Here is a 58,211-nt window from a genome sequence, read left to right on the forward strand (position 1 = left end):
GGAGACTGGTTAGTTTTTGTAGAGATCTTGGCATGAGAATTAGACAAACCTTGTAAAACTCAACCCGAGTCTGTAATTCATTTATTTTTGGAGGAATTTAGAAAGATTAAAAAAAGACACCCACGTGGTTGCACTGGCTGGTTTTCTTTTCCCTCTGTTTGTCCACACTCTTTGGTAAAAAAACAGAGTGTTGTAGGAAGGCTTTTCCAACTGCAGGTGGCACCAGCATCTAAAGTTATTCTTTCTTGTGGAAAGTTAAAAATCGTGATGGGTGTGATCGATTGGAGCACTCCCAGGCAGGCTCCTTGTTGTAATACTAGGCACTTGTTGCTTTTCCACTTGTAGTCATGTGTGAAACTGCTACGGTCATTCCACACCACAATAGATGCAGCATGTTTGAAGGACACAGTAGGTTGATGTGTACTCATGTGCCCCTCATTCCCTTGTACCCCCTCCTGTTTCTGTTGTATCTGGGCATGTGCTAGAGAGGTAGCACTAACGATTCTCAACCCTTATGATCACTTCGTTGCTATACTGCTCTTCTCCAAAAAGCCAGAATTTTTTCCCCATCAGCAACGGTGACTTTTGAAGCACAGCATCAATGGATGGATGACATTGTGTGATTTCTCACCTTCCTTTGCAAGAGTCAATGAATGACATGTGGCAATCTCAGCACCTCCTCTACATGTGCCCTCTGTCTTGAATGAGGAAATGGAGCCTGCCTCCTTTCCCACACACCCAGAGAAGATCCTTTGGGATTTTCATTGGCATCAGAAATAGTCCCAGCTGGGTATGGATTAGTGTGTGTGTGGGGGGGGGGGATCTGTCCAATTCCTACACATGTTCCACGACTGAGCTCTGGCACTGGAAATAGTGGTCTGTGGCTAAGCTCTTGTTCACGCTGAGCCTTCTTTGGGACCCTGCTGGAAACTCTTTTCTTTGGGTCACAAACAAATATTACCTTGTAAAACACATTTACAACACCAAAAGTTTGCTATGCCAGAAAACATGTTTATTAAGATGAAAGCATCTTTCTTGTCGCCCAGATAGCACAAAAGCAGCAGGGAGGGCAGAACCCACAGAGAATCCCAGAACCCCCTTGCAGGCAGGGTATGCTTATCTTTCTCATGGCTTTCTCATTATTCATATTTTTGAACATATGTACTGCTTATTGATGACAACTGTGCATGGACATAGTTTTGGACATCTAGAAACCTATTTTAGACATTTATGTATTATGCTTGCTTATTAATATTCTTTGTGTTTATCTTTATGCATTTCATTTGTTACACATTTTTCCTTTTTTTTCTATTCTCTTGTTTTAAAATTCACTCATAAATCTTTTCTCATTGCTCCTCAAGGAGTTTCTTAAGCACAGGGTAGGAGCACAGGGTAACTTTTTCTTCCCTGAGGTTCAGGTCCTGGCCTGTTTTGATTTTACACATTTGGGCATGTAAGTTTTTACATGCGACAGATCTTAGTGCTGATCCTTGGCCCAGGTGGGCATGGACCACAGGGTGGTGGTTGGCATATGGGTCCACATGGGCCGCAGGGAGGGGGTCCACAGGGCGGAGGACCACATGGGACACAGACCGGTCCACAAGGATTGACACAAGGTGGAGCTAGTTTTGGTTCGGCCACTGGCACAGACGGCTTGCAGGTCGGCGGGCAAACAGGTGCACAGACCGGCTCTGGGACACAGACTGGCCGGCAGACCGAGGAACGGATGGCGGTTGGGCACTCAGGATCACAGGGACGATTGGGGAGTCTGGAACAAAGAAACATCAGTTTAGAGGAGCTGGACGAGCCCTTGATTGTCAATTTGGAAAGAAAGATTAGTCAATGAAATCAGTGGAAGTGATTATCAGTCCATACAAAACAAAGGGTTTTGTGCTTTTTCATGCATTTGCTCTCACAAAACTGGTGTGAGGTAGGTTGGTGATATCCCCTGGAGGAGGAAAGGAGGTGGACTGTCACTGCCACACGAACCTGTTTGCCTACAAGTAAGACTTTACAACCTAATCCTATCAGTGCTTCATTTGTATTCATAAGGAATTTATTAAAGAAATGCCCGATCTTGTCTGATCTCGGAAGCTAAGCAAGGTCAGGCCTGGTTAGTACTTGGATGGGAGACCGCCTGGGAATACCGGGTGCTGTAGGCTTACACCATAGTCTTTCGAGACTGAAGGTTGCCAACGAATTTTATTTGAAAAATTTCCCATGCCAAAGCAAATACCCCAGGTGACTTAAAAACTCCATAATAAACGTAGAACGTATCACAAGCTTTCCTTTGATTGAACAGGTGCTCCGTCAGTGGAAGGCCCACTCCACTGGTGCTGCAGTGACAACATGCACAGTGGGGTTGCCAGCAGAAAAGGCTGGTGACCTTGGCGAATGCCCAAGCACTGAAAGAGGAGGTGAGTTGGTGTGGGGGTGGGCTGTGGATGAAGAGGCGGAAGATCAGGGCTGGGATTGGGAGATCCAATTAGGGAGGGAAAGGGGCTGTTTATGCCCCCTTGGGTCTGCTCAGATTTGTGCCCATCAAGATTTGAGTAGACCCATTGGGGACCATGGTGCAATGGAGTAGGTAAGTAAGAATTTCATTTACATTGTTGTCTCCTGTCACGTTTGTAAACAAACAATTATAATAATAAAGTTTTTCACTGGGTTAGTGCATTTTTTTTCTGTAAAATGACTGCAATTTGCAAATTATGAGTCAACAAAATACTCCAGTTGAGACCTCTGGCTACAGTGCCCTTGGCATTAACCTGTGATGTCCGTGTCCGTCTGAAACATGGAAATGGACACCAATTGCCAGTGTGCTGCTTTCCTCTTGCACATACACACACCCACACATCATAACTGCCTATCAAGATAGGAAAATATTTTCTAAATGTTTCTTGGTTGCAATTGTTCTATTAAACACAACCAGAGCCATTGCAAGATTAAACATTGCATTTTAAAAACAAACCATTTACTGACACACCCTGTTTCAGAAGCCCAGACAGAAGAGTCTATTATAGGGTAATCAGGTAACAGCAAGCAGAGATGATGGGCTTTCAGCAGTGGACCATGAGGAAAGGACTCAGGTGGTGATCCAAGTACACAAGGGTTCCCCTATATACCTTTTTAAATCTCTGAAATGTTGGTGAATATGGGAAGTAAGTTTTCTAGGTTTCAATCGAGCATCCTTCCTAGGAGCAAAATGAATGCCATGCCAGCAGCAATTAGTTCCCCTACTTACTTGCAGTCTTCTCCTTCAAGCATGTTGCGGTACGTGGCAATCTCACAATCCAGGCGGGCCTTTTCATCAAGGAGGGTCTTGTACTCGCAGTTTTGACGCTCAATGTCGCAGCGGATTTCGGCAAGCTGGGCCTCCACGTTGCTGATCAGGCACTGGAGCTGTGAGAGCTGTGTGCAGTAGCGCGATTCTGTTTCTTGCAAAGTACCTTCCAGAGCACTTTTCTGAAAGTGGGAGGAAGCAAACTATTATGTCAGGGCAGGTTCTAGTTGCACACAGAACATAGTCAATATAAGGGGCTATGATAGTGCTGGTAACCTTAAAGTTAATAGTAGTGGTCATCAGGTTCAGGGGTGGCCCACCAGGAAGCCATCTGAAACATTCATGTGCAGTGGCCCTCTTGGAGAGGCAGCAAACAGATGAGCCCCCCCCCAACTGTCTGTCTGTCTGTCTGTCTGTCTGTCCACTGCCCTCTCCCTCCTGCCATTCCACAGGGTGCTCTGATACTCTTCCAACTTGCGGAGGGCAAATCGGGATTGCAGTAGCACTGCCCTAAATACTTTCAGTTCTGTCTCTATAGACAGGCAGTGTAGAAATTTTGCTTTAAAACAAATGAAAGCTGAGATTTTTCCTGGGGTACTGTGTTGAATATCAAACTCCAGTTGTGCAACAGGATTGGGGCATATGCCAAGACCCATCTGGACAGCAACTGTTACCCTGCACATGCTCGATCTCGTCTGATCTCGAAAGCTAAGCAGGGTCAGGCCTGGTTAGTACTTGGATGGGAGTCCGCCTGGGAATACTGGGTGCTGTAGGCTTATACCATAGTCTTTCGAGACTGAAGGTTGCCAACCACCATCTGTCTGTCAATTTTTCATTGTTTGATATAATTATCTGTATGAGGTGGGTCCTCAGGGTTTTAAATACTTAGTGGCCTAGCATGTTGTTCATTTCCAGGATCCTTTCATCTGCCTTTCAGCCTTACAATATTAGCCAATTTTTGTGTACTTCACAAAAGATACATGAGTGATGTAACTAAGGGCCCAATTCTATCTAACTTTCCAGCTCTGATGTAGCCGTGCCAATGGGATGGGTGCTGCATCTGTGGTGGGTGGGTAGTTATGGAGGCCTCCACGAGGTAAGGGAACATTTGTTCCCTTGTCTCAGGGCTGCATTGCAGCTGCACTGGTGCTGGAAAGTTGGAAAGGATTGGGCCCTAAGGCTGCAATCCTAGCCACACTTTCCTGGCAGTAAGCCCCATTGAACAAAATAGAACTTACTTCTGAGTAGATCTGGTTAGGATTGTGCCCTTAAGAATATAACTTATGATATAACCAATGGTCTTTTAAGGATAGGATGAATTGCTGAAATAGTATCACCTGCCCTAAGCTTTTGGGATAGGTCAGCTAGGCTAATGAAGGAAACATTGTCCCTCCCGTTGTTGCAACATAGCTCTTTGCCTAATTGTATAGCCCTCAAAACTGCTTTTTATGGAGGAAAAGTGCTCCTTAATAAGAATAAATATGCAATCTGCTACAGAAATGCGACTTGAGGATTTGTCTTCCTGCCCCTCTGAAACAGTTATTGAGAAGTAAGATATGCAGAGATAGTGTGAATGCCCACTACTGATTCAGAACCAGTAATACACTGGGCACTCTGAATTTATACCTACCATACTCTGTTGAGCTTGAAGGTCAATCTCCAGAGCCTGAACACAACGCCTGGTCTCAATGATCTCTGTCTGGCAGCACTGCAGCTGCTCTCCACTTGAGATCACCTCCCTGTTGAGTTCTTCCATCTGGTGAAAGAAAAGATGTGGAACATGAAAAAGCAACAGAACCTATCAAACTCACTGGTGAACTTATTTGGCCTCCAGGGGAAAGACCTACCTGTGCACAGTACCAATCCTCCACTTCCCGCCGATTCTTTTCTAGATCGGCCTCATACTGGCACCGCATTTCATCCAGAACCTTGTTGAGATTGCAAGACGGGGCAGCATCCACTTCCACATTGATGCGATCCCCAAGCTGAGAGCGAAGGGCACAGGACTCCTAGAAATGGGAGCAAAGAGAGGTACAAAGAAAGCATACAAAAGACAATCCATCATTCTGTATATCAGGTATCAGCAGGAAATGCCAAATATGCCTTATGTTTTTGTTGGTGGTGGACAGTTGCAAACCAGTTATTTAGTTGAGTAGACCAGACAGGCATTCCCAAAGTGTGTGTCACAATACCTTAGGCATTGCGGTACACTAGCAAAGGCATCATAATGTGTTCCTGGTCATCCCGCCTACCTACTCCGCCCAGCACCACCATCTTGGATCTCACTAAATCTTGTGAGATCCAAGACGGTGGCACCCAAATCTCACGAGATTTTGTGATATCCAAGATGGCAGCATCCAAATCTCACAGTTGCAAAGAAAAAACTGCCAGGGTATCATGGCCCAGGTAAGTTTGGGAACCACTGAAGTAGACTTTTGGACCCTGATGAAACATTTATTTCCAGGGATTCAGTGTATGGGGTATCCTTTGGGTTCAGAGTCTGATGACGATGGTAATGGGGTTTGGAAAAGAATTTTCCCAAGGTAAGAGTGGTTAATCAACATTAGGGGTTTTATCTTTCGCCCCTTTGCTTGACATGGTTATATGTGTCAGCTATATATCTTGGTTCTGTAGGTATGGATTAGTTGAGTTACCCAAAGCAATTTTGCTGCGAAATATGACTTCTGCAATATGTCTCTCTCTGTCTGTGATATGGTGTAGATCAGGGGTGTCCAAACCTTTTGGCAGGAGGACCACATTATCTCCCTGACACTGTGTTGGGGGCTGGGAAAAAAGCATTAATTTAATTTCAAATTTGAATACATTTACATAAATGAATATATCAGAGATGGAACTTATATGAATGAATGAAGGTCTTGCAATAGCTCAAGGCCTGTAAAAGGCCTTGCACAAAGCAAGGCCAGATTTTCCTTTGCTGCTGCATCACAACGTGGAACAGCAAGCAGTGGAGGGAGCCCTCGTCCCACAGCTCATGCGAGAGGTCAAACAGTTGGCCATCACACTGAGAGCAGTTGCATCAGGCCAGCGTGGGCTCGAGCAAGTCTTCAGAGGGGCAGAGTCTCATTGGAGACTGGGGGCTCCCTGAGGGCTGGATTGGGAGTCCTCGAGGGCTGCAAGTGGCCCAAGGGCCAGGGTTTGGGCACCCCTGGTGTAGATCATAGGAACTGAGCTCCGGGTGAGCTGCCTTTGGACATAATTAGACTAGATGTCCTCAATGCACTTCCAGAGCCTTGATTCTTTGACCCTATGCTCATATTTTACACCCGGACTGCACCTGGCCAGTTTTACACTTGGCACTATTAATGTTTTGTCCATACCTCCTCATGGTTTTTCTTCAGGCACATCATCTCCTCTGTCAAGGACTCGAGTTGAGCTTCGAGGTCAGCCCTGCACAGGGTAAGGTCATCCAAAACTCTGCGAAGGCCATTGATGTCAGCCTCATCCCGCTGACGCAGACTCAGTTCATAGTCGTACCTTCAATGGGGTGAAAGACAGATCATTCTAGCATGGCCGAGGGGGCAGAGTACTAAGTCTGGGCCCAGGCACTGAGCAGAAATCTCCCAGATGAGGTTAGATCCAGGGGGCAATTAAAATCGCTTTTTGGGAATTAAGCCTGATCCTATTGAGCCTAATGCTTCTTCTCAGCTCAATTCCTTTGAAGAAAGTTTCAAGGGCAGCAACGGAGCTTTCTTGCCAATGATGTCACTCAGAGCTATCACTGGAGGCAGCAGCATCCCTTCAATGGCACCCCTTTCAAATGGTGCCAAGGGCATGTGCCCTACTTGCACATGCCTAGATAATAAGAACATAAGAGCAGCCCCACTGGATCAGGCCATAGGCCCATCTAGTCCAGCTTCCTGGATCTCACAGTGGCCCACCAAATGCCCCAGGGAGCACACCAGATAACAAGAGACCTTATCCTGGTGCCCTCCCTTGCATCTGGCATTCTGACATAACCCATTTCTAAAATCAGGAGGTTGCGCATACACATCATGGCTTGTACCCTGTAATGGATTTTTCCTCCAGAAACTTGCCCAATCCCCTTTTAAAGGCATCCAGGCCACAATACCTTTGACATCACCACTCCTGTTGTAGGAGAAGTGCCAGAGCTCTGCCTCCCTCAGCTTTCGTTCTACCAAACCCTTTGTTCTCATATCTTTTCTGCTCCATGCTTGTGAGTTGATTTGAAAATGGGATCACAGTTTTCATAGGGATGTGTGGAAATCCCCTGAGAAATGTCACTGGCCTTCTAGAAACCCATTTGATTGCCCTTGGAAAATCCCCCACCCCCTTACCTGTGTCATTGCTACTCTGGAGCATGTGGGAAGGATCCGGCCCTCCTGCTGGCACTTCAGCAGCACACAGTTTCACATGCTGCCTGAGCACCTTTTAGAACTGGTGCTGCTGGTGTTTTATGGCAGTCAGCATCAGCTGAAGGGAGGCACTGGCATCACCTGGCCCAGGTACGATTGGGTCATTAATAGAAAACCCTTCAATGCAGCATACTCTGGGTGCTTATGGAACAGGCACCAAAGCTTCCCAAACATAATTTGGAAGTGTTGATCTCATAACCTCTAATTTACTTCGTTGGTTGGCAACCTTCAGTCTCGAAAGACTATGGTATAAGCCTACAGCACCTGGTATTCCCAGGCGGTCTCCCATCCAAGTACTAACCAGGCCTGATCCTGCTTAGCTTCCAAGATCAGACAGTAATATGTAGCCAGATCTCATACCCACCATTTTTACCGTGGCTTTCCCACAAAACTCAGGAACTCCTATTCGCTACCTGAGGCCCATGCATCTTTGTATATACAAATATGAATTTCATTGGGGGCAAGCGAGCACAACATGCTGAACGGGAGTGGAAGGAGAGTGAGTTTACTCCATTTTCCTCATAAACAGTCTTACTTGGTGCAATAGTCATCTGAGGCCATTTTGAGATTGTCAATGTCTAGGCACAGTCTTGCATTCTCAGTCTTGGTACAGCAAATCTGAAAAATAAGAAATTAAAATGTTACTTTAAACCATCCCGATGGATGGTGAAGAAGTAAATAGAGAGGACATGTCAGCAAACATCTGAATGCAGCTTAGGCGCACGTGTCACGGACACACATGATTTGAATAGTGAAGCCACTTTGATCAGATGCACCATCTTCTATCCCAGATCAAAATCAGGGGATACTCCTGGATGGTCTGCAGAAGCCCTCCTGTGCACAGCTCCAATTGGCTAAAATTGGTGACATCACTAAAACAACTACTCCCTCTTCCTCAGAGTAGTTTTTCATCACTTCAAAAATTAATTTTGCTTGTGTGTGAATGTTTTAAAAGAGAACAAATGTACCTATAGTTATTTCCCCCCCCTTGGACTATGATAGCTGGCAGTCCACCCAAAGCATGAGCAGAAGAGCTAGCCTGGGAACTGAAACAGCATGTTCACCCTGAGGAAAGAACCTCCCACAGCCAGTCCTGTCCTTAAGAAGTATCTTTATGTACCCTTAATTAATATTTTACTCCATGGCAGCTCAAAGATGTGATGCTTCCATATTTCTTCTTCAACGTTACGTGTGTATTGAAAAAAATGAAGAGTTCATTTACACTCAATTCAAAATCTTGCACAGTCAGGGTGACCAGATACGCTGGAGGAGGCTATACCTTTAACCATTGTATAGAAGAGGGAATTTTGGCAGGTGCCACTTTTAAAGCCCTTCCTTCTTGAGCTGCGCCTGTCAAAATTCCCTCTTCTATACAACGGTTAAAGGTATAGGTGTTATGTATACAGTGTTATGCCCAGTTAATGATACAAGGACACCCAGTTAACGATATCCCTTTAAGTGCTTCATATTATGAATGCTGAAGTGGGCATTGTAAACAGAGTGTAAGTTATAATGGCATTACTAAGCACATAATGAGCTGCTAAGGTTCAAAGATGCTGGTGTTTCCATAGAACCAATTGATGATGGACCCCTCCCCCCCCCGAGTCCTTACCTGCTGCTGGAGCTCATCAATGGTGCAGTAAAACGGCTTGAAGTCAGTGCACACGTACGCATTCTCACATTCGTACCATTTGCGGATCTTGCTTTCCAAGTCGGCATTCTCATGTTCCAAGCAGCGCACTCTTTCCAGATAGTTGCCCAGGCGGCTATTCAGGAACTCCATCGTTTCCTTTTCGTTGCAGTTCAGGATCCCTTCGTCGTGGCCAGGGGGGTAGCAGTTCAGAGGGCGGGTGGGAGGTGGGATGCAGGGTGGTGGAACACATGTAACGCCCATGCTAGGTGGAGGAAGGCAGGTCGATGGCATGAAACCCCCGCTCCGGCAGCTGTTGGGGAGCGATGGAGTTGTCCTCCCTGGAGTAGGCAAGCAAACGCTAGATCGGCGAGGAAGGCAGTTTGCAGGTCGGCAGTTGACCGAGACGGCACTGTTTGGCCGGCAATTGGTTGGAACTCTGCACGGGCCCCTGAGGGACCCGCAGGTGTGAGCGGAGGTGGCAGCCATCGTGGAAAGGAGATGCTAGATTGCAGAGTGAGCCAGAAAACCCAAGCCACCAGAGTCTGAAAGAGGATGTCCTCCTTGAAGCTTTTTTATACCACAAGCATTGGGTGTTAGCTCTTTTACAAGGCTTTACCCTGGCTCATGTTTGGGATCATTTGTGTGTGTGGACTTCTCATTAGCCCTCTCTTGACTGCTTGAAGAGCATTTTTTTTTGCTTATAAAATGTTTTGCCACATACTTGCTTTGCAAAGTCAGGACTCCTCTTGAGGGCTGTCTCCGGAATGTGAAGTTTACAGGGCACCATCAAAGTAAGCTGTCATCATCAAACACCAGCTCTCAATAGCTGGGTGTAAGCACAGAGAGTGACATTATGGGCTTGGTGTTTTACAGTGGGGTTGCCCCCTCCCTTCCTCTGGCCTACTTTGACCAGCCGAAAAGGAGTGACAACTATTCCAATGCATAATGTGAGATTGTACATAGGGGAGATAAGCATTAACTAGATTCAAACTGCTTCAGTGCAGTGTCCAAGGGACCAATCCTATCCAACTTTCCAGCACTGATGCAGCTATGCTAACGGGGTGCGCACTGCATCCTGTGGTGGGGTGCCAGTCACAGAGGCCTCCTCAAGGTAAGGGACTGTTTGTTCCCTTACCTCAGAGCAGCATTGTGACTGCACTGGAAAGTTGGGTAGGATTTAGCCCCAAGTAACTGCTAGAGATAGTTCAGGATTTTACTGCTGAGACCAAGTTCTACCTCTTTGGCATCTGTTTTCTTCTTGAGTAGCATGAACAGGGAACGAGTAACCTTCACACACACACACACACACACACACACCCAATAAATTTATATCAGGGAGATTTTATGAATGGGTTTTGCTTCACACTCAGGTTTGATTGCCATATTGGAAAGAAGCTTGCCCAAGGTCAGATAGGTTAGTGGCCATGCCAAAGAAGAGATGAGCTTCCAAAGTTCATGGCTCTGTCAAATTTCTGGCCAAAAACAGCTTTTCACTGAAATCCTTTTGGCAGTTGCAGTCTGGGTACCGCCTGGATATAATCTTCAGCAACCCCTCACTTTGCTCTATCTTCATTCTATTACTGGCTCCCATTCAGCCTCTCTGAGGCTCCTGACAGGGGCAGAAACTGTGCTTCCGGTTTGCCGGAAGCACAGTTTATAGCACCGGGGAACCTCACAAAGGGTTCCCCGGCGTGGGAGGAGGTTACACAAGCCTCCGTGAGCCTCTGGGAAGTGGGGGGGGGCATTTCTGCATGGCTGGGCGGTGATAAACCACGGGGGGCGCCATCGCAGAGTTTTGCCCCAGGCGTGGGGCTGCGGAGGTCCGTGGCTGCTCCCACTCACTCTTGCCTTTCTATAGTCCTCCTTCTGTTCATGTGACTGAACAGACTCTGTCCATTGCTTCTGGAGCGTATACAGTTTGCCAACCTTAGCCTTAATTTTCTGTTCTACTTCCTGCCTCATCTTTAATCCATTTCACTTTTTTTCCTTCCATTTCACAGCTTTCCTTTGGCCAGTGAAGTTGTGGCTTCCAGACCCAGCTCGGATGGGCTTTCGTCATGCTAACACTTCACCTGAGCTGTGGCAATATTTTCTCTTAACAGAGAAAGCATTTTCGTCTTTCACTAAGCATGGTATGGATGAGCACAGCCCAGTCCTATCTCCTGCCACTCCATACCGTGCAACCATGCCAACAGAATATGGGGGGGGGGGGCAATAAGACAGCCAATGAGAGGTAAGTACAAATCTACCTCCATGGTTTGCCACAGTCTGCACACCCTTCTCCAGCACTACTTACCTAAACCACACTAAAAAGACCAGGCGAACACATGCAAGCATTTGTTTTTGCTCCAAGAGAGCAGATGTATTCTCTGGTTTTCCATTTCTTTAACCCAGTGATTTTCAGTTCTTTTCATCTCATGGCACTCTGACAAGGCACTAAAATTGTAAAGGCATACCATTGGTTTTTTGACAATTGACAAGGCACACCACACTGGCAGTGGGGAGGCTCACATCCCCCAATGGCCCTACTAATAAATAACCCTCTCCCAAATTCCCGTGGCACACCTGTAGACCATCCACAGCACACCAGTGTGCCACAGCACTAATCCCTTGTGAATTAGGACCATCTGTTCTCAAACAGAGAGTCTAGCAATGCCACTGGCATCTCTTGTAGAGAATCACTACAGTACGGTATACTGAAGCCCTCGTGAATAGGGTGTCTTAGTCATGAGCTGTGCTGACCTCCAAATCAGCCTTGCTTTCAGATGAAAATTTATAGGCCCCCCCCCCCAAAAAAAAAGGTTGGATAGCATTTTGCATGTACTAGCATGAGATTGAGTCATTGCTCAGAGTCTCATAGATTCCATTGTCAGTAGCCCCAGCTCCTAGTTCTGGAGCCTTTGCTTGATTAACCTGATTGCCCTTGGCTAATGCAGTTATCACCAGGACTGGCTCATCCGATAGGCCACTGAAGTGGTTGCCTCAGGCAGCAGATTGGTGTGGGGGAAGCACATCTTCTACTTGCCTTCACCTCTCCTTCTTCTCCTCCCACTCCCTGGATTGGAAGAGTGAGGAGGAGAAAATGTGGAGGGGAGGAGAGTGTTGAGGTAGAACTTTGGAGAATGGGAGGAGCTGAGGGGGGCAGTATACTGTTCAGACACCTGAGAACCTTTAGCTGCCCTCTATGATACCTGCAGGAGGTGTTTCCCCTTCGTGCAACTTCCTTCTTGCCTTTTTCCTCACATGCTCTCTTTCTCTCCCCCTCATCACCAAAGGAGACTGATGTAGCTTCCTTAGCACTCTTAATGGGCAGGCAGCTGTTGCAAACATCTCCTTACACACACATGCCCACAAAGAGAACAGCTATAGGGTTATCAGTTCCATAAATAGTAGGAGCCTCTGATACTTCAGAAGACGTGTAAAACTCTGAGTAAAGTATTTCTTTTGTAACCTTAACTGCCTCTGCTCCTGTGTATGTTTATTGATAGCAGCAAACTAGCTGGACGGTGGAAATTCCCCTAGGAAAAGGGTACTTCTGCTGATTGCTTGCTAGAAACCCCAGAATCAGTGGCGTAGCTAATGATCATGTAGCCCGGTGCCAAACTCAAAATGTTGCCCTGGAAGTGATGTCACAACTGGAAGTGACATCATACCCAGGGTTTTCAAAAAGTGAAAATTGGGAGGAACTGACCTCCTCCCCACAGCAGCTCACCACCCACTTACTTTGCTGTCTCCCCCCAGTTAGTGGTATAGCTAAGGCATCCATCTGCAACTATCTGTCGAAGAAGATTTTGTAGCCCCCCCGCCCCCCGGCATGACAAAATCAAATTAAATTAAGTAAATAAATAAAAAGTTATTGGTTCCATGCTGAATCATAACAATACCTCATTGGCACTTGGAACAGTCTCATAGGTCAGTTTGCAGTTAAGCAAATCCACTTTTTGTTCCACAAGTCAGTTGTGTTTTCATTTTCTGGTTAATTGGCCATAACGTTTGATAGAAAACAGATATTCCAATGCCATTTGTTTCATTGCATTCTGCATTAAATTACCTTTCCAATGATGTATAACATGATGGATTTATTCATACATACCAAGATTTTCACAATTTTGGTCACTAGTGTCAAGCTCAGCTTCTTACCCCCCTAAAGCTTGATGCGCAGTGCAACTGCTACCCGCTGCACCCCCTTAGCTATGCCACTGCCCAGAACCCCTTTTCCAAAAGAAGTAGGACTAGTTTATTTCAATGGGACTTACTCCCAGGTAAGTGTGTTCAGCATTGCAACCTTAGCCCCTAGAGCAGGTAATAGAATTTTGGAGGAAGTTTGGTTTCTCCGGTGCTGATTGCTGGCTGGATTTGGGGGCCTTACCTGAACTTTGGGACACAGCAATAAATACTTCCCAAGCCCTCTGGCCATGCTGTGTGTGTCACACTGATTAATATAAATAAACTAGATTGATAAATGATTACTTTAGTATTACTCTGAGCCTCTGCAATGAGCTGATGAGAGAAGCTGTAGTGGCTACTGCCTTTCCAATAACTCCTTTTTTATAATTAAATAGACTTTCACAAAGGATATAGACGAGTGTTTTTCAAACTGTAGGTTTGTACCCACTAGTGGATCGCAACCTGATTGTCCATGGGTGGTGAAATTGAAAATGAGAAGCGCATAATTGACAAGGAGAGTATATTAAACCCTATGGAAAGTGAAACTGACCCACATGTACATGTTTACTCGTGAGAAGGTGACCATATCTCAGTCCACTTTAAAGGGCAGACCAAGAGGAACACAACACCATCAGAATGGTCCAATGAACATAGGCCCCCAAAAAACACTTGAGAAAGAAGTCCTCCCTCTCCAACTGACAAGGAAGTGTATTAAGCCCTATGGAAAGTGACACTGAGCCACATGTGTGTTTTTACTTGTGAGGAGGCAAACACGCTTTGGCTCAGAGAAGGGGAGACCAGATCCAATGGAGGACAGAGTGCCTATACCTTTAACCACTGTTTAGAAGAGGGAATTTTGGCAGGTGCAGCTCAACATTGAAGGGTTTAAAACGCTACACATGCCAAAATCCCCTCTTCTATACACTGGTTAAAGGTATAGACACTTTGTCCTCCATTGTATCTGGTCACCCTAATGCAAGGCCACCAGAATGGTCCTGATCTGATGAACGCAGCACTCAACAAATGCTTCAGAAGGCAGTCCCGTCCCCACAATAATAAAAAGGATAAAGAGGCTTGAACAGCTGGTAAGGTGAAACTTTTTTATTTGTCTCATAAAGCTAAGCGGGCCCTGATAGACTGTCTTTTTTAAAAGTGGGTCCTGATACTAAAAAGTTTGTGAACCACTGCTATAGACATTGCTTTTAGGAGAGTTGAAAGTTATTTCAGAGAAGCTATGCTTCGTATGGTGTATGCATATGTATTTCTTTTCTTCTTGTATTACCTCTGGTCAATGAACGAATGAATGAAATCGTTCCATTCATCAGCCAAAACTGAATGGCTGTGCACTATTGTGATCCATCCCATTCACTGTGTGATCACTCATGTGGACTGATGTTCAAAACACTGGGCTCACTTTCCATTGGCTTTGTTTGCCCTCAGTGGTGTCATTAGGAAACCAATATTGCTTTGTCAAACTGCCTTCAGTTCTAGGTAAGATTCCTATCTATTGTTCAGGCAAAGACATCAGAAGTCATTAGTGCTCTCTGTTTCAAAAGAAGCAGGCCTACCCCTTCCAAATCAAATAATTTGATTATGCTTTGATCTAGTAATTTAAAAATAAAACTAAAACTAAATAGTCTGAAGTCTGTTTGCTTTGCCTTCAACTTGACCTCTGTTTTCGTTCATAATAATGTTATTTCATCATCATAATGTAATCTTTTCAATCCAGGGTGTGTATACTCTGCACAAAAATAAAGATGACAAAACTTCCAGGGAGCCAGGGTGGTGTAGTAGTTTAGGAGATGGACTCAGACCTGGAAGATCCAGGTTCAAATTCTCCTTCAGCCATGAAGTTTCTTGGGTGACCTTAGGTCAGTCACTTTCTCTCAGCCTAACCTACCTCACAGAGTTGTTGTGAAGACAAAAAGAGGGCAGCAGCTGTGTACACTGTCCTGGGCTTTTTGGAGGAAGGGTGGTATAAAAATGTGGAAAATAAAATATAAATAAATAAAATGGTTGGTTGGCAACCTTCAGTCTCGAAAGACTATGATAGAAGCCTACAGCATTCCTAGGCGGTCTTCCATCCAAGTACTAACCAGGCCTGACCCTGCTTAGCTTCTGAGATCAGAGGAGATCGGGCATGTGCAGGGTAACATAAAATAAAACTTCTAAATTCTGTTCTGGTAGTGCAAAGGCCCCCTAGGATTGGGCTGAATGTTCCCTTCCTTGCAGATCAATCTACAAACCAACTCAGGTAAAAATGGAAGTTCTGTCCGGTTCTTCGTTCATCTTCTTTTGCTTCTGGATTTCAATCCAAACCTGACCAAGATATTTAAGATCATTGTGACAAAGCCTCACAACTTTTGATTTTAAACAGCAGTAGAGGAGGGCAATATGCTAAATTCAGATAATCCCTGGTTAGGATGGTCAGATGTCTGCATGGGAGAGGAAAAAAAATGTAGCCGGGAATTGTGTTTGGTGCTATAATTGGCAAACATGCTTCTGCAAGAGAAAATCACATGTACAGCAGAAGCTACTAAGCAAGGAATGGTGGAAACAGACGCAAATGAAGTACAACATAAGCTATATCCATGCAATAAAGAGGAAGACCAAACGAAGTTTATTGAGAATGCTGACATGGTATCCCAGAGGCTGAAGCAGTATTTATTTGGAAAGGTGATATATGCACCAAAGCACCGAGCTATGAAATCGGTCAAGAAAACAGAGTGGTAGCAGTGAGAGCCCCTCAATATTTGTAACTGTGTGGATGTGCCGATTGATTCTATTGCTCATGCCTGATTGGTATTCTTTTGACATTTTGCTTAGATTTGCTGCTTTTAGAGGGCTACGTGCTGGACTTGTTCTCGAGAGGATATGACCTTTCCATCCTTAATCTCTTCCGTGATGGTGCGGATTTTTTTGGTGATCTGCGGTGCAGGAGCGGGAGGGGAACATTCTGGTACACATGGAACTCTGGGAAACCTGCAGTTGCAAAGATATCAGGGGTGAACATTGCATAAAGGCAGAAAAAATTGAATAATGCATGCATAAGGTGGCTTTGCCAAGCGGCTTTGCCAGTCCCTCTTTTTTTTCTTAATTGTCCCCACCATTTTCCAAGGGCAATGGTGGTACCTTTTAATCTGTATTCCTCCATTCTGTTCAAGAAGGTGATCTTGTAAATCTGAGCTAGAATCAGTGTAAATAGTGATGTACCTGGGGAGGGGGGAAGGGGTGCAAATGCCCTGGGCACCAGGCTTGGGGGGTGGCTGTGAGCCACCATTACTCCCCCTGACAGTTCCCCCCCCCCTGGCAGTACTCAGTTGGCTTGCTGGTATTGACATGCTGATTTGAGGGCCCCCCCAGAGGAGTTCAGAAAGCCAGGGAAGCCATGCACGACCTCCCCAGCCCTCAGAAGGCCTAGTAAGGCCTTCTGGAGGCTGAAAATAATCACTTCCGGTTTTCAGCTGAAAAATGGAAGTGACAATTTTTGGTCTCCAGAAAGCCCTTCAAGGCCTTCTGAGGGCTGGAGAGGCTGTGCATGGCCCTCAAAATGTCTCAGGGGGAGCATTGGACAGGGGAGGCGGGGCGTCACCCCTGGAGATGTGCCCCAGGCAGGGCAGTGGCCAGAAATACCACTGTGTAAAAGGATGGCGTTGGAGCCTTGAATATTATTTACAGTATTTCCCTTTTTTATGGTGACATTAAATATGCACCTTTAAACTGTGAGGCTTTGTGGAAATGTCTTTCCTTCTTTCAGTTTAGGTATGTCTTAATTGGAGATCTGCAGAGCCCCCTTTGCGAAGTCCACTTTTTGTATTGAAGCACTTTTTGGCTCTTTTAAAATCTTCTAGCAGTTTATTCCAAATGTCTTCACTTTCATCTCAAAATGTCCCTTTAGGTAAAGTACTTAGGCAATGTACCTTCCTTCAAAATGGGGAATTTCACCATCAATAGGAGGACCTCTAGTGCTGCTGGTGGGTGGTAGACACTAGTCACATCAAAACTTGATCACAGTTCCTGGGTCAATGCAGACTTCAGCAGCAATTGAGCAGGCGCAGGTCTGAGTTGACCCATCGCAGCTGCTGGGGCTTATCCTGGGGCAAGGGGACAAATGCCCCTTAACTTGAGAAGACCTCCATCAGCCCAAAAATCCCCTGTGAGTTACAGTGGTAGCCACACCAGGGCCACTGCAGCACCATGTGGGGATTTAGATAGGATTGGGCTGTAATTTTCTGTGTGCAGGAAACTTGGGGGAGGACGGGAGGAGTTGCAGTCTGAATTTTCACCAGCCAGCTGAATTGTATATTCCAGATCCAGATTTCTCACCTTAGTGAGAACTAATGTTCACAACTTTTAGACGTCACTTTGCCTAGTAACTCTTTTGGGTTATACTTACTTGCAGTCTTCTCCCTCCAGCAAACACCTGTAAGTGGAGATCTCAGATTCTAGGCGAGTCTTGACGTCCAGTAGAATCTTGTACTCGTGGCTTTGGCGTTCCATGTCCGAGCGCAGGTCAGTTAGCTGAGCTTCAATGTTGCTGATCAGTCCCTGGAGCTGCGCTATTTGGGTGCCATAACGGGCTTCTGTTTCTTGCAGGGTGCATTCCAGAGCAGCTTTCTGATAAGGAAATGGATGCTAAATTGAACGGATGCCCACTGATGCAGGTGAAGGCCGTGCAGGTGTTGGGAGGGAAGTGGAGAGGAGACAGAATGGCATGGGGTGTGCAGAACAGGGAGGATAAGGGGGTGGAGTGGAGGATGGATTGGGCCTGGGAAAGGGGCAGGTTTCGCAGCAGGAGTGCCTGCTGAATTCTAACCCCTTCCTGGGACCGATCCGCTTTCATGGGTCAACACAGACTTGTGCATTCTATTGCTGGCAGCATCTGGGATTTACTCTCTGGCAAGAGAACAAATGTTTCATTACCCCGAGGAGATGTCAAAATGCCAGAATTCCCTTGTGGAATAAAGTAATGCCACGTTGGTGCCATCTACTGCATCACTGCTTGAAGAGTTAGATGGATTGGGCAGTAACAACTCTAACCCAAGGACGTATAATGGCATTTCCCTGTAAAGAATTCAAAAACAGATTCTGGGCACAGACTAAAGAGGAAGGCCATCACTCACATGCTCTGCTGGTAGATACCACTTTATCCAGCTGGCTTGTGCTGGAAACAGAAGCCAAACTGAATATTTGATGTGATCCAGCAAGAAAATTACTATATTCTTATGTTACTATGTCAATAAACAAAAAAGTTGAATTGTTTTATATATGTTTGACATTTCAGAAACTCTCATATATTTAAATATAATAATGAATATTAAGGAATGTCCCAGTAGAGATAGCAGGAGAGAGGAAAGGACTCAATGACCAGATTAGGTCCGATATGTTGGGACCTGCATTAAAAACATTCATGGTTGTATGAAGTGATCTATGTAGACAAGGCAGGGATGTGGAAGATATTAGAAATTCTGGACTACCCAAGGCAAAGATCCTCTCCTTCCACAAATTATCATAGCGACACATACCATGTTCTGTTGGGCGTCCAGATCAATCTCAAGAGCCTGCACTGTGTGTCTCAACTCAATGATCTCTGATTGACAAGATTGCAGTTCTTCACCACTGGAGATCACCTGTTGGTTCAGCTCTTCCATCTGAAAGCAAAAGAGAATGATTAGGGCAACAAGCAGCTCCATTTTAAGGAAGAAACTGTGGTTTCTTTAAGGCTGCTTGGAGAGGTCCTCTCAAGATACCCACCTTAGAGGTGAACCAGGTCTCAACATCTCTGCGATTTTTCTCAGCTAGGCTTTCATACTGACTCCTGATCTCATCTAGGATCTTGTTTAGGTCACATGATGGGGCAGCATCCACCTCCACATTCACTCTGGCCCCAAGCTTCGAGCGCAGAATGTCAGCTTCCTGCAAAAAGGGAAAGTTCATTTCAGTTACGTTGTGAATGAAACGTTTGGTTTCGGTTAGATTTGAAACCCTCTCCCAATGACTTCGAGCACAATCCTATGCATGTCTACTCAGAAGTCAGTCTCGATATAGTCAATGGGGCTTACTCCCAGGAAAGCGTGAATAGGATTGTAGCCTTAGACAAGTTATTTTAGCCCTGCATAGGGCTTGATTTTGAATCAATTAAGACACAGAAATGCAGAATCTGAAAGTGGGTGGAGGGCATGCGCGGTCACAGCGGAGGCTGTGGTGTTTTCTGCAGTGCACAGTAAGGCTGTTTTGCTCAATTGCCACCCCCACACTGCACATCCCTGTTGTGCAGCAGCCAGTGGTGGAGGGGCCTTGGTGGTGGTACGACTGTCTTTACCCTGGTGTATCTAGTGGTACGACTGTACTTCCCAGGCATAGAATTGGGCCATTAGTCTAGGATGTAAATTCAAAGAACTGGCTACTTTGAATATAGGATTATGTGGGTAACCCACATGCTAATTATAAGAAAGTAAAATATATTCAATTAAATGTATAACTTACATTAATTAAATATATTCAATTAAATCTCTCAACCTGCTTAACTTCAGCCACAATCTGGTGTCCATGCAGAAGTCTTTACATTGTAAAGAAGGATCACACTAAAACCCTGGCAAACCACCAGGAATAGGGAGTTCCATAAACCTGGGGCAGCTGCCTCTTGATAATTCATTTGTGATACTGCCTGATATTACAGGATCCTTAATACTATGAAACCCCTGGGGGCCGGGGGATAAGAACAGGCCCTCAGTTTGGCTGTACTTGTTGTAAGAGGTGACTAAACAGCCACCAGGTAGATGGGACTCATTAGCCTGGGAAGGCAGCTCATCTGAGAGAAGGAAAACTCTGATCCCAAACCTCCACTGCCTTGTGGCTACATCCAGTTATGGAAAGGGCTTCAGGAGTCAACCTCGAGGCAAAATCCAGAGCCGGAGTCCCCGAGGCAGTTCATGGCTGAACACAATCACGTTCTGGCAACTCCTGCAACGCCGCTGGAACCAACCGTATTGACCTCTGCCTTACCATTGGACCATTTCAGTGACATGGAGAGGGGGGATTTGCTGCATGGGTAACAGTCTATCCTCCATATCTACTTTACCCAGGCTTTGTGCACTGGAGAGGACACTCTGTTCCAGAACCACCATTCAGAGCACGATACCATAGTCTTCTGAGACTGAAGGATACCAACATTGCCAACAATACTATGATGAAATGTTGGGTGACACTGAACATAGTATGTAACTGTGGCCTTCTTTGCCCTGTTAGTCATTACCCTTACCTCCTCATGGTTCTTCTTGAGGCAAATGAGTTCCTCTTTGAGAGATTCAAGCTGAGCTTCAAGGTCCGATCGGCATAATGTCAATTCATCCAGAATTCTGCGCAGGCCATTGATATCAGCCTCAACACTTTGGCGAAGAGCCAGCTCTGTCTCATACCTTTAGAACAGGAAATGTAAAAACAAAGCAACAAGCATTCTGATCATTGTAAAAAATAATAATTAAAGCAAGAAATCATCATTTGTAGGGGGGGGGGGGGAGATGGTTTTCAAAGTTCTTTTCCTCCAGAGTGAATAAGTTGGACTTACTTGGTCCTGAAGTCATCAGCAGCTAAGCGAGCATTGTCAATTTCCAAAACCAGCCTGGCATTTTCTGTCTTGGCACACAGGATCTGAACAATAAATCAGAGAATGATGTGATTCTCACACAGAGAACAACATCCCTTATTCTGATATGACTTTTCCAAAAAACCTGGGACAGGAAGATCCCTGAAGCAGCCAATTCAGAAATGGGAAAAAAAAAAAAACAGGGATGATGTCAAAATATTCCCCAAAATGTACCACCAAAGTGCAATCCTATGTATGCCTAATCAGAATTAAGCCTCACTGAGTTTAATGGAACTTACTCTAAGGGACGCATGTATAGGTATTGCAGCCTTAGTGTCTATATTGATTTGCCCAAGGTCACCCAGTACGTTCCTGGCTCAATAGGGGCAGGACTTGATCAACTGCAGGTCTTCTCCTGCAGTTATCAGAGCCATTAGCCTTTAAGGTGATCTACAATGAGAAAAGGGGCAAGAGACAGACTTTAACGTCAGATATTTTACTTGACGAATTGCAATGACAGATTACCCCAAGTGTAGGAGGTAGCATAGAAAGATGCATATGGGACAACAAAGGGGCTGATGGAAAGTGAGAGGGAGATGGCGTTTGCACTTCTCCTTTAAGCAGATGAAGAGTTGAAGCAGGATTAGATCGACAATACTCCATATTTGCCTATTGCCAAAACTATTAAAAGCCTTTAACAAAGATCAAACCAACTTTTTTTGTGTTTAATCCCATACCTTCATCCCCAACTAAATGAAGTCTAGGAATAACTGTTTCTTCATGTTCATTCTTTACTACCTTCCCCATTCCCCACCACCAGTTCCTTGACCATCACAAAGATGATAATCCCCCTGGAGTAGGGGGCTTGCCTTTTTTGCTTATGCTGTATAAGCAAAGGTCCAAGTTAAGCACTTGAAGCTTTCAATGAAGCTTTCATTGGGATTTCATTAGGATTTCAATGAAGCATGTGCTTAATTTTGCACTTTGACTGGGGTGTACCCAGCGTTCATTATAAAACAAGAATGGTGCTTTATAAACACATAGTAACAGTATTCCCAGGCTGTCTCCCATCCAAGTACTAACCAGACCTGACCCTGCTTAGCTTCCAAGATCAGACAAAATTGGGTATATTCAGGGTAGTATGGCTATAGACATAGCAATGAAAGGACTGTTACCTGATGCTGTAGCTCCTCAATGATCTTGTAATAAGATTGAAAGTCGATGCAAACATAGGGGACTTGGCATTCGTACCATTCCCGGATCTTGCATTCCAAGTTGGCGTTTTCCTGTTCCAGGCACCGCACTCTCTCCAGGTAGCTTGCCAGGCGGTCGTTCAAGCACTGCATCATTTCCTTTTCATTGCAACTGAGAATCCCTTCATCGTGCCAGCCATAGCTCCCAACAAACCCTGGGCCAAAAGAGGTGTTTGGTGGGCAGATGCTCGGCAAGCAGCTTCCAGATCCCAGCCTGATGGAAGAGGATGAAATACTTCTGCCGCCATGGGCGAGGCTTGGTGCTCTGCAGGAACTAGCAGAATGGACTGAAGAAATTCGGGTGATCCCTCCACTTGGGCCACCCAGTCCCTTGACCGAGCTGGAAGAGATGGTCTGGGCATAGTACTTGGAAGCCATAGTGCCACTCAATAAGCTACACCAGAATTACTTTAGCAGATTTCCAAAACAGCTCAGTTCAATAGCCCAAATTCCCAAAGTGAACCTGTCATTCCCCGTTAGAGCATTTTTATACTCCACTTCCTGGGTGTTGGCAAGTCACATCGGCTGCTTTCTCTTGGGAAAATTCATGCCAACTTTCTTATGCTCATCCCATAGCTTCTTGTTTAATGACCCATCAGTAGGCAACTTCCTCATTAAAAAAAAATGGCTTAGATGTCGAGGCTCATCACCGGCGATTCTTCGTCATTTATGATGTTCGTTTTATAGCATCATCAAAGGGAACTTTCATCATAATTAAGCAGCGGTTTTCATTAGTGGAGCGTGGGGATACGTGGTGTTAACCTGCGCTAGAAGTTGCTGTTTTCTTCATGTGAGTGTCTGGTACTGACAGCCCAACTGTAAGCATATTTATCAAGTATAAGCCCCCACCCCCTGAGTTTAATTCACTTCTTAAGTGCTCTTGTGACTGCTTGCCTCAAAAACACGAGATTGCCCAAACAGCCTCCTGCCCTTAAGATGTTCCTTCATAAAGGCAAAATGGGGAGCTTTGCACTCATTTCATTTCTCATTCTAGCCGCAAAAGCCATAAGGGTGGAGTGGGCTTGTGGAGTAAGGCTATGTAGCAGTATGCCATTTGGAAGGGATCAACGGTGGATCACATGGTCTTGTAACTCCATCACAGCACAACTTCTGCGCAGGAAGGGGCAGCTGTTCAAGCTTCCCAAGTGGCAAACTAGTGGCGACTATATATTTATTTGGAACCTGGGGTGAAGAGGTCATCAGGTAGAACTAGAGAGAGGTGAGCACTGCACAGCCCTATAGTGTGCTTTAGAAACAGATTTCAGAAAGCATTTTGCACAATGTATGGAATTCACTACTGTGGGATGTGGTGGTGACCACTGTCTTATAGCCTAGTCCTATGCAGCCACTGCACTGAGAGTGTAGGGCCTTTGGCTCAGTGTCTGCCAAATCCAATGCGCTGCTGTGGCGGAGAGGCCACTGAGGGGGATGAGTCGTGTAAGGCTTTCCTGTTTGTTCTGCTGCAGCAGAGCCTCCGTGGGGCTCCTCTGAAACATGTTGCCAGCTCTGCTGCTAGCATAGCGCTTCACAGCCATTGGGGTTGCGTCTGGCTTGGGAAGGGGTTTCAGGATTCAGTGACTGCCGACTTCACCTCATCGTGCTCAGTCCCACCCTGTTCTCTGCCTTTTTTCAGCCTCTCTGCTGGCAAGGTTGTGCCGGTGGCCAACCTGCACCTCTTTGATGGTGGTGTGCAGGCCTGTGGCTGCTTCCCTGATGTCCATGCAGCACCTACTGGTGGAGGGGCTAATATGATGGCAGGACTGTCTGTGCACGAGTGTATGGAGTGGCACGCTGGCATTTCCACTTGTTAGGATAAGGCCTGTAGATGGTATGGTAAGGAAAGTAGATAAATTCATGGGTTCTAAATCTGTCATTGCTATTAGCTATGATGGCTTAATGGACCTTGAAATTCAGAAGTAATTTGGCATTGGATAGTAGTTGCTGGGAGATAACAGAGAAGAAGGGCCCTTTTCTTCATGCTTTTCTGGTGGGCCTCCTGGCATCATCTGGTAGACCACTGTAGGAAACAGGATGCTGGAATTAGAAGAACATTGGTCTGATCCAAGAAGGTTCTTTCTGTGTACTTAATGTTTATGGAAAATATATGAATTCCCCCTTAATACTACAGTACCAAGCACTGTACAGTCACAAAGAAGTGTTCTTATTTAGCTCCTCCACCAATTATGGCACACCAGCCCATTGGAGACTCACCAAAGTCCAAGCTTGAGTATTTTGGGATTCAAGATTAAGTCATGAAAGGGCTGGAAACTTTCTAAGAACTGGATAAAATTTTATTTGCTGGGTTGTTTTTGGTTTGTTATTTCGGTTTTTAAAATGCTTTTGTTATCTGCCCTGCATCTGTTTCAGGATGAAATAGGGTATGAATGTAAGAATAAATATAATGAGGCAGCGTGAGTGTCATGTATTTGACTGGTCAGAGAGGAATGTCCCTCTGATCTACTGGCTCAGACAAGAAGTGTGCAAAGTAGAACCTGGAGGAATTCATGCCTTCTCTAGAGAAGAATGCCTCCCATTTTGAGAACTACTGATCTGGTTTGATTCAGTATTATCCCAACACAAGAAATCCTATATTCTTGAGAGGTAGCTGTCCATCCTGCTGTTAGAACCTGGTAGTCCTGAACCCAGATCTTTGGATTTAGCTGCTATCTCTTTTGTCGCTGCACCACATTCATAGTTCTGATTAATTCTCCCCCCCCACCGCTGTACATGTGCACACACATGTTGCTTCATGTTACTGATATATGCAGAAATACCCATGCCTTTGCTCTTTCACTGATTTTTTAAGTCACTGATAATCTGAAGTTGTCCTACAAAGAATATTTATCAGGTACAGGTTCTCTATATCTGATAGGTTAACGCATATTGGGCAAACTCTGTTGCAACTCTTCATGGGGAAAAAGAGAAGATATCTCAAGATCTGGGTTGGAAGCCCATATCTTGGCTCTGTCTATCAGTTCCAACCTACTAACCAGAGCGCGCTCTCTCTCTCTCTCTCTCTCTCTCTCTCTCTCTCTCTCTCTCTCTCTCTCTCTAAGAGAGAGCTGTGCAGGTTAAATTTTCAGCTTTTATCATTATCTTTTTGAAAAACTCTCAGGGAAGGAGATTCAACAACCTTCCTGGGCATATTGTTCCAGTGCTGAACTGCTTTCACAGTTGGGAAGGTCTTCTGAAAAAATATATATATATATTTTCAGAAGACCTTCCCAGGGAGGGACTTGTTGCCAGGAATGTGTTTCTCCTCTTCTTTCTAATGTAGTCACTTGAAATTCCTGGCAACAAGTCCCTCCCTGAATCAGGTTTTCCCTAGGCTAGATGATGGTGGATAAAAGAGCCATGGAGGAGACTGTTGTAAGGGAGACAGAGAGTTCTTTGAATTCTGTAAATCCTCCTATGGACTTTGCATTGGTATCCTTTCTTCTGTGCCAGACAAGATACATGTTACCATACAGACCTGTCAGGTTTAGTGCCTGTTGTGTGTGTGGGGGGGGAATGAGACGGGATGGGATGGCTATTGACCTATGTAAGCCAGAAACAGCTGAAGAGCTAGTGGTAAGGCTGGCCCATCCATGATGGGAACGATGATGTTTACATCAAGCAACGAAGTGGGAAGAGCAACAAACAGGTGCCCGCCATTGCCGTTGACGCCTCCCAGTTTGCTGTCAACACAGCTGGCCGCCATATCTTGCTCCTCCCTCCTTGAGGGCACTTTAAACAAAGCAGGAAGTGTGGAGTGCCACATGTTCTGCACTTCCTGCTTTGTTGAAAAGGCCCACACAAAGGAAGGAGCAAAGTGAGAAAGCGGGGGGGGAGGGAGGAAAGATCCTTGCTTTCTGAGTGTGGGGGTGCAAATTGGCGGCAGTGGGGAGGGTTGCACTTTTGGCCTTCCTCAGGCAGCCCAGTAGCTTCAGCTGGCCCTGGTTGGTGGCTTATTTAACGAGAGATGCATTCCTATCTCATACTATTCTATGAATCTTTGTCTTAATGGCAGGAAAATGTGCTAACAAATGAAAGCTGCAGGTAGGGGGGGAGAAGGACTTGACACCTGTTGTTTGCATAACTCTCCTTTTATAGACTTGTTTTATTTGCTTCTCTGGTTAAAATTTCAGAAGCCTCTTAAATCTTTATAAGCTTCCCTCTTGACTTGCATAGGTGCGCATTCATTTCTTGGGCCTTAACAATGGAAACCTGAATGCTCAAGTCTGGTTTGATCTGCCGTTTAACTTGTTCGCATCTCACATGTTGTGATTCAGCTTAGGTACAGTTTTTGTTGCTGACAACATTGCGGTCTCACTGAGGGTGTGAGCCTGTATCTGAACTGTGCCACTTCTGATGGCAAGTGGGTGCTCCTAAAATGGAAGGCCCCTGCATTAAATATAATCCCTCCACAGAAAACTAGATGTTAGAGGGAAGTCAATTACCAAAAGAAGGTCAGTCCTTCACGCTGATCCTATCAAAGTCTCATTCTACCTGCACATAATCTCTTATGTACCTTTACCTCCCAACAGAGCCTGTTAGCTATTGACAAATAGGCCAGTAAAAGATAACACATAACCAGGGGACAGCCGCTAAAATTGAGTGTTGGGAGAGTTAGAACAGACAAAAGAAAATATTTCTTTACTCAGCGTGTGGTTGGTCTGTGGAACTCTTTGCCACAGGATATGGTGATGGCGACTGGCCTGGACGCCTTTAAAAGAGGATTGGACAAGTTTCTGGAGGAAAAATCCATTACGGGGTACAAGCCATGATGTGTATGTGCAACCTCCTGATTTTTAGAAATGGGTTATGTCAGAATGCCAGATGCAAGGGAGGGCACCAGGATGCAGGTCTCTTGTTTTCTGGTGTGCTCCTTGGGGCATTTGGTGGGCCGCTGTGAGATACAGCAACCTGGACTAGAAGGGCCTGTGGCCTGATCCAGTGGGGCTGTTCTTATGTTCTTAAGATCGAAGGGATACAATTTTCACATTTTAAAACAAGAATGCACATAAGTGAATGGAGGAGCATTTATCTTTTTCTGGTCATTCTATTTCTGTCCACTTTCAATGGAAACTAAAGCATTTCAAAAGGCTATAAAATTGGATCCGTGAACAAATTTGACACGATTTCACATGAACGGAGTCAGGATTGTAGCTGGAATGCTCACTGCAAAAAACAGTCATACCTTGTTTGAGACTGCCCAGTGCTTTCGTACTATATTTAAGCTTCCGTGCACAAATGTAGACTATGAACTTCAATTCATATTTCATACTCCAGTTGTAGGGTGTGTTCTTTGCCCACTCTTTATTTGTAGGTCTCGCCTTTATCACCTCCATGTTGGCAACCTTTAGTCTCGAAAGACTATGGTATCGCGCTCTGAATGGTGGTTCTGGAACAGCATCTAGTGTGGCTGAAAAGGCCAATTCGGGAATGACAATCCCTTCCATACTGGGAGCAAGTGCAGTCTGTCCCTGGTCTGTCTCCCTGGCTATGGGCCTTCCTTCTTTGCCTCTTTGCCTCAGTCTGTTGGCCAAGTGTCTCTTCAAACTGGGAAAGGCCATGCTGCACAGCCTGCCTCCAAGCGGGCCGCTCAGAGGCCAGAGTTTCCCACCTGTTGAGGTCCACTCCTAAGGCCTTCAGATCCCTCTTGCAGATGTCCTTGTATTGCAGCTGTGGTCTACCTGTAGGTCGCTTTCCTTGCACGAGTTCTCCATAGAGGAGATCCTTTGGGATCTGGCCATCATCCATTCTCACGACATGACCGAGCCAACGCAGGCGTCTCTGTTTCAGCAGTGCATACATGCTAGGGATTCCAGCTCATTCCAGGACTGTGTTGTTTGGAACTTTGTCCTGCCAGGTGATGCCGAGAATGCGTCGGAGGCAGCGCATGTGGAAAGCGTTCAGTTTCCTCTCCTGTTGTGAGCGAAGAGTCCATGACTCGCTGCTATCTTGTTTTTTTCTGTAGTATGTTATGTTAGAGCTTTCCTTTTACAAGTTGTTAATATCCTCAATGCTCAGAAATGAACACCGTGTTCAGTCTAAGGTCTGTTCGTGCAACTTTCTTGTTCCGACAATTAGGTGCTTATTTGTGGGTGTGGATGGGGTAGCCGTGTGCATTTCATTCAACATGTAATCCAATTGGGAGCGAACCCTAGGCCTGTAAGTGTTAAAACATGACATCCACCAAACTTCTTTAGGAATATGACCTGCACTCAAACAAATACATCCACAGCTAGCCTCCATGAGATGATTGCACAAAGTCCCATCATGGTAGCAGGGAAAACAGGAAAAGAAACCCCTGTTCTCCTCCATCTGTATCCACAGAATGGCTCTCACCATCTTAACTATCCCACATATCTATGTCGTTCACATTGTTGAGAACTGCATCATCCAGGCATAATTTTGTTTTCATATTGATGATTGCAATCCTTCCCAGTACCTTCAAATGTTAGGTTCACAAGGGCTGCAATCCTATACACACCTGGGAATAAGCCCCATTGAAAAAAATGGGACTGAGTAGACACGCCTAGGATTACACTGTAGGTTTCTCTGTAAGCAAAATATCACTGCCCATCTTCTCTTGTATACAAAGAAAAGTCAACTGGTCCAAACCCTCAGGAATTCGTCAAAGAGCACCTACCTTATGCTGAAAGCCCTTGATCATTCGTAACGTGTTAATTGGTTCTGCCACCACATTTTGTTCTTCAACTCCATTGCACGTCACTCTTTTTCTTCTTCTTGTAGAGCAGGTGCCTTTCCCTCTACAACCAGCTAGCTACTCTGTGTTTCTTTACATTGCCAGGTTTCTGCCTCTTAAAATCTCTTAAGAGATTATATTCCCTTCCCCCCTTCATTTCTCTATTTTTTTTTGTCCACCTCTATTAAGTGTCATTTGACTTTGTGACCCTATAATTTAGATCCGTGAAGTGTTTTATTACAATATCCTTGGGGGATCCTCTCCGTTGGGCAAGTGCACTGAGGTAGCCAAAGGACTTTCGTACAGGTAGCATTGAACAAGCGATGAAGAGGAACCATAGCAAGCCCCTTGTTTGGTTTTACAAGCTTTCGGAGAGTAGCATGGATGGTGCATGATTGGGTTTCATTCAAACTTAATAAATGCCTGGGAACGTGCCTTCATTTCTGATGTTAATCTACCTGTTTTGATCTGATGGTTGGCAACCTTCAGTCTCGAAAGACTATGGTATAAGCCTACAGCACCTGGTATTCCCTGGCAGTCTCCCATCCAAGTACTAACCAGGCCTGACCCTGCTTAGCTTCCGAGATCAGACGAGATCGGGCATGTGCAGGGTAACAGTTGCTGTTTTGATCTAATTTTGAAATAATCTCTTTCTGAAGTTTGAAGGATGAGACACCCTCTTGGAATGATTCTGCCAGTGGTCACTTTTTCTTTTTTGACACTTACGAACACTTCTAGTCATGAGTACCACAAGCTCCCCAGGGCCCACCCACCCCAAAGACATTGGTTCCTGGAAAGTTAGCATATTTGCTGGTGAGAGGAGAAGACTCACCTGGACAATTCTTCCTCCCCTACCTCCCCCCGCACCCCATCACCTGAGTTGCCTGCTAGCTGTCTGCTTGCTCATCTAGGCTGTCACCACTGACAACAGAGACAAGTACCAGCAAGTGGGTGGAGGGAACCTATGTGGAAATTGAGACAGGAGGAGGAAGCTGCTTTCTGCTCCAGCCACATTGGGGGAGAGGGGAGCCTTGGGGGATCCCATGCATGCATACAAGGGGGCCGCCAAAGACAAGTGCTCAAGAAATGGGTTCACCTTGCTGCCAACAGCAGACCTAGTGATGCCAGGATGGAGTAGTGGTTCAGGAGTCAGACATAGACCTGAAAGATCCAGTTTCAAATCCCCACTTGGCCATAAAGCTTCCTGGGTGACCTTGGGCCAGTCACTCAGCCTCACCTACCTCACAGGGTTGTTGTGAGGATAAAAGGAGGGAAGGAACCATTGACACTACCCTGAGCGCCTTGGAGGAAGGGTGGTATAAAAAAAGTGAAAAATAAATAAAAAGATTATTGCATTAGGCTGAAATGGATCATTCAAGCTGCATGTGTACTGACAAGTTAAAGTGATTGCTCTGTGCCAACCTCGTTCTGCATGTTTCAACACTTGCTCATTTTTTACAATGTCCCTGTCGAGATACCTTGAAGAATTCTTGCTGGGTGTGCAATCAAGTCTGCCTCATCTATTAAAGAGAACAGATAAGCGACTAGACTACCTGTGGAGCTATGTCACAATTGTCTGCAGGCTTTGAATACTCTGTGTACAAGACTCGTGTTCGACAGTGGGGTGTTAGCACACTTGTGCAGACAAGTGTAGCACACTTGTGTAGACCTGCACAGGAGGAGGCTGAGGCTACAGCCCTCCACACCTTCCTGGGAGGAAGCCCCACTGACTACAGCTTACTTGTGAGTAGACCTGCACAGGGAGCTTAAGCCTGCAGAGCGGGCAAAATTGAAAAGGGAAACCAATGCGGGGCAGGTGGGGGTGAAGGGAGAGGAGGGCAGTGAGCTCAGGGGGCGGAGGGAAGCAGCCTGCCCTCCCAACACAGGTGCCTCCTGTTGCCCCCTTTGCCACTTTCACCAGGAGGAGCCGCAGCAGACAGCTGAAAGAGCCGCATGCGGCTCTAGAGCCACAGGTTGCCGACCACTGGCCTAGACCATCAGCCAGCACAGGTGATACTAAACAATGAAAAAAAAATCAACCAAATGGCAGCTGTTTATCGGTCATTAATCCACTTCATCCTTATGCAGTAAATGGCAAAGCAAGAACTGCCCCTTTGCCAAAGGTTTCTGCTGCATCCATTTGTTCAAACAAACCTACCAGCTTTTATAAGCATTTTAATGAGGGCGTTTTTTTCCTGCTAGACTTTTACATGCTGGTTTTTTTTTTTTCATTTTATGAAACAAAGCCACCCACCTACCCACATCTGCTTTATAACAGGAGTGGCTCGTTATAGTCGAATCCTCGGAGCCCGACCAAGAAACATGGCAAGTTTATGTTTTTCTTTCAGAAATCGTATACCGTACCACAAAGCAGAAGGTGGCCAGTCGAACAAACAATTATCAGTCTAAGAAGATGAAGGGAAAGTTCATTCAGTAGCATGAAACTTGCGAATTGTGTTCCATTGGAGAATGGCATCATTTTCTCTCAGGGTTCACATTATGGCACCTAAAATGGAATTGGGGAGATCATGGCTTGCTCCAGATCAGTGGCGTAACTAAGGAGGTGCAGGGGGTAGCAGCTGCACCGGGCATCAAGCTTTAGGGGGGCAACAAGCTGAGCTTGACACTAGTGACCAAAATTGTGAAAATCTTGGTATGTATGAATAATACCATCATGTTATATATCATTGGAAAGCTAATTTAATGCTGAATGCAGTGCAATAAACTGCACTGGCATACCTGTTTTCTATCAAAAGTTATGGCCAATTAACCAGAAAATAAATACATAACTGCCTTGTGGAACAAAAAGTGGATTTGTTTAACTTCCAACTGACCTATGAGACTGTTTGTTCTGAGTGCCAATGAGATGTTGTTATGATACAGCATGGAACCAATAACTTTTTATTTATTTACTTAATTAAATTTGATTTTGTCATGTAGGGGACTACAAAATGTTCTTTGACCCCAGGTTGTAGATAGATGCATTACTTTACCACTGACTGGGGGGAGGCAGCAGAGCAAGTGGGTGGTGAGCTGCTGGGGGGAGGATGTGGGTTCCTCCCAATTTTCACTTTTTAAAAGGCCTGGGTGTGACATCACTTCCGGTTGTGACATCACTTCCAGGGCAACATTTTGAGTTTGGCACCAGGCTACACGATCATTAGCTACGCCACTGCTCCAGATTTCAGGGGGCCCTCAGCAAATTACCTTCCATGGGTCAGTTTCTACCTGGTTGATTTGTAGTAGCAGTGTTCTATACGCTTGGGGTCAGAGATAGGAGGGAGCAATGGGGTGACTCTCACAACTGAGTTCTCCACTATTACCACTGAAGACCACAAACACAGACGTGATCTCATGCAGAGGGGGGTAAATTTTAGCCAACCAGGATCAAAAAGGAGGTCCAGGAACCAAGGAAGGGCCCCAGAATATTTCCTGGGATCTCAGCTGGCCTGGTGGAGAGTGAAAGATGGAGGCTGGGCTGACCAGGAGGCCAGGTCTACTCAGTTGGCAGACCTGGGCTCTGCATCAGGAGGCCTAGCAGACCTGGACTCCATAGACTTTTCCAGCTGTTGCCACCCTCCTCCACTTCATTTCACCCCTTGCCCACCCCATTTGACCCACCCCATCACTGCCCTTCCCCTGCTCTGTTTTGCCCCTCTCCCTTTGGGAAGGGGCCCCAAAGAAACTTTGTACCCCCTAATAAAATTCTTCTCAGAGGTCCTGACTCAGGAATTGGCATCTGTGTGTCCTTGTGAGGGCTCTGGGCAGTTGCCCAACTAGGCCGGGTCCTGATGCCAAGCTGGGGAGGGGAGGAGTCTCCCCAGGTTGCCTCTTTTTTTGTGTGTCAGCTGCCGTTCTTAACCCCTCAGGTGACTGTTTGAAAATAAAGCAGCTAGCCCAATTTTCAAAACACAGTTGCTTAATGGAACAAATAATAAACAGCCGACACATAGTTATTTGCAAAAAAAAAGCCTGCAGAGAAATTTTATTGCCAAAAACGTTACAGAATGGTGCATCTGAGCAAGACGAAGCTGGTAAGAGAATGCGATGAGCGGCCAAGCCGAGGCACACTTGGGGCGAGCAGAGGGGTGCTTCTCTTAGCAATGTGGATGCATGCTGAAAATGCGCCATCTTTCTCCAGGAGACGATCAGCACGTCAGGATTCTTCCCACAGCTGAAGGTGGTGCTCAAAGCCAGAGCATTGGTGCTGTGGAGACGTGGGGTCATCCGTCTTAAAAGCCGACGCGCACTTTGCCACCGGAGCTGGATGTCATGCTGCTGCTGCCACCGCCGCTGCCGCTGCCACCGCCGTAGGAGACGCTGCTGCTGCTGCCTCCACCCTGGGATGCTGCCATAGAGAGAAGAACATTATTAATGAAGCACATTGTGAGACCACTGAACCTTATGCCTCACAGTGATGGCTCACCACAATAACCCATATCCTGGATACTCGCAATTGTTTCTAATTCCATAAAGCACACCATTTTAATTCCGGAATAATTGTCCACTGTCGATTGTTTGAGACTATTACTCTGATGTCTAACTACCGCTCCCGCTTCCACAAAAGGTCTACAGACTAGGAGAAGGACCTTGTCATATCCTGCCAACCTACAGGTTTAAGCAGTTTGTGGAAATCTGCACATCATGCGCTGTGCATCGATGTGCACTGAATTTGTGTTTGGTTTGTACTGAACATGTAAGCGGATGACACCTAAACGACAAAACAGTAGCCTTCTGGGCAACAGGAATTGCTACATTTTTCCAGATATTTCAGAAATGCTTTCGATAGGATATGCTAGCAGCCATACTTCACGGAGGTCAGTAATTTGTTGGTTTGCTCACCACCAGAAGTTGAGCTAACTGATTTACTAGGATTTTTTTTTCCAGTTCTCTGATTCATTACAAAACTTGAGGATTTCTATATCCATTCCTGGAAAACTTTCATGGTTCAGATACAGACTTGGTCCAGTACTTGTTGGATGGGAGAAATGAGTGCCGCTCATTAGATGTAGCAAAATATATATTTAAGGCACTGTCGAGGTGTAAATTCCTCTGTATTTCTTTGTCTGATCAATGATTGGTGGCTACCTTGAATGTTTTAATTTTGTTTTCTTGTTGGATTGTTTATGCCAATAAAGGTGGAATGAATGAATGAAAAGTTGAGGACAAGTTCCCCCCCCCCCCCACATTTATCCTTCACAGTTCATATACTCAAAGTGCCACAGAGGCATTCCTGAGATGTAACTTGCAAGTCAGTCACTGGTGGTGGTTGGCTGTAGAGGTCCATGTTTGATCCTAAGCCAATCTTTCTAAGCCACAGCTCTGTGATTTGGCATTCTTTAACTAGAGATTCCAGAGACTGAACCAATGACGTTCTATATGCCCAGAGTATGCTTGGCATTATGCTATAGCTCCCCCTTGGGATGTATAGTGTAATTCACCTTCCAGATGAAAAAAACAGTTTTTTAAACTTTGCCACAAAATTCATCTTTTCAACAAGAAACCTCTACCCACTCATTTTACAAATATATTTTGCATTTCTACTGAAATCTTTCTTACCATCTCGTGAAGTCCATGCAGCTATTCTGTAAAGAAGGGAAAAAAAAAACAGGTTACAATGCTGCAGAGGTGCCCTACAGAAGAGGAGGAAATTTTTGGAGACAGCAGGGTGAGAGATGCGTTCAGGTATTGAAAACTTTCTCGTGTGGCATGGTTTTGGGGTATGCTGACCCCATGAGAGATTTTCCAATTCTGTCATTCTGCATGACACCGCACTGCAAATTATGTCTTGTCTCCACGAATGTGATCAAAGTAGGGTCATCAGGACACTCCACTCCACACTGATTGGATTCATGGGGACAAGAAGTAAATTACACATCCTCCACCAAAGTGAACTTTGTCCACAAAAAAAGCCATTTATAGGACCAAACTACGTGTTGCATGACGTGCAAACTTTGGCTGTGCATCTTTATGTGAATCTACTTAAATAGCAACCATGGAAGGAGGGCAGCCAATTTGTTGGGCCCGTAATGTAATGCCAAAATGGAATCCTGTACATGGATGCTCACAACCAGTTAGCCATAGACTGAAATGTATGCCCAGGATTTGCACCGCTATTGTCCGTCTGAACTGTCCATAGAAGTTAAACTAAATGTAACCATAAAATTACTTTCTGTTCTGTGTGGGTGCAGAGGACACCTTTCTGGCCAGCCCACACATGTACACATTTGATCCCTGTTGCACATGTGCAACATTGGGCAGAAATGGCTTAAAGAAATAGCATTTGGGGTTTGTATATGAGTGAGTGAGTGAGAGAGAGAGTTATGATGGCCTGAAACCACAGTAGTGAGTGATGTCTTTAGTTGTTTGCTCCTGCTGCAGCTCTGATACTGATTGTGCCTCTCTATGGTATTTTTTTGGGGGGGGCGGGGCGGGGGAGTCTTCAGTTAAAATCATTGCAAACTTTCATCAGTCAGGATCAGAGCTGCAGCAGGAGCAATCAGGATTGGAACCACAGTGGGGGCAAAATATAAAAGCGCCCTCCCCTCTCTCTATATATAAAATGCATGACAAGGCCCTTAGAGAATCTTTTTCCCTTTGCAGGCTTGTTTGTATTGCTTAGCCACATACTTGGAGTCTTGACCCTCCAACAGGCTGCGGTAGGTGGCGATCTCCTGTTCTAGCCGTGTCTTGATATCCATGAGCATTTTGTATTCGTGGTTCTGGCGCTCCATGTCATTCCTCAAATCGGCCAACTGCTCCTCTACCCCGGAGATCAAGTTCTGGAGCTGAGCCAGTTGAGCGCAATACCGAGCTTCCGTCTCTGCCAAGTTGTTTTCCAGACCGTTTTTCTAAGGAGGGAAAAGCATCAGAAGGTTGGAGGACTCTGAATAGCTACAAACACTTTGCATTGCAGAACATCATATCTTTTAAAGCAACTTTTTCCAGCTTCCATAAAATTTTAAATATTCTCAATTACCAGGAGTACAGAGTGTCCAATATCATCTTGCCTACTGTGAACATCTCTAAGGCACCTGGCCGACTGGGTTTGTTAGACCAAATGTTAAGTAGCCCGAACTCCACCAAGCCCATTTTTATGCCTTTAGTGTTTCATATCAGCAGGGCAGCCTTAGGAACTGTGAGGCCCAAATGGAAACATTTTCTTGCAGGGCCCCAGGTTCACAGCCAAGATCTGTACAATCTCAGAGGAATAAATAAAATTTATGATAGACTTTATATTTCTATGGTAGTATGGAAAGCAATCAAAATGTGCACTTAAAAAGTGCATGTGAGTGAATGGACCAAATGGATCTAAGCATATCTTAATATAAAATTGCACACAGGACTAATTACCATAGTGCAGGGTCCACTTTGGCACAGGGCACAATTGGCTTAAAGCCAGCCTGCATCCAAGAAAATAGAAACATACCATGCTGAGCTGTGACTGCAACTCAATCTCCAAGCCCTGTATTGTGCGCCTCAATTCCGAGATCTCACTCTTGCTGGTCTGAATCTGTTCGGAGTGGGTGGCAACTTCACGATTGAGTTCTTCGGTCTAGAAGGAAGGGGATGAAAAATCAAAGGAAATAAAAAGGTGAGAAAATGTCACAGATCTTTAGCATGAATCAAAAATAACTTGTCACAAAGGACTGGTGGATCAGATGTATGCTCAAGTCATACTGATCCTTCAGATTTGACAGTCATTATTCAGTCATTACTCTGTCTCTGTCCAGAGACAGAAAACTCTGGAAACTGTAGTTATGTGAGAAGGGCCAGGAATCTTCAAGAGAGAATTCTCCATCCTCAACAAACATCAATGCCCAAGATTCTTCGAGGAAGCCATTACACACACATGAATTATTGCTTCTCGGCCTTTTGGCTAAGATCCGTGTAAAAATTCTCTAGTAAATCAATCTGTTCTTATCAGTTTATCACACATGAATACATGCATGAACTCCAGGTATATATATAGTATAGCATATTCTCAGCAGATCAAACATGATGATTGGGGAAAAAGAACTTACCTTGCTAAAGAACCATGCCTCAGCATCTCTACGGTTCTTCTCAGCCAGTAGTTCGTATTGTTCTCTCATGTCAGCCAAGGCTTTGGTGAGGTCAACTCCAGGTGCAGCGTCCATCTCAACACTGACCTGCCCGGTCAGCTGAGAACTATACTCTTTCATTAGCTAGTGGGACAAGAGTGAAGAGAGCACCATCAGAATTCCAGAAAGACATTATGTTGTGTCTCTGAGGAGTCTTTAAGCAGCGGTGTTGTACTTGAAAGCATCACTGTCTAGTCTAGGCCATTGTCTAGTCTAGGTCACATATCTAGTCTAGGCCACATGAACACAGGCCAGTAGCATTATGTGTTTCTGTGGTGGAGTGTACTGAAGATTTTCTCTGCTGGTCACCAGAATTAAAGTGCTAGTTGCCACTGGTAACCTGGCAACTATATTTATGGACTCCCAGACTACTTACTTCTGTGGGGGGTTATTCAGGAGAAATTACTTTTACCATTTATGCATTGCTTATGCATAGGAGCCATAACAGAAGCAGAGTACAAGTTTGTTGAACTCTCGTGTCAGTTATCCTGACCCATGTTCTAAACCCAGCTGGGTCTTTCCCCTTTTCTTCCTCTCCCTCACCTCCTCGTGGTTCTTCATGAGGAAGGCCAGATCCTCCTTAAGACTTTCAATCTGCATCTCAAGGTCAGATTTGGACAGAGTGAGCTCATCCAGGACTCTGCGCAGGCCATTGATGTCAGCCTCAACGCCCTGGCGGAGGTGCAGTTCATTCTCGTATCTACCAGAGTGAGAGAGAAAAAAATCAGGAACAGAAATACCTTGTAGGGAAATATCTTTCATAAATCCCATCACCCATATTTCTTTATCTCCCTATCTACGTAGTACTGGCCTCAAGTCTTTCTTGTTTGTGTCCAGGCTCCCTCCCATTTTATTTGTTTCCACATTTTTATACCGCCTTTCCTTCAGAAATAGGGTGGTGCATGCTCCCCTTCTTTTGTCCTCACAACATCTCTGTGAGATAGGTGAAGCTGAGAGTGGTCCAAGGTCACCAAGGAAGTTTCATGGCCAACTGGGGATTTAAACCTGGATCTTCCAGGTCTAGTTCTGACTCCTAAGCTGCTACACCATACTGGTTCTTTTCTTCAATTTCCATTCTAAACACACCCCTCATCAAACTGATGAAGCTTATGTTTGATCTCCTCCTGCCTTTCGTTTTTCCTTCATGCTTTTCTTCCTTCCATTTCATTATAGCGAGGCCTTTGGAGAATGTCAAACAAAAGACAGACGAAACTTACTTCAGTCTGAAGTCATCAGCAGCCAGCCTGGCATTGTCAATCTCCAGGATGATCCTAGAATTGTCAACGGTATTATTATGTATCTATGAATGGGGAGAGAGAAGACAGGAATATTGATTAATATTAGCAAAAGTATTTCATTAACATCAATTCTGATTTGTTCAATGCACAGAGGAGAAAGATGGACTCAACATTCAGTTTATGAGTGATGTTAAGGGACCCAGAGCACAAGCCTGTGATTGTCTACTCAGAAATTCCATTGTGTTCAGTGGGGCTCATTCTCAGGAAAGCATGCATAGGAGTGCAGCCCAAGGCAATTAATCCCCCAAAATTATTGTGAGTACAGACCCAGAGAATGCATAGCTATTGTGGATGATGAATCTAAAATTAAATGGTACAATATCCTTCAATTATCTAGGATATTTTTTCCCCTGAGGATAAATTACTCAACTGCAGAACAATCCTATGCATGCCTACACAGTAGTAAGCCCCCCTGAATTCAAAGGGATTTACTCCCAGGTAAGTGTATGTAGGATTGCAACCCTGATTTGTTTCTTGGCCATGTGGACATTTTAGTATCGACAGTCAGGATGTTTTTGCCATGGAATCATTAAGTCTTTGAACCGCCATTTGAAGACAGGATGCTCTGCCCCTAAAGCTTCTGCAACAGGTCCTGACAAACCTTTAAAGAAGCCCTTTTGTAGCAGCATTTTCAGACTGAAGATGAGTCATCTGTGCAAATTAAAATAGCAGGTCCATTGCAGTATAGCAGACAAGTATTTGGTTGAATTAGTTTCAGTGGACTTAAATTTTAAGACAGGAGAATTTACTGGAGGATGTCTTAACATCACTTCCACCCATATATCCAAGGAGATGAGAATGTGTAGTCCTTGGGAATGGAAATCTTTGGGTAGGATCTTTGGCCTCTGGTAGAGGGCTTAATGACCACCGGTCAAATTTATTGTTCTATGATTCCATGATATTATAGCTTAATAAATGCAAGTGCAGAAATTAAATGCTCCACAAATGTATTCATCTAAAATAGAGACCTTTTAAAAATTAATGCTATGTTGCTTTAAAAATGCTCTGTTTCAACTTTTATCCTAGGAAAGTGAATTCTGTCTGTGAATGAGCAAGTCAGTTGTAGAAAGTGGAAGACATGGGTTAATGACTCTGCTTAAGTTGATATGGACTCAGAGAGTGGCCTTGATTGTAGTTTTGCACTAATAACATGTCTGCAAAGCTTGGAAGTTAAAAGGTACTAGGAATTAAATGCACATTCTTGTTCCACTAACTTTGACCAGACTTGGACACGCCTCTTTTTCTTTTGCGCCCAGATTCATTGCATCCTGTAGATCTGCCTCAGCTCCCCCAGCTGCAAATGGCCATAATATTATTTGCTTCACTGGGTTGTCGAGGAGGATGAGTGGGAAAACCGTTGAATGAATGAACGGGAAATGGAGAAATGGGATAATACTATATAGCAGCATGCCCTCTTTTTTGAATTGAGGTGGATTGTGTTAATAGTGAGGTTTCAGCATGGAGGACAGCAGCTGTTTCTTGGCAATAAAAATAAATTAATGATATAAGTACAAGTATCAATAAGTAACTGATAGGGAATTGCTTTCAGTTTGGGGCTGGTTTAGGTAACTGAGAAGTACTGATAGTCTACAGTAGTTTAATCAAGACATTATTTTATTAGTTTATTACTTAGAATAAAGGAATGAAATAAATTATGAATACAAAGTTCTATTCAGTCAATGTCATGTGGACACATCACAGAATTTAGACTGAGCATCACTCAATGATTGCAGCGTTCCAGAAAGGCATGTACTCATAGGTGAACCAACATGGATCAAACTGTAAAGAATTTTCATTTCACCTCAATCACCCTGCCTTTTGGTGGAGGCACTTTGTATGTACAGCTGCATGTCATGGAATGATTGATCAGCCATCTAGCAATGAGATATCATGTATATGCATGTGCAAATCAGCCCTCTGGTCTGAAATCAGTGCCCTTGTACATGGACAGAGTGCCTTTCTGCCACTGCGTAGCCACACCCAGCCACAACATCTGGGATAAAGAAACAGACCTCCAGGCCTGAGGACTTAGCAAACCTCAGATAATAGCAATAGAGTCCTTAAGCATTTGCCAGCTTTCTTTACTAGTCTTGCTCCTATTTCTTTACAGCATCCTGATGGGCAGAAATGAAGTAGGTGAAGTTTTTGCTGATACAGATGTGAAGGTTTCACCATCACTTGTCTCTTAACACCAGTGAAAAGATTACGAAGATCAGCACACTAACCACAATTAGTTTAAACTCTGCAATGAATTAATAGCCTCTGTTTCTACTTGTTTGACTGTCTGGACCACAGACAGTTTAATTATATTGCTTTAGGCTCCAGTTTAACCACTTTTTCTGGCTTCTGGCTTATCGGTTAGCTCCCAAATTACTTTCAATCCAGTGAATTGGTTATATTTATTCTCCTATCTACTTGGTGTGATTTTGTTAAAACAATAATTGTTTCCACAATGCTATATTTGGCTTATAAACATCACATTAGCACATTTTGAGAGAAGCATTGGCAAGACACTCCTGAGACGTACTTTCCAGAAGGTGATCTTTCACGATCAGCACAATTCCTTTTAAGTGGTCCTACCTTGTCACGAAGGTCCTCGATGATCTTGTTGTAGTGGGAGTAGTCCCTGGATGGCATGGTTGGAGCCTGCTTCTGATGCCAGTCTCGGATCTTGACCTCCAGGTCATGGTTAGCCTCCTCTAGAGCTCGCACTTTGTCCAGGTAGTTAGCCAGGCGGTCATTGAGGTTCTGCATGGTGACCTTCTCATTTCCGCCAAGAAGGCCTCCATCACCAGCCGCCATAAAGTCAAAACCACCGCCAATGCCACTGCCTCCACCAAAGCCGCCACCAAAGCAACTGCCATAGCCAGCACCTCCACCAGCAGCAAATGCACTACCATAGCCACCCCCTAAGCCACCCCCTAAGCCACCCCCTAAGCCACCTCCGATCCCACATCCATAACCGCCGCCGGCCCCAGATGATACAAACCGAGCAGAAGAGGCAACCATACGGCCACCACCTCCCCCGTGGATGCTGGAGCCACCCATTCGCACAGAGGACATGCGATTGGGACCGCAACTCCCGCCACCCATGCCCCCACCATAAGAAGAGGAGGAACTCTGGTAATAGGTTGTAGCCATTGTGAGCGCAATGAAAGATCAGGAGCAAGACTGTTACTCGGCTTGGTAGAGCATGAAAAGGCTAGCCTTGGCACCATCGCACAGTCCCATTTATACCACTCGCTGGGCGTGTTCTATTCCACTACCAAAACACACCCTGATGGGTGAGGCTGGGCGAAATAATATACTTGCCTAGAAATGTAGCTACTCATCCCAAGTTAGGCTGTGGTTTTGTGTGTGCCTGCTTAATTCAGTTAAACAAAAGGTTTCATTACAGACAGATTTATTGTGTGTGTCCCCCCAGGTTAAAGTGCTGACACAGGAATTGCTTTTTCCTTCGTCATGTAACATTTCAAGTAAAGAAGAAGAAAAAAACCCAGGCAAACGTGGCCTCCTCTCATCACTGCATTAACTGCAAACCCATGCGTAGCTTTTAGATACAGAGAGTCAGCCATGCGCAGAAACAGTTTCTTCGACAACCAATGCCCCTTTCCCCACTGTTAGCAACCAGCTCATGGGTCACTGTGTGCCATTTTCTTTCCCCCACACTGTTATTGATTGTCATCAGGCTTTTGAAAATAATATCTGTTGCTTTTTATTCAGTACTGAGAAGCACAGCCCTCCAAGAACTTCTGCACCCTATGCAAGCTACATTGCTTTATCCAGAAACTGTGCAAGAATCCATCATCGCTTGGGGTGCTTCCCCCTTTCATGTTAGCTGGTCAGGTGCTGGAAGTCATTTTTCACATTTTTATACTACCCTTCCCCTAAGGAGCTCAGGGCAGTGTACATGGCTCCCCCCTTTCTTTTTCCTCACAACAATCCTGTGAGGTAGGTGAGACAGAGAGAGTGTCTGGCCCAGGATCACCCAGGATGCTTCATAACTGAGCAGTGTTTTTAACCTGGATCGTCCAGGTCTAAGTCCAGCTCCCAAACCACAGCACCATCCTGACTCTTCAGTTCCCCATCAGTTATGCCCTTCATCAGTTCCAGATTGCTTTTACCCTTCAGGATTTGACCTGCAATTCCTGTTCTGCTCAGAGGACATGGAATTCTCAAATGAATGTTCAAAATGTATTTGTATGTTCAAAATGTATTGAATAAGGAAAGCAGTGATTTTTTTTTTAAATGGGGTAGATGGTTGAACCAGAACAATCTGAAATTTTCCAGACAGTAATGCTTTTTTAACAATTTGAGCAACTTTCCCAATTTATTCTGTGTTTGCACCACTAACCAAGCATCAAACTTTTGTTGAATAGGTGAGTACAACAATAACCAACAGCCACAACCTGAATATAAGGTCCTTTGAAGAGCCTATATGTAAGGTCCTTGGATTAAAACGAAGGATGTAAAAATGCGTATGCAGGGCCTCTTCTTTCTTTCATGCTTGTTCTTTCTCATCATGGCCATGTCCTTGCCTGGCTCCAGGACAAGTCGCATGGCCAGCTTGGAAGACTGTAAAGGGGCAGGCTGCCTGACATCAAAGAGGTTAGCCCTGCTTGTTCACCTGGAGAGTTTGACACTCGTCCCGCCACCCTGTGAACGTGTTGCGTTCTCCTAGAAGGGCTTGCCCTATTGCTGAAGGATGTACAGTGCATAATCATACTGTAATATATAGCCTGCTATAAGGAAGCACCCATCCAAGGAGGGTCAGACATTATGTCCTCAATGCAAAGCCGGGTGGAGCCTCTGACTTGCATGGGTGTATGGAAGATTTCCCAGTCCTGGAATTATTAGGGAAGTGGAACGGAGAACACCAGAGAACTGGTGCTGAGCAGGCCCCTGAAAATACCCTGGAGCCACTAATTTGAGTCACATGCTTTTGTAGATCAAAAGAGGTCCTCCTGTTTGCATACACAGAGCAAACCACACAGCACAGAGCAAACTCCTTGACCCAGTCTTGCAATAATGCACATGGGAGTTCATGTGTGACTGGGTGAGGACCCAATCCCATCCAATTTTCCAGTGCCGGTGCAGCCGTGCCAATGTGGTGTGCATTGTGTCCTGTGGTGGGGAGGCATTCACAGAGGCCTCCTCAAGGTATGGGAACATTCGTTCCCTTATCTTGGGGCTGCATTGCGGTTGCACCGGTGCTGGAAAGTTGGATAGGATTGGGCCCTGAGATGGCTTGCCTGATAACTTCAACAGAGTGAGCAAATTCAGTTTATACATCTGTTTGTACCCGAAGCTGCCCACCTGAGGAGGTTGAAATGGTAAAGACCTTGGGAACAGGGACATATAAGCTGCTGTAAGTTTTAAGCATGCAATAAAACTATTACCCTGCACATGCTGGATCTCATCTGATCTCAGAAGCTAAGCAGGGTCAGGCCTGGTTAGTACTTGGATGGGAGACCGCCTGGGAATACTGGGTGCTGTAGGCTTATACCATAGTCTTTCAAGACTGAAGGTTGCCAACCAGCCATAAAAATTTACACTGAGCATATATTGATTGATTTTCCTTCATGTCTGAATGAACCCAACCAGCCTCTCACATTTTGGATTCTAATGGTTGAGCTTCCAGGTGGACCTCAACTCTGGCATCTACTTTTGTTTTTTTAAGAAGTTAAAAGCCCTGACATTTGCTTTAGTATTTATCAATTTTTGAAAAAAAATTAAAATGTACTTCAATTTAAAGTGTTTTTTGTTCTGACTTTTTTTCTTTTATATATATAAAAGGGGCCATCATTTACATTTGGTAGAATGGGTAAGAAAAATTAGGGAGTTTTTTTTTTATCAGCCAGCGGCCTTGTCTGCTGACAGCACAAAGTATTTTACTAACTGTAGTTCAGCAGGATCGTTTACTGGACAGTTGCCGATCTGCCCAATCGAAAGAATAGGGAGCTGGGTATCGAAACCTGGCTTCACAATCTGCTGTCAACCCAACCTTAAGAATCGGCACTTGCTGGCACCAGCAGTGAAGAAAAGGAGCTTTGCTACTCTCGAAAACAAGACACTGAACCAGCGGATTTGGAAAACATGTCTCAAGCAGAGCTTGGCTTTCGGCCATGGAATATTAGCAGTCACGCCAGGGAAATGATGGATCATGCAAACTCCTTGCCAGATCTATAAGAATTTGGCATTTTAACAAGCAAGTTTAGACAAACCCTTGCTAACTATGAAAGTTTTTTTTTTTTTTGTTCCCAGCAGACTCATTTAAAGTGAGTGTGATTAATATAAGGTGCAAACTCATCTTCATCCAGCACTTGAACCAGGAAGGTGGGGTTCAGGGTTTCACCCACGTTGGAATTGGCCACGATCACGGGAATTGGCCATTAGACCACTGTGAGGAGGGTTGCGTGTTTTGGGTTGGTTTGATGACATCCGCATTGAGTAAACGAAGGGGCAAGCAAGCGATTGGGGGAGGGGAAAGCGCCAGTCCTAGATGCATGTGGTTGTGATGGGGGACAAAGCAGACTTTGTCCTCATTGCTTGCAAAAGTGTCTCGTGCAAGATCAGTGCTGCCACTCTATCCTGATATGCTACTTGCCATTTGCAGCCCCGTTAAGGCAGTTTCAAACCACGAGGCATGTATAGAGAAAGGCATAAATAATTGCTGGCAGAAGTAAGTGCTGGAATAAGAAGCTGGCAGAAGGCTCCACCAGTGCCAGCATTTGTCTTGCAGGGAGGGTCAGCCCATCCATGAGGATGATTGAGGCAGTTGCTCTAGACAGCAGATTGGCCAGGGGGTTCATGCGCTGGTGACCTACCTTCATTGGTCCTCCTCCCGCTCACTTGACTTGAAAAGAAAGAGAATGGAGCAGAAGTGGAAGCAAGGAAAAGAGAGTGGTTGGCTAGAGCATCAGGACCCTTTAGCCCACCACTCTTCTCTAGTTCACACTTCCCCTTCCACTCTCTTCCCCTCTTGCTTTTTGAATCCAGGGAGTGGGAGAAGGAGGAGCCAACACTTTTGGGCAAGGGGACAGCATTTGATATGTCACGCAGGTGCTGGGAGGTCTTGGACTGGCCCTCCTCACTAGGCTTAGATGAAACATTTCACAAAGGGTGCATCTGCACTGTTTATAGAGGTTTTGTACCCATTTTAGGGTCCAATCCTATCCAATTTTCCAGCACCGGTGCAGCTACAATGCAGCCCCAAGGTAAGGGAACAAATATTCCCATACCTTAAGGAGGCCTCTGTGACTGCTCCCCCACCACAAGATGCAGTGCATGCCCCATTGGCACAGCTGCACCTCTACTGGAAAACTGGATAGAATTGGGCCCTTAGTTTTCATGATTTTACTGAAAAAAACCCCTACAAATTGTAGTTTGGTGAGGATGCCAAGGAATCCTCCGTTGCTGTGCCCATAGAATTACACTTCCCAGGGTTCTCAAGGAATAATTATTAAACCAGTTTAGGTTTGTGGTTTGTTTTGACAAAGTTAGATCTTTATCCAGGACAGTTTTCTGCTACTGTAGGAGTAACGGTTTGTTTTTATATGGTGTCAATAGTAAGCTTTGCACTGAGTGCTATTTCCTGCACAAGAAAAATGTGGAAAACAGAACAGATTTCCAGAAGGAAAATAAAACATGCAGTATAAATTTGGTTCCTGGAGTTCAGACTGAAAATCCTTTTTTTTTTTTTTGCAGATAGTAGGTTGTTATTTTCAAAGGACTCGTGCAAGGAAAGCGCCCTACAGGTAGACCACAGCTGCGATACAAGGACATCTGCAAGAGGGATCTGAATCTCTTAGGAGTGGACCTCAACAAGTGCGAAACCCTGGCCTCTGAGCGGCCCGCTTGGAGGCAGGCTGTGGAGCATGGCCTTTCCCAGTTTGAAGAGACACTTTGCCAGCAGTCTGAGGCAAAGAGGCAAAGAAGGAAGGCCCATAGCCAGGGAGACAGAACAGGGACAGACTGCACTTGTTCCCAGTGTGGAAGGGATTGTCACTCCCGAATTGCCTTTTCAGCCACACTAGATGCTGTTCCAGAACCACCATAGTCTTTCGAGACTGAAGCTTGCCAACATTACATAACATTACATTATTTTCAAAGGCCTCTCCCTAAAGAGGTTTGTCTATGCCCAATCCTTTCTGGTTTTCAATGACAGATGAATATATTTTGGTGGAAATTGGCATTTGGAGGTTGAAGACAGTGGCGTCTTCTGTAGCTTATGTGATATTTGTTGTTTGGGTGTTGCTCGACAGATATTGCCTCACTGTTCGAGTGTTCACGGGAGCGTTCTTGCACTGGAAAAAGACTTGATTAAATCTGCTTAACTAATTACTGTAGCAAGTGTTTCGTTCAATTTCCATCCCTGCGAAAATGGATAGGACAATGCTGAGTCAGAAACAGAGCATGCATTATTGCAGCATTACAAACCTGTGCCAGACTATTGGCCGTTTCCTTCTGAGACAGTGCATGTGGGATATTAAGGAGTCTCTCTTAAGCACTGCCTCCCAGCTGCAAAAAAAGCAGGACCACCAGAAGACCCTTACTGTCTGTACTTGAATGCTAATTGTCAGTATAGCATGGTAAACATATCAGCCAGAGCCCTTAGCCTGTGAGGCATTTGCCCCATGCGCTAAGTCAAGGGGGGGGCACATGACTGTCTCTTAGACTCTGCTCTAGTTACAGAGGAAGTGCTGGTGGCTTTGCGTGCCTTTTTCCTTCTCCTGTGGAGGCTGCCTCCACAGGAAAAGGAATGGGGCGCTCAAAGCTGCTGCAGCGAATGTCCCTCCTCTGGGGAGAACCCGAAAGTGACGTTACAGCCCCAGGCACTGGAGCAGTGCGTTACGCCTCTGACGTCAGCCCTAGTATGGCATTTGCCAGATTTTGATGCCTAGGGTACAGTTTTTTTCCCCTTTGAATTAAAACTGGAGGTACACTTTGCTTTCATTCAAAAAGATACACAGGTCTTCTCGATCAGCTTCCAGGACAATAAGAAGGGGTCTTCCATGCAAGTCTAGGTTAGTCCAGTTCAGCAGCGCAACTGTTACCCTGCACATGCCCGATCTTGTCTGATCTCAGAAGCTAAGCAGGGTCAGGCCTGGTCAGTACTTGGATGGGAGACCGCTTGGGAATACCTGGTGCTGTAGGCTTATACCATAGTCTTTCGAGACTGAAGGCTGCCAACCATACCATTCAGGAATTCTCAGCAACAGCTACACTCGTGGGATGCCATTGTGTCTGCTGGCTGTAGCATGGGCTACTTCAGGAAGCTGTGTAGCTGGCTGATGCCAATGGCTGGGACTATCAAGTCCTGGCCCGTAACAGCAAATAGGGCCCATGCAGAGTGGAGGATAAAGTGCCCCTCTTGCTTCTGCTCCCTTGCCTGTGTTTCTCAGGTGAGAGGCACAAACTGGCAAGCCGTCACTGGTTCCTAGGAGGGGATTAGAGATGATGGAATGGGGGAATGCCGAGAGCTCAAGCTGCTGTCTGGACACACCCTAAGAATTTTCTCTTTCATCCTGAATATTCAAGTGGCATTTCCGGAAGCAAAGTCTAAGCGGTTTCCCTATCCCTCTCGTCTTTTTCCTTTCTTGATGTTTTTATAGTTATGCTCCATTTAATCTTTCACTTTGTGCCAGCACGTCTTCATTTAAGGTTGCAACCCTATGTACACTTCCATGAGAGTAAGCCCCATTGAACACAATGGGACCTGCTACTATGTAGACCTGTCTAGGATTGCACTTTAAGTCAATGAAGACCAGGTGTGATGGTCAAGTGGGGGAGCCCTGCACGGGGCACCCTCTTTCTTCCCTCCAACGTACCCCAATTCAGAAGAAAAAACCAAGTTATTACTGTAGTAATTGTTCCAGGACATCTCTCACATTCATTCTAACTTGTCATTCTGTTGGCAGATGGCTCTGCTGTGACATGTTCCCATGGATACACTTTGTAAACACTGTGATTGTCATGGTTTTTTTTCTGTGGGATGGGTTCTGAAAACATCTACTTAAGTAGTATATTCTGTCACGCCGCCATAAAATCTCATTCATGATTTTATTTTGTGTTCTTTAACTCGCCCAACCTTTGTTTAACCAAACTCTGTCTGAACTGTTGCATTCACAGGTGGAGTTGCACTCGAGTTGGAGAAGACACTCACAACCCAATCCTATCAAGGTCAGGGCTTTATGACAGCAGAACACAGTTCCACTGTTGTAAAATGGCTGTCGACATGGCACAGAGTGCTCCATTGGTGGCAGTTTTGGGAGCGCTGTCATGAAAGTTGGCAGCACTCGCACGTCGCTTCCAGGAACGGAACTGAGCCAGGTCTAGCGCCTGTGCGCCAGGTCAGGCTCAGTTGTCCTGCCCCCTAAGGCCAGCCAGCCAATCAGCTGGCAGCAAAGCCCTGCTGCTGGCTGATAGGGGGGTCAAGCCTGGCAATCATTGCTAGTGTGCCATACAGGCACCCTAGCTGCCTTTCATGGTAAAATGAATGAAGAACTGGTAAAGCAGCAGTGGGACATGGAGAGGGCAAAACTGGGCAGGGAGGGGGTGAATCCAGTTGCAATGGCACATACCTGATCCTATCTTCCCTTCTCTCAGCCTTCCTACCCCCTTTCTCTCCTCAGATTTATGCCAGAGCGTTCGCTGATGCAGATCCAAGGAGACCCATTGCAGAGCAGGAGGTGTACAGAGGTGTAAAGGTGTAAATTTAAATCCCCTTTTGCCTCTGGAGCCTCCCAATCTGCCTCCCCCATTGGATGCAGCACGCATGTTTTTGGCACAATTGCACCAGTGGGGAGGGGATGGGATTGGGCTCTCGGCTGGGCTCCATTTGAGCCAGAATAGCTCTGTAATCCTTTCTCAGTGCTAGAGTTTAAGTCTAGAATGTGTGGGATCAATAATCCCTTTTTCTGCTGTGAATGGGGATGGCTCAATGGGGAGGAGGATTTAAGACGCCCAAGCAGCTGTCCACTGTAGCACTACTAGATAGTGGGTTTACTTCTTGTGTAGGTTTATGGAGTTGCTACTTGCTCCATGTTTTCTCCTTTGTAGGAGTAGCAATCATTCACAAAATGGCAGCACCCTTGTCTTTGTGCACCCTTGGGCTAGCAACTATCACTCAAAAAATGGCAGCACATGCCTATTCTATATATTGGCAACCTTCAGTCTGGAAAGACTATGGTATCGCGCTCTGAAAGGTGGTTCTGGAACAGTGTCTAGTGTGGCTGAAAAGGCCGATTCAGGACTGACAATCCCTTCTACGCTGGGAGCAAATGCAGTCTGTCCCTGGTCTGTCTCCCTGGCTATGGGCCTTCCTTCTTTGCCTCTTTGCCTCAGACTGTTGGCCAAGTGTCTCTTCAAACTGGGAAAGGCCATGCTGCACAGCCTGCCTCCACAAGTGCACAATGCATGTGCTACAGAAATAGAACTACAAATCCCAAAGGGTAAAGCAATTACGTGCATGTGCAGATACCATCAGCTTGCAGGTGCCAATATCACAAAACCTGAGATAATTTTTTTGCAGGGCGGGGGAGTGCTTTTCTCTTAAGAAATCCCAGAAATTCTAACCAAAACCCAATGATCAAGTGAGCCGTGTGTGTGTGGGGGGGGGGGAACTCACCCTTCATTATAGTGCACCTCTCGTATTTAGCAGGGGGAAAGCAAGTGTCCCTCGTTACTCCAGCATGGCATCCTGCCAGTCTTTCATCTACATCTTTTTTTAAATTGTGAGCCCTTTGGGGATAGGGAACAATATATTTATTTCACACTTTAAACTTCTTTGTGAACATTTTTGTTGAAAAGTACTAGTATACAAATATTCTTAGTGGTAGTAGTACTAGTAATAGGGCAATGTAGTAGTAGTAGGGGCAATGATACATGGTTGCAAGTATAAAAACATGAGAAGCAACCTTAAGCTAGCTCCCAAAAAACAGTTGTTCAGTCAGGTGGTTGATGGTGAAAAGGCTCCTTGGAGAAAGTTCCTCCCATTATTCCAACCTCTAATTCTCCCAGCTGGTGGGATTACTGTAGGGCAGTATTTTCCAAACTGTGGGTTGGGACCCACAAGCGGGTCGTGAACTGAATTTTGGTGGGTCGCAAAAAGTTTTTGAATCATTAAAAAAAGTTGTAAACTTGCCCAGTTTGCAGAAGAAAGCTACTATGAGGTAATCTTCATATTCCCCAAATTAAAATGACAGATTTTCCAATTTTCTGTAGTAATTGTCATGCTATAGATCAGGGGTGCCCAAACCCCGGCCCTGGGGCCACATGCGGCCCTCGAGGCTTCTCAATGCGGCCCTCAGGAAGCCCCCAGTTTCCAATGAGCCTCTGGCCCTCTGGAGATTTGTTGGAGCACGCACTGGCCCGGCGCAACTGCTCTCAGCATGAGGACAACTGTTTGACCTCTTGCGTGAGCTGTAGGAAGAGGGCTTCCTCCACTGCTTGCTGTTTCAGGTCTGTGATGCAGTAGCGGCAGCAAAGGAAAGGCCAGCCTTGCGTCGCGCAAGGCCTTTATAGGCCTTGAGCTATTTCAAGACCTTCATTCATTCATATAAGTTCATCTTCAATATATTTATTTATGTAAAGTTATGTAAATTTATTCAAATTTTAAATTTAAATTAATTCTTTTTTCCCCCAGCCCCCAACACAGTGTCAGAGAGATGATGTGGCCCTCCTGCCAAAAACTTTGGACACCCCTGCTGTAGATCGTGTCTGAATCCAGTTTCAGCCTGTTGTCTGACCTGGAAGTCCTTAACTGCACATCTTGTTCTCCAGTTCAGGCTTCTGTGTATCCTGGAATGACTGTAAAGGTTTGGGGGAACAGTCCTTGAGCTCCATTTCTAGGGAGAGTCAAGGAAAGGTCTACACACAACAACAACAACACACACACACACCCCATAAGTAAGGTCTCTAGCAACCTTTGGAGCACAGGGCCCTGATTATTATTAATTAATAATGTATTAATTATAATTAATAATTACAATTTTATTGCTTTCTAGGTCTCTTTTTCATCTAGTGGGTTGTGATGAATTGTTGTTTTTAAAAGTGGATCCTGGTGCTAAAAGTTTGGGAAGCAGTGTTGTAGGGAAACTATTGCGGGGAGGGATTTTGCCCTAGAAAACCCATTGGTTGCACAGGACATAGTATGCATCAGGACAAAACATTACAAACATTCTAGAGTTTCCATGTGACTTTAGATTTATTTATTTTTAATGAACTTTTGGGCTGCCACAAGTCCTGCAGCAGCCATGGGAGTGGATAGGTGAGGCCCATAGGAAGGCTGGGCTCCTGGTTCATGCCCAGAGAGGCCAACCTGTGATGCCAGCACTGCTGATGGGCAGCCCAATCCTAAGATGCCCAGCATGCGGGGCTGCCAAAGCACCAAAATGGCTACCACCGCATCCAACACGTGCCAGGCAGCCCGCGGTAGCTCCTTGGCAGCCTGAGGTGACTCATTTGTCCCCTTCCCCCTGGGTAAGGAAAGTAGCCCTGCAATGGGGTTACTTGATTCTATGGTGGCTTTTTAGTCAGCACAGAGTCAAGGAGTCGTGTATTGGGCCACAAGGTCCGACACGGGACTCCGGATCAGGTGGACCTGAGCTCCGCTGTTCCCACCCCCTCCTGCCCTGTTGCCTCCCCCTCCCTCCCCCTCCATGCCTTTTCCCCACCCTCTGCCCACCCCAAAACACCTCCCCCCATGCTCCAACTCACCTCCCTGCTGCCCGGTGGTACCAGTGAGCTCCGGCACTGAGCCCGCGGTAATGGTCGCAGACGTGCCTTACCGCATGTTTGTGACAGTGCGTACCGGTGGTAAGCCAGCGCGCAGGGCTCTCGATTGGGCCCTAAACCTTGTTGCTAAACCTTGTCTTGCAACTGAAAACAGAATCTCAAAGTTATGGATTTGTGAACTTGAAGGAGAGATGGGTTGCAATCTAAGGGAGATGGGTTTCGCAAATCACAGGAACATTTCATATGTGTGATTTTTGAAAGGTGCCGACATGATTATTCTCACAACATAGTATTGTTTTGAGCTAAGATGGTTTACATGTGTTTCATCACACGTGTGGTTTTCATGTGTTTACATGTAAGTGATGAAGAAAGAATACCCTGCAAATGTGGACTAATGAAGTAGCTGGCTATGAGTGCCACCTCAACTGTTCCCTGTCAGGGAAGAATTTTAAAAGGCAAGTGTCACTCAGTTCATACATCAGCTAAGCATTACACGCTAAACAAATTTGAATTATAAATAAGGTGACTGCAAACTTGGGCGTTATTCTTAGGAAAAAACATAATAAATCCCTCTGAGAGCATGCACTTCCCTCTGTACTGAACCTACTCCCACCCATCTAGAATTAAAAGGCAATTCCAGGCATGTATGTGCATTAACCACCTCTCTTTTAAGAACATAAGAAGAGCCCTGCTAGATCAGGCCAAAGGCCCATCTAGTTCAGCTTCCTATATCTCATAGTGGTCTATCAGATGCTTCTGATGGCACACAAGATCCACCAAGTGGGCCTTGCATCTGACATTCAGAGATCACCTAAAACCAGGAGATTGCATACATCCATCATGGCTTGTAATCTCTGATGGACTTTTCCTCCATAAATCTGTCCAATTCCCTTTCAAAGGCATCTAGACCAGGAACCCATCACCACATCCCGTGGCAGGAAGTTCCAGAAATGAATTACACGCTGAGTAAAGAATTTTTTTTTTCAGGCTTTGGCCTAACAGCAGGGTTTTTCTCCATAGTCCTGGGGATATAAAGCTCTTGATACCCTCCAGACACATTTCTCTTCATTTTGTCACAAGACCCATTTTCCTACCCTTGCATTCGTTATAGACAAGTTTTGCAAGACAGAAAATTGATCCAAAATTATGCACGCTCTTGGAATAGACTCATGTTAAGCCATTTTTGGCAGCTCCCTGTCTACCTTTATTTTGATCTCCCTGAAAGGATTTCTCAAATAGGCACTCAGCTTAAAAGTGGCGGCAGGTGGGAGAAGACTTGCAAGTTGATAACTGTTAGTTAGAAAAGAATCAGCCACTTATAATACTGCAAAAGTCTTTGAGTTTGATCCTATGTGTGTATCTTCCCAGCTCCATTCCCAGCTGGCATGGGTAACCCAGAACAAAAGCCTATTGTTTCCCAGCCAGCCTGTTCTCTGCTTCTGCATTCCTGATCTGCTTTACTCCCACCCCTCCTTATCCCAGGCACTCCTTCAAGTATGTCTGGGCAATTCATTCAGATATGCTTACTCCAGACTCCTTGACTCATATACCTTCAAAATAGAAGTCTTGGTAGACAAATCTCTTTCATTATTTTATCCATGCTATTGTTTCATTAGTCATGTTTAGTCATTCCACCTAGTGCCATAATCTCTTAACAATAGGCTAAATCTCATGACTGTTTTGGACATGTTGAAGGAGATATAATTTTATTCAGCAGATTTATATATATTCTGGGCTTGTGAATAGCTAAGCTTGTGATTCACTAGCTTCTGAGCAGTTATTGCAAAGTGGATTGAACCATTTTATGGTATTTGTGATCCGGGCATGTTCCTATTTGGGATGGAAGTCCAAAATCATCATTTTATTGTTGATTTATTTATTCACATTTTTATACTGCCCTTCCTTCAAGGAGCACAGGGTGGTGTACATGATTTCTTCCCTTCTTTTTTTCCCTCACAACAACCCTGTGAGGTAGGTGAGGCTGAGGGATGATGACTGGTCCAAGGTGACCCAAGCTCCTTGACTGAACGGGGATTTGAATCTGGATGTTCTAGATCTGAGTCCAACTCCTGAATCACTACACTATCCTGGCACTATCCACCTCCTTAGCACGTCAATGTTTTGTGAATTCTGAAAGTAGATTTGCACATGTGGAAGTGGGATTGGAAATGATTCAAAACATGTTCGGGCAACAAATCAATTTTTCATGTAAAAAGGATTTTAAAAAATGCCCTGTCTGCTAGCCACATGTTGATCAATTCAACATGCCCCATATAAATCCAGTGGAGAAAAAAAAGATCTCTCTACGTTAACTGGACTTTAAAATGGACTAAATGTTCAGAAGAATTGAAATTGTGCATTTGTTTTTGAGTCAGGTAGAATTCTACCTGTGAATTACCACCAAGTTGGTGAACCAATGTTTGTCTACTCAGTTGATTTTGAGGGATAATAATCACAGAAACGGTGACTCTCCTAGAGCAGTGGGTTGGGACCCACTAAGTGGGTCGTGGAGCACCTAGTTCAGCCACCATTGAAAATACAGAGCTGAAACTACAGAGTACAGGGCAGCTGGGCAAGGCAGCAGCTTGTTGGGAGAGAGGCATGGTGCTTTGGCCTGAATAGGTGAGGAGATGGTATGTAGGAAAGGGGGGAGGGCTGTGTGTTGGAGAAGGACCCAAGTCTGCATTCTGGTTTAACTTTAAAGCTGGAATGTTTGAATTCTGAGCTATGGAAAAATAACAACAGCTTAGGTTTGAAGCCTGAACCGATTTAGTCACTTCCAACCATGACATCGCTTCCAGGTTAATGACATCACTTCCAGTAGGTCCTGACAGACTGCCATTCTAAAAGGTGGGCCCCAGGGCTAAAAAAGTTGACAACCACTGTCCTAGAGGAAACAATTGCTCATTACTCATTTGCAGTGCTAACCATCCTAAATGTATCCAAATTAATAATTGTCCATTATCGATTCTGAGGGTGAGTTGAAGCAAACATACAGATGCTAAAGCCAAACCGAAATAAGCAGGCTGGCCATTTAAAAGTTTCTCAGGCAGGTGTCTGTGTTCACTCTGGATACCATCAGACATTACAAACCAGGCCAGGAATACATAATATTGTTGAAATTGTCACTGAAGCTGAAAAGTCAGAGTGCTTGGATGGAAGGGTATCAACCTGTTATTCATTCATTGAATACATTTATACACTGCTTTGAAACAAAGAGTTCTCAAAGTGGCTTGCTCTGGAAATGAGATAGCTTCCTGTCCCAAAGGCCTCGAAAACTAAAAGAGGCATAGAGAAACAATAGAGGGAGGAAGGTGGAATGAAGAATAAATGGGGAAGAATAAACGAAGTACACACACATAGTTCTAGGAATAAAGGGGGGGCACCGTCCCCTGTGTCATCTCCAAAGTGGTGGCCCCAAAGGATTGATTCATTTCAGTGTTGCCCCTTTGGGGTCAACTCCAAATGGGTGGCTCAGGGTGACCAGATGCAGTGGAGGACAATGTGTCTATACCCATAACCATTGCATAGAAGAGGGAATTTGGGCAGCTGCAGCTTTTTAAACCCTCCCATATTGAACTGCACCTGCCCAAATTCCCTCTTCTATACAATGGTTAAAGGTATAGGCACTCTGTCCTCCATTGCATCTGGTCACCCTGCTCACTACTCAGGCCTGGGAAATATTCCATCATTCCTTGTGGGAAATGGCCTCTAGGGTGTTTCAAATGTCCCTGAGTCAGGGCTCTCTCATTCAGGTGTGGACAGATAAAATAATGGAGCCCTCTTCAGTCTCTTCTCTCTGATGACCTGAACATGTCTGGATTGGCAGTTGCTGTTGCTGCTGCCTCTGCTGTACCTCCAGTGGACTACTTTGTGACTGTACCTCCAGAGGACTAGTTTTTGATTTAGTAGATAATATACAGCTCGTTTGGTCGTGCTGCAACATGTCACAGTCACTGCTCCCATGGGTGGTGGTAGGTTCAGTCTCAGCTCACCTCTGTGTGTGAGAGCAAAGTTGCCCAAGTGCAGTCAATACAGGACACTTGCGACTTGGAGGCTTTTTGATACTGGTTATGTATAGAGCTTTCGATCCATGGTGAACTTCTGGTTACTTCGCATGGGTCCAGCTCCCCAAACCCTACTGCAATTTTTTTTTTAAATGGGTAATGACAAATCCCAGTGTTCTGTTTTCCCGAATTGTGTTTTTGGAAGATTTGGTAATTGGCATTAGACCTGATCATACCACACTAAAGGTTTTTATGAATGGGTCATTAAGGGAACCGAACTTACTAATCTTCTAACAGGCTTCAGTAACACTGCTAGGAGTTCCTTTTCATCTGCAAATGGCATCACCTACTACTCTTTGTATGTCACTCAACATTTTGATTAATGTAATTTTGCCTGATTTTTTTTAACATCTTGCTTTTCAACCTTCCGAAAGGGCCCTCAAGGCAGACAACAACCCGCACACAAGAGAAATTTGTATGACAAATCATAAAGTGAATACAGTGTCAAGCCCAAGGATGCTTGGGTGTGTTCTGACTTGGCTGTCTCAGAGATCACATCTGTGTGTGGCCAGGCAGAATGCAATGAAACAAACCAGGCTGAATTATCTGTATTCTTTCAAATGCTATAGCCAAATAACCAGAAAAAGAAAACACAACTGCTTTATGAAGCAAAAAGTGGATTTTCTTAATTCAAAACTGAGACTGATTGTTCTGAGAGCCAATGAGGTGTTATTATGACACAGTAGGGAACCAATCAAGTATTAGTATGAGTTATTTTCATGTATCAAAGTGAATACTGGACCCATTGTGTGAGTGTCATCAAGTTGGCCACAGTGTCAACTTGTTGGTTACTGATTGGGTGACCTGTTGGTTACTGTTGGGTGACCTGTACTGTTCTAAAATTAAACAAACAAATGTAATGGTGGTACACCAACCCTAGTGATGCCACTGCATTTAGCTTGTGTGTATGATACTGTAATTTATTCTGTATGACCTGGTATGGGAGGAGCTGCATCGTGGGGATGAAGCAATGAGCTCTCGCACCAGGTGATGCAAACCCTAGTAAAGCCTCTGGCTTAAGGAGATGCCAGTGATGAGGAAGGAGGCAGAAGGAGAGAAGTGAGGGCCAAGGCAAAAGGAAGCCAAAAGGCTCTCCTAGACCAGAGAAAGCAATTAAGCCCTGAGGTAGTGCAGGTGATGTAAATCCCCTCCTCACTGTACTCTGAGCCCACAAGGGAGGGAAGCTTGCAGGGGCAACCCTTCAGGCCAAGGAAGTGGCTGTTAGCCCGTAAATAAGAGGTAGTTGACTTGGGGGTACTGCCCATCCTCAGAGAACAAAGCACAACCAAGCAGGGAGCATTACATTGGCATAGGAGCATATCTGTGGGAAGAGGAGGGTAGGAGGATGACACCAGTCTCAGTGCTTACCCTGTCCCCAAGCATACAACCTGGCATAATAATTGTTCTTGAGGTGCCAGGCAATTATTCTCTTCAGCTTTTTAATAGCATTTCATTGCTTTGATGACATCTGTTTGACCTTCTGATTTCTTTATAAGTTTCATTTGCCAGCATAGTATTCCTGTTATTGATACTTTTTTTTGTTTTTTATCTGCCACTTTGTTTTCTTTTTGCATTTTATTGTTAATGCCATTGCATTGGCGGAGGCAGAGAGCTGAGAAGATGGGGTGTAAATCCCAAACAAAAAAGTAAGCCTCACCCATGACTGGTGGTTTATCCCTAAACACAGTGTGCATGCAACCACCTGGGAAGCCAAGTCATCTATATCAGGGGTGGGCAAACCCTGGCCTGTGGGCTATTTGTGGACCTTGGGGACCCCCAATTCGGTCCGCAGGGAGCCCCCAGTCTCCAATGAGCCTCTGGCCTGTCGGAGACCACACTGGTCCACAACTGCCAGTCACGACCACCAGACACGAGCTGTGGGCCGAGTTAGAGCAAGGCCTTTTATAGTCTCCATGTGTGTCCTGCTTTTCCCTGGACATTATTTTAAGCCCCCACCCATTGCCTCTGATGTCCCCATGTGTTTCTGGTTTGGTCCAGCCT

The 58,211-nt window shown here is 45.2% G+C and overlaps 3 protein-coding genes and 5 pseudogenes across 5 annotated transcripts; 3 read left to right on the forward strand and 5 right to left on the reverse strand.

The window, feature by feature from the left end:
- Window positions 1-1,461: 1,461 nt before the first annotated feature.
- Window positions 1,462-9,796, reverse strand: LOC136654061 (keratin, type I cuticular Ha4-like). Its single transcript, XM_066630923.1, has 7 exons — window positions 9,290-9,796; window positions 8,213-8,295; window positions 6,622-6,778; window positions 5,131-5,292; window positions 4,914-5,039; window positions 3,245-3,465; window positions 1,462-1,768 (listed from the first exon to the last, which is right to left on the reverse strand). The coding sequence occupies exons 1-7, from the start codon at window positions 9,794-9,796 to the stop codon at window positions 1,462-1,464; spliced, it is 1,563 nt and encodes a 520-aa protein (XP_066487020.1).
- LOC136654984 (5S ribosomal RNA) lies at window positions 3,943-4,059 on the forward strand (annotated as a pseudogene).
- A 6,518-nt stretch (window positions 9,797-16,314) lies between the features above and the next one.
- Window positions 16,315-22,693, reverse strand: LOC136651499 (keratin, type I cuticular Ha6-like). Of its 3 annotated transcripts, XM_066627963.1 has the most exons (8): window positions 22,238-22,693; window positions 21,045-21,127; window positions 20,739-20,895; window positions 19,232-19,393; window positions 19,003-19,128; window positions 17,874-18,094; window positions 16,610-16,632; window positions 16,315-16,433 (listed from the first exon to the last, which is right to left on the reverse strand). In XM_066627963.1, exons 1-8 carry the CDS (start codon window positions 22,691-22,693, stop codon window positions 16,315-16,317), a joined length of 1,347 nt encoding a protein of 448 aa, XP_066484060.1. The 3 variants fall into 3 exon arrangements, with proteins under 3 accessions (XP_066484060.1, XP_066484061.1, XP_066484059.1); XM_066627964.1 differs by lacking the exon at window positions 16,610-16,632 and having other exon boundaries at window positions 16,315-16,450; XM_066627962.1 differs by lacking the exon at window positions 16,610-16,632 and having other exon boundaries at window positions 16,315-16,459.
- LOC136655106 (5S ribosomal RNA) lies at window positions 22,098-22,215 on the reverse strand (annotated as a pseudogene).
- A 6,822-nt stretch (window positions 22,694-29,515) lies between the features above and the next one.
- On the reverse strand, window positions 29,516-29,632 carry LOC136655009 (5S ribosomal RNA; annotated as a pseudogene).
- Window positions 29,633-33,238: 3,606 nt separating this feature from the next.
- Window positions 33,239-41,547, reverse strand: LOC136652322 (keratin, type I cytoskeletal 15-like). The gene is made up of 8 exons (XM_066629255.1): window positions 40,987-41,547; window positions 38,326-38,408; window positions 37,652-37,808; window positions 37,031-37,192; window positions 36,436-36,561; window positions 35,637-35,857; window positions 34,566-34,591; window positions 33,239-33,354 (listed from the first exon to the last, which is right to left on the reverse strand). Exons 1-8 carry the CDS (start codon window positions 41,545-41,547, stop codon window positions 33,239-33,241), a joined length of 1,452 nt encoding a protein of 483 aa, XP_066485352.1.
- A 2,238-nt stretch (window positions 41,548-43,785) lies between these two features.
- Window positions 43,786-43,907, forward strand: LOC136654919 (5S ribosomal RNA; annotated as a pseudogene).
- Window positions 43,908-47,442: 3,535 nt separating this feature from the next.
- LOC136654466 (5S ribosomal RNA) lies at window positions 47,443-47,564 on the forward strand (annotated as a pseudogene).
- The last annotated feature ends 10,647 nt before the right edge of the window (window positions 47,565-58,211 follow it).

Source organism: Tiliqua scincoides, chromosome 5 (assembly GCF_035046505.1).
Source record: "Tiliqua scincoides isolate rTilSci1 chromosome 5, rTilSci1.hap2, whole genome shotgun sequence".
NCBI classification, from domain to species: domain Eukaryota; kingdom Metazoa; phylum Chordata; class Lepidosauria; order Squamata; family Scincidae; genus Tiliqua; species Tiliqua scincoides.

What these genes read in the sequence shown, in the direction of transcription:
- LOC136654061 (XM_066630923.1), bottom strand. Translation starts at nt 9,796, where the DNA reads ATGGCTGCCACCTCCGCTCACACCTGCGGGTCCCTCAGGGGCCCGTGC. An exon ending in TCAGATGACTATTGCACCAA is followed by an intron (nt 6,779 to 8,212) that starts GTAAGACTGTTT and finishes ACCCCATTGAAG; the next exon opens with GTACGACTATGAACTGAGTC. An exon ending in AGGATTGGTACTGTGCACAG is followed by an intron (nt 5,040 to 5,130) that starts GTAGGTCTTTCC and finishes TTCTTTCACCAG; the next exon opens with ATGGAAGAACTCAACAGGGA.
- LOC136651499 (XM_066627962.1), bottom strand. Translation starts at nt 22,693, where the DNA reads ATGGCTTCCAAGTACTATGCCCAGACCATCTCTTCCAGCTCGGTCAAG. An exon ending in TCAAGAAGAACCATGAGGAG is followed by an intron (nt 19,394 to 20,738) that starts GTAAGGGTAATG and finishes CCCTTTTTGCAG; the next exon opens with GAAGCTGACATTCTGCGCTC. An exon ending in TGGACGCCCAACAGAACATG is followed by an intron (nt 18,095 to 19,002) that starts GTATGTGTCGCT and finishes TTTCCTTATCAG; the next exon opens with AAAGCTGCTCTGGAATGCAC.
- LOC136652322 (XM_066629255.1), bottom strand. Translation starts at nt 41,547, where the DNA reads ATGGCTACAACCTATTACCAGAGTTCCTCCTCTTCTTATGGTGGGGGC. An exon ending in TCGAGGACCTTCGTGACAAG is followed by an intron (nt 38,409 to 40,986) that starts GTAGGACCACTT and finishes CCCCATTCATAG; the next exon opens with ATACATAATAATACCGTTGA. An exon ending in TCATGAAGAACCACGAGGAG is followed by an intron (nt 37,193 to 37,651) that starts GTGAGGGAGAGG and finishes TTGTCCCACTAG; the next exon opens with CTAATGAAAGAGTATAGTTC.